We start from the raw sequence: 61,069 nt of genomic DNA, 5'->3' as shown, positions 1-61,069 counted from the left end.
AAAAAGCTCTATAGAACAAGTTACTTAATATTAGTCAGTTTATCCATTTCCGGACTTATTTTGGACTTATATTTTTCACCCCCAATAGGGGGTGAAAGTCACCCCTAGGGCAAAAGCACACATCGGCACAAAATCACTTTTTGTCTTTGACATGTTAGCTATGCGTATGCCAAATTTCATGTCAATCCAAGCGGTTCTTTAAAATTTAGAGCAAAAACTGTGAAAGAATGGACTGTACTGAATATGTTTATTTACTTTAAAAATAAAATAATTCTACCATAGTTTCAAAAAAAAATCACAAAAATATAGTGAAATGTTGATTTTGAACCATACCCCCTTAATGGGTTTCAGATCAGGGTAAGGGTAATTATAGAAGAAAAGAAGATGAAAAAACATTAATAAATATATTTTTCAAAATAGTATGAATCTTTTCATGGGAAATTGGCATAGAAAAACTATTTAATTATTTATAATATATGGCTGAATTTTCGATAAGTCAGATAAAATTAAATTATTAGAAGAATTTTTTACAGAAAAAAACAAAATTTCTCTAATTTAATAATAGTCCTAAAGCTATTTCCATGTGGCATCTTATGCAATTTACTATTTTATTTGGGAATAAGCCACAATTTAAGTTTGAAATTAGATTTAATTGACTTACACTTCGGAAATCATTATCAAAAATTTCCAAATACAAATTTTAATACAATACAAATTCAAAACGTCAAATAAATTTAATTTCAAACTTAAATTGTGGCTTTTTTAGATTTAATTGACTTATACTTCGGAAATCATTATCAAAAATTTCCAAATACAAATTTTAATACAATACAAATTCAAAACGTCAAATAAATTTAATTTCAAACTTAAATTGTGGCTTATTCTCAAATAAATTAGTAAACCATAACTATTTCTTGACAATGCTTTTTCAACATATGAATTTTTAAGAAGAGACATGAAAAAACAATAATAAATATATTCTTTAAAATAGCAAGAATCTTATCATTCACAATTGACGTAGAAAAACTATTTAAACTATTTCATGATTGTGCTTTTTCATCATATGAATTTTTAAACCTTTCTTCATAACGTAAGTTTTATTTTCGCAAATATTGCATGGATAGAATTTGGCCTGGCCTAAATGTTTATCGGCATTATGCTTGGTTAAACTAGTTTTGTTCAGGTACGCTGCTCCGCACTTGCTACACACAAAACTCTTTTCCCGATTTAGCGTATGTTTCCGAATATAATGTTTATCTCTGGACGATTTTAAATTAAAACGTAAATGACAACTAGAACAAGGAAACTTCTTTTCATCACTGTGTTTCAGTAAGGTGTGGGTATACAGTGTAGCTCTAGCCTTAAAACCAATGCCGCAAACTTCGCAAACGTAACTCTTGGATTCTTCGTGAGTCTTTTTATGTACACTCAATGTATGGCGATGCTTAAAAGCTTTTCCGCACTGTTTGCACCTATAGCGTCTTACTTCTGAATGGGTGATTTGATGGTCTTGCAGATAAGTCTTTTTAAGAAAGGCTGCACCGCATTGATCGCATATATGAGTTTTATGGACAGCTTCATGAGCCTTCACCTCTGCTTTCTTTTCAAACTTCATTTGGCATATTCGACACTCCAGCCTATCTCTTTTTAGTAACTGCTTTGGAAAAACATATTCTACATCATCCGAATAACCAGTCGGAATGGTTAACGTAATTGGTTCAGCGTATTTTTCAAAATCGTCCTCTTCCAATTGCATGTTATGTTTTTGTTGCATGTGATGTCTAAAACCAACCTTGTGTAAATAAGTGTCGCCGCATTCACAACTAAATTTTTCTGTTTTGACATTTTTGTATTCGTTGTTTTTCGTAAAGCTTTCAAAACTTTCTTTGGGTTTAATTTCAGAGAATTGTACATTTAGCTCATCTTTTACTATATTAAAATTCTCTTTAAACCCATCAGGATCAGGGTCATCGTCATCATAGCAACTGGCACTGTCGTCATTCTGATTATCGCCTATCCATTGGTCAACGCGTAAAATGGTTTGTTCTTGTTTGATATCTCGAATTGATGTGTTTTCTTCTAAAATCTTCCCGCTGTGGTAAAGGTTATTTATGTATTTTTCTGTTTGTTCGAATGTGGATATTAGGTTGTAAAAACCGATTATGCTTGTTTTGCAAGTTATGCATATATACTTGGGTAGATAGTTATGTTCTTGCACCTAGAACAATTATTATCTGTTAAACAAAATATGTGAGTTTCTGCAGTTATAATAAAAGAAAAGACATGGAAAAAATAGGATTATGCACAAAAGAGAGTCAGCTGAAAAAGTTAAAGGTAGAGAGAGAGGTATTCATAAATGATGATCTAACACAATCACAGAAAAATGAGAAGAGACATAACTGAAAAATGTAAAGAACTGAGGGAAATTGGTAAAAGTAGGTTTTAAAAAGATCGTAGTAGACGGAGAGGAATGGATATGGGAAAAGAAAGGCTGCAAGAGAAAAAGAAAATATATGCAGCATTTCTTAACCTAGAAAAAGCCTTCGATAAAGTATCTACCAAGACAGAAACTACGGAAAATACCAAGAGGAAAGCTTCTCGGAACAATACAAAATATATACAATGATAACAACAATATCGTGATTAGTAATAATTCAGTGTCAGATACATTTACAATAAATGGGGGTTTTGAGGTAGGAAGGAGCAGTTAGCCCAACATTATTTCTAATATTTATGGATGGCATTATTAAGAAATGCACAAGAAGGAGTAAAAAACTGAATATACAGTGTAGAAATCTACTACGAGTAAATATCGTGGAAGGAGTATTTGCTGATGATCTAGTAGAATAGAATAGAAATATGCTTTATTGTCATTGAAAATTGTACAATTTTATAGACACAGCTGACAAAGGGTCATAAAAATAAAACAATAACAAACACAATTTACAAAAATTACATAAATCGTTAATATAAATAAATAATTACAAAAACTGAAAAAGAACTTCAAAATATTTTGGAAGTATTGAAAAAAGTACTTACTGAAAATGAAATGAAGATAAATCAACAAAAAAAAATTATGCAAATAGGAGAAATAAGAGAAGACCTTGATAAGAAATTGAGGAAACAAAAATAGAACAACACAGAAGAAACACGATCTCTAGAAGCAAAAATCAGTAGCAGAGTAGAGAAAATACTACAGCTATATCACACAATAATAAATATGCAGAAAAGAAATATAAGGGAATACAAAAATCAGTTTTCAAAACAAATTATAGACCAGTTCTGATTTTTGAAAGCAAATCATGCGGACTAACAGAACACCAAAAGAGCAAGATACAAGTTATAGAGATAGAGTTTTTGAGAAGGTAAAGGTGTTACCAAAATGGATAGAATAAAAAACACAGATATAAGGAACGAACTGAAAATACATTCCACATTGTAGTTTATAAAACAGAGACAGCTAATTTGGTGGGGTCATTTCTACCTGAAGAAAGATACCATACCAGTGAGAAGAGTGTGGGAAGCAAAACTAATGAAAAACAAAAAAAAGGAAAGACCAACACAGACATGGGATGTCTGTAATCAGAAAGATATTGTAGAGAAGAGGTGTGACATGGTCAGAAGCCAAGATATTGATGGGAAACCTCAAAGAATGAAAGAAATTTGTTAAGGAGCAAATTCAACCTTAAACCATTATAGTAGAAAGATTTTCGATTATATATGTATAAACAAAGAAAATTGTGGACAAAATACGTACGTCATATTTACTTATGTTATTAAATATCTGAGCTAAACTTAATTCTTCATAATAAATATTAAAAAACGATTCCATAGGATTTCTAATTTCCAAACATATTCGGCATTTCGTAAAATCAATGCTTGTATTTGACATCTCTTGAGATAATAATTTTATTATGTACCAATTACAAATATTCAACTTTTATGTAATTAATAAATATCTGAACAATTTTAAATTAAAGGAATTTGAGATATTTTGTACTATTTTTTGTTTTCGGGAATTGTGTCATGTTATGACATTTATATGACAGGATTTAAATCACAGTCACGTCAAAAGTTGACATCAGGCCTGTCATCTGTCAAGCGATCGTCGCGCCATTTGTCATAATCGTTGGAAGTTGGAACTAACATTAAATTAAAAGTGCCTCCGCCTATGAAGATTCGACTTCGGTTATATTCGGAACGTCAGTTAACTGAGCCAATGAAAGTTCATTACACCTTGGACAATAAGGCAAGCCGCACACCAAAGAAACATGAAACGACAAACATGAAACATGAAACGAGATACATGTTTCATGAAAAGAAAACACTGCTAAACAAATCTCAAAGTCCACCTACCAATGAAACGAGTGTGATTCATGCTCATGACACATTTTTATTTTCGGAGAGTTTCATAAATGGCCGGACACATATTTGTTTAGCAGTGGTTTATTTCCATGAAACGTAATTTACGTTTCATGTTTCGTTGATGTGCGGCCTGCCTAAAAGAGCATGGAACTGAAGTATGTTTCAAAATCCATAAGGAAAAATTCCCCGTAACTGGCTGTATACCATTAATTACAAAAATTGAAGAAAGACTTCTGTGTAAAAGGTATATTTATTAAAACCCCAATAAAGGGCTACATTAAAAGGCAGAACGTTTTCGCTCTAAAGAGAGCATCATCAGTGTTCTAAGCAAGCTCTATATGCTAAGCCACCAAAAATACATAGGTTAAAACCCTTAGACCGCCGACCAAAGTTAAAAAACCCTGGCGATGGGTGAAAATGAAAAAGATATACCTCACAGCATTATATGACTCTACCACGTGTATGTGGGTGGTTGAGTTGATTTCTCTGTCTTCACAGAGAGAAAGGTGGAAGTCAACTCCACCTTGTTGACTTCCACCTTTCTCTTTGTGAAGACAGAGAAATCAACTCAACCACCCACATACACGTGGTGAGTCATATAATGCTGTGAGGTATATCTTTTTCATTTTCACCCATCGCCAGGGTTTAACATAATACACGCCAATGTAAGACTTTTGGTCGGCGTTTTAAGGGTTTTAACCTATGTATTTTTGGTGGCTTAGCATGTAGAGCTTGCTTAGAACACTGATGATGCTCTCTTTAGAGCGAAAACGTTCTGTCTTTTAATGTAGCCCTTTATTGGGGTTTTAATAAATATACCTTTTACACAGAAGTCTTTCTTCAATTTTTGAATTATGTTTCCTTCAAAGGTGTGTCTACTCAACACAACAAACGTGAATTTTGCTACAGAAAATGAGTGGATAGTGCCATATGAAAATAACAATAGTATTTATTCATTAGAATTTTATAAGTAAAATAAATAATACATTATTTGAATAAAAATAAACCACTTTGATGGTATAACAGGAAATGAGTTCAGTAGAATAAATTTATCTTTTAGTTAGCCAGAATGTAGGCAACTTTCATTACTATATGTGCCACCCTTAGAGCATGGAAAATTTTTTCTCTCTCTGGAGAACTATCACGCCATCTCTTTTTCGAACGGAAGTGAAGCCGTATTTTAATACGGTTGGTTCTCATTGATGTTTGATACCACTAGTTTTATTAGTGATTTTTGTGCGATTTCTGAGTGAAAACTAGCAATTTTTTTAACTCTTTAAAATGGTGATGTGTTCGGCTTACGGTTGTAAAAGCGACAGCAACAGGAAATAAGTGCGAATTACATTTTACAGGTAAATAAATATGTCTGTTATGTGTGCGTAGATGAAAATTCAATAAATACTCCTATATTCTTAGATATTGCCTCTTAAATGGTTAATAATTTGAAAATTAACACTTCAATGTACCTTATTACATAATTGAAATTACATCGTTAAGTTATAAAATGAGAAAAATTTACATGTAAAATTAAAAGTAACATAACAAATCAGCATTTTACCAGTGGTGTAGGTACGAAACGGTACGAAATAAATGAAATTATAAAATATATTGTGGCAACTTCGAAAATGGAATTAATAGCGTATATTGTTATTACATATTATTGACTTTTTTTGTTGTTAAACATTTTATTGCTTGATTTTACTTTGTTTATATGTAAAAAAATTATTTAAGAGCACAGGCGCAAATATTTTACGGCTATCTCTACTTTTTCTTTTTTTACACGGCAAATTATATGTAGTAAAGTTTTCACTGGTATGGATACGTACATGTATTTTTACTACAAAAGCGATATTACGTAGGTCAAAATTTTTGACATAAGAGAACTGTCAAAACATGAGAATGTGACTTTTCATTATTGCCATGTTTATTATAAACATGCCATGGCAATAATGAAAAGTCACATTCTAATGTTTTGACAGTTCTCTTACGTCAAAAATTTTGACCTACGTAATATCGCTTTTGTAGTAAAAATACTATAAACATTACTTGACAATGACATTGTCACCATTAACTTGAGACGACTTTTGAATGTTTGGATAACTGTTACTTGTATCATCGCTTAAATTATTAATTCAATTAATTAATATGATAATTTTTCACTAACCATGTATTCAGTGATTATAATAATTTATATACTATGCCATAAAAGATAATACTTAATCGAGAAAAGAGGAAAAGTGATTTTTTTAATAATATATTGTTACTATGGAACGCTTAGATAAATTTTGAATATCTTTAACAACAAAATGCTTATATCACAATATATATCCTGGTGTAGTCTCTGCTTGGGATCTTCCATAAATAATAAACAATAAATAAATTTTTTATTAATTTCACGTCTTAAGGCCGCGTCCCACCATCAAATAATTTGATCAAACTGGTTTGAGCAAACTGAAAGTGACAGTTAGTGACGTCACATCCTGAGTGTTCATTGTGGATAATAATGAAAAATTTTAATTTTAAATAAAGTACAAACAAGTTAGACAACTCAATACAAAAAATTTGATCAAACTAGACTGATAGCGAGACCACAGATTTTTAGAATTTCAAAAAAACTGCAATTGTGACGTTACTTTGACGTACTTCCTCAAGTACGTCAAGTTTGCTCAAACTGTTTGATCAAATTATTTGATGGTGAGACGCGGCCTTTAAATTCTTTAGCCAATACACTATCAATATTATTTAATAAACAACTCAAGATAACGAGCGATACACAATTATTGGATCAAAGCTAGCCGTGCAAAAAATTACGTATGTCTTGCTTTAATCTGAATTTTTATCAATTAATTTTGATTAACGTTATAAAACATAAAAAATCAGTCAAAGCCTTTAACACAGAACTTTAATCTAAAATAAAAAAATTAACACAATTATAAGTAACAATAATAAATAAAATCAAACAGGATGCTGTATATGTCCACCACCAACATCTCTACATAACCTACCTTTTCTTGTTAAGTTGACGTGCACTGCAAAGTTGACGTAAACTGGAAAGTAGTATATCTGAATTAAGAACAGACATGCACTGTATATCTATCTCTGTCGTTGAGAGCCACCTATGGTGAAAATAATTTTGGATCAAACGTTATTATTATTCCTAAAGCCGTGCCAAATATCTAAAATTGCCGCTGTCTTGTCAGCACATTCTGTTCGACTGAGTGCGTTGTACGACAAAGATAGCGAATATTCAATTTGGAAAATATTACCACTGACATGGTGTTAATTTTTTTCCAATAGGGCTTTTCATAGATTGTCATTTGTTTCGAGCTGCTGTCATGTGTCACATAATATTAATATATCTACGTCATACGTCTTTGGTTTGTATTATTGTTATATACCAATAAAGTATGTCGTAGATATATTAATATTATGTAACACACGACAGAAGCTCGAAACAAATGACTGTGAATGAAAAGCCCTATACTGAAAAAAGTAATACTTTTGAAAAATTTAAACGGATAATGAAAGACTAAATTATTACCGAGGGCTAAAAGTCCCTCAGAAAAAATAAAAAGTTTCTTTTGAATGAGATCTTTGAAAATAAAAATCACACTAAATTGTCTCTTAGTTTTTCACCCCTGTAACTTTTTTCTCAGAATTCGAAAAAATAAATCCTATTTAAATATAGGATTGGAGCCGAAATTTTGCGACCTATGTGAAATAAAGATATCTATCATAAATCAATAATTCAAAAAGTTTGCTTTCGTCACATCCCCTAATTCCTAATCCTGTTTTATTTTGAGTGGGTATAAAAGTTCAACATACTAAAATACTGTTATTTGTTTCAATCTTTTTATGTAAGCCATGCATAATATTGTGTAATTAATAAAAATAGAAAATTGAACTAAACCTACGAGCAATATTATTTAATTATGTAGTTTTATATAGTTTCTTGTGGCCTACGCGATACGCCACTGGCGCTCGTGTTTGGTTCTAACTTGGTTTTGGATTCAGTTTCGTTCTCGTTGCGGTCACTCCAGGGAGAGGGTAAAAAATTTTCCATACTCTAAGGTGCCACCTTACATCAAATTATGTCAACTATAAATTATGTATGGTTATGTTTGGTTGCCTAAGTTGCCTTGGCCTATGCCTAAGTGACAACGTTTAACGTTTAACTTCACGTCGCTCAGAATCAGAGTGACAGTCGACGAGTCGACAGTGAAGTACAAATCAAAATCATTCCCTATTTGTCAAACAAAAATGAAATTACGTGTATTATTATTTACCCAAGTAACTTTTTAATAATTTAAGCCGATTATTGCACTGTTAGTACGTATGTACACCACAAATAACCAATATATTCTTTGTTTCCCATGATAACACAGTTCTAATTTCACTGTTAGATGCATTTTACATGTTTTTAGTGGAATCATTACTGGATAAAGTCCTCTCCCATAATTAAATAAATACTTAAAAAATGGAGGCGGCTCCCAAGTTACCGATGCTCTCGTTCGAGTTAAATACTTGTACAGAGAACGTCCACTTTGGCCCCCAGTTAAAACAGGTAAGGCCTACTTTCTTATTAATGTAAACATTAAATTAATGGCATGGCACAGCTGCAATGACTAATAAAATGTTGTGCAATAATAAACAATAACAATCCTGATTAATTGTTTATTTTGTATCATGTGAAAAATGAGTGATACTGCTCTATAGAGTACCAAAAAAATGGTTTTTGGTTGTTATTTATTAAGCACTACAGGCCTTAGAGGTGCTTGGCTTCAATAGTCTTGATCAGATTCTTCCAGTTTTTCTGGTCCTTCACTTGTTCTCTCCCACCCCTTTTACCCATTTCTTCTAATTCTAAACCATATTCAAATAACAAATTCCCAACTATAAACAAACGCACATGTTACTATTTGCTCTCTCATTCGTCAAGAGGCTGTTAAATGTAATTTATTGCCCTAAACGAGGCGGTTCTCATTTTACAGGTCCAAACTGGTCAGTGTGCAAATTCAAATTGTAGGTAGCATGTTGGTTTTTAAGATACACTTCAGGACGACCCTGTTTAGCTTCCATGCGCGTTTGTTTACAGTTGGGAATCTGTAAAATGAATGGACTTTATATCAGTCAGGACGGCATTAAACCACTTCTTTCGTGGTATCTCTCCTCTTTTCTTCCCCTATTCTCCTGCTTGCAAAACTCTTAGAACATTTCTTTCTTATGGTATTCGTGAAACATGTCCCAAGCCTCTAACTCTCTACGCCTTGATTTTCTGTGTTATTTTGGGTCTCTTATACATCTCCATTAGCTTCTGGTTTGTTGTTCTGCCCCATTCCCTGTTATCCTTCTTTGTACCACCAAAATTATTCGCAAGACCTTCTCTCAAATATCTAGAGTTTTTTTTCTTCTTTGTGATTTATTGTCCAAGTTTCACAGGCATACAACACTGTTGGTCTCACTATTATTTCATAAGTTTGAATCTTGGATGCCATGGATACATTTGTTACCTTCAACAGTGTCTTTAATGATCCTTTGCTATCTTTCAAAAAGTTAATCTATTTCTCTCTGTATTTGTAACTGCTACTCCACGGTACTCAAATTCCTTTACTGTCTCAAATTTATACTCTCTTGTCATTCATCCTTAGAGTGATCCATTTATGTTCTTCTGCATTTTCCCCTCTCATTTCCATTACTTGGTTTTTTCTTGAATTATAGTCACGCCATATTTTATCCCTTCTTTTTCAAATTTTATGAACATTTTTCGAAGTTCTATTCTTGAAACACCAGGTCATTTGCAAAACCTATGCACTGTTGTCTTTTGTTCAGAATAGTGCCGCTTATCTAGATCTTGGCTCGTCTAGTTATGTTTTCTAGTGTGAGGTTGAATAAGTCTGTTAATAGGGGTTCTCGCTGTTTTAATTCTCTAGTGGTGTTAAACTGATTTGAAAAACTTCCTTGTATCATGACTTTATTGACTGTATTAGTTAGCTTCATTTTAACTAATGGTGTCAGTTTCTCTGGTATTCCTAGTGATCCCATTTGCTTCATACAGTCTGTTTCGTGAGATGTAGTCGTAGGTCTGTTTAAAATCAATAAAGTGCGTATGCAATCCTAGATTTTGTTCATAGCTGTTGTTTTGTAATAATGGTAGCCTAAAAATTTGATCAGTTGTTATTCTTCCATTTCTGAAACCATGCTGGTTTTCTCCTATTAAGTATCTCTGTTTCGTAGGTTTTTATTCTAGTTTTTATAATTTTTGCCAATGGCTTTTATTTATTTGTTGTATTTCTTTTTAGTATATTGCTGCTTTTTATGGTGAAGATCCAGAATCCTACATTACAGAAATCAGCAATCTTGAATCCTTAAGATCAGCTGCAGTTCGACCATCAACGGATGTAAATGGTGTACAACTGTTGAAAAAGTATTTCTGTCAGCTTCGTTTTCTCAAATCTAGGTTTCCCATGGAAGAGAATCAAGATGCTGCAGTTCTATTTTCATGGTAATGTTATTTTTTTTAAACCATAATGATTACATTTATACCATATATATTATACCAGGGAAATGACCAAAAAAGATCCTGTCCAGGATCTGAAATTTTCAGAGTTTGTTAAGGACCAAAATACACAACTTTGGGCATAGTAACAAATATCTATACCACATTTCAGACATGAGATTCACTATATGAAGGATATCCCCAATACAAACTAAATGAGAATATTCTTGACAATGTTGCCAATATTCACTACATCGGCAGTAAAAGGTAGTATTAGGCAGGTACTTGTAGAGGATTATCGCTGTTAACTGCTGTGGAATACTGAAGGAGAATTTATTTATGATAACCCACGTGCAATATACAACTGTACTGATTCTAATGTTTGAAATGGAGAATAGGTTGATTTTTACAATAGTTATAAACAATTAACGATTTTACCTTATCTTGCAGTTTTCGAAGCCAAAAATTAATTTTACATATTTCTGCAATCGTCATTATGTTTTAAAAGATAAAGTTTGGTAATTTTACCTCAAATATTAACCTTTTGAATGGTAAGCGGAAAAAAAGAAAAAATGGCATTTTTTACATTACATTTTTACTTAATAATTAAAAAAGAATGTGTGTGTACTTTGTACGCACATAAGAAGTTATACTTCTATTATATGATTTAAACGAAATTAATATACTTTTTATTTATATTTTGTTTAAATATTAAACTAATTTATACTTACTACTTCTCAAACATTTTTATTAGAACAGTGCCAAAAATTAAAATGATAAAAGAATAAAACACACACAAACACATTAAACAAGCCACAAATGATGTCTGAACATTAATTGTCGAAATTTTTTTTAACTAAATACGTATTTTCTGAAAATACAATTATATAATAAATATACTTACAATCATAAAATGTATTAAAAAAACAAAAAAGAAAGTTTCTACTGGGACTCGAACCAGCGCTGATAAGAGCGGTTGGTATTGGAATTCATTCGCCTTCTCCGCTTAGCCACGGACACTATGTGTCATTATTTACGAAGATCGACTAACTAAACGGATTAAACTTGTGATATTTTGAAAATTGATCAAATTATTTTAATTTTGAATTGAAATGATTTAGAATTGAAAAAATACAACAAAACATAGAGTAAGAAAACAATATATTAGGTGAATATTGATAGAAATTTTGATGGTAATCAAATTATATAAATAAAAGTATTACATACTATGTATTTTGGCAGATCAAATAGGTAGGTTTATACCCATGATACATTAACAATTATTATTACGTACCTGTTGCTTTTAAAAACTATTTAAAAGTCACTACAATATTATAAACTTTTTTGTTTCTGTCCTCACAACAATAAAACTAAAATATTATACATTTGTTTACCTTTACCTTTACCTCCAAACCACAGCTGCCATATCGGATAATTTTTGACATGTCATTTGAACATCCAATCAGAACAAAGTTATAATGCGCATGCGCCGGGCTGATAGGTTTTAACATATAAAAAAATCACCCTCTATCGCCGGTAAAGAAGTATAACTTCAAAAAAGTCGCTGAAATCTCTGCAGAAAACATATAGGTTTTCTTTATAAGGCCTATAAGAACTCAAAAAAATAAGATACCTGTATTATTCACATTCTCAAGATAAATTGCATTTCCCTGAGCTTTTGTCTATTGAATAATTTCTTACTTTTTTTTTAGGAAAAATAATGAATTAGACATAACTTCAACATCCAGTGATATCAGATATGAATTAATGGTAATAATGTATAACATTGGAGCCTTACACACTTTTCTTGGAGCCAACGACTCAAGAAACAATCCGGATGGTATGAAAATGGCATGTACTCATTTTCAATGTGCTGCATGGGCTTTTCAAGTAAGTGTAATATAAATTGTCAATCCAACTATAATTATAAATTTAGAGATTTATTAAAATGCCTCTAAATTTATTAATCCTGATAATTTGATATATTATGTACATATGGAAAAAGAAGAAGAAGATGTATAATGGAAAAATGTGCTGAGCAACTTGGATAGTCCATAGCGGCCACCTGCAGCTTTTGAACTGAGTAGAGAGCTGTGGAAGAGTTTGCTATGGAACTCTAAGGACCTCATTGCTTTCCTTATGTATGAATAGAAAACAAAAAAGTTGTGACTGGCTAATTGACACCCAAGTCTATGCCATAAAAAAACTATAATTATAATTTGAAAATATTAAATCTGTTTATTACTTACTAATTTTTCTTTTTTATTCCAGAACGTAAAAGAAAAGTACCACCAATTCATATCAAACATCTCATTGGTAGAACTGGTTCATTTTTTTCAACAAGTCTGTTTAGCTCAGGCTCAGGAGTGTATATTAGAGAAGAGCATGTTTGACAATAGGAAACCTACCATCATTGGTAAGAAAACTTACAGAATAAAAACTTTTAAGTGTCATAATTTTGATCAAATTAGTATTTATATGTTGACCATTATATCTGCGCAGGTCAAATTTTAGTCAGATGTGTGTGACTATAGAGAGAAAATATTCGATAGAATGAGATAGAACACTGCTCTGTATTGTATCGAATGGCAGTGCTTCACCCCTATCTACAGCTGATCTTTGTGTCTACGATTTCCGAAGAAACTCAGCTGCACAGTTATGTTAGTCTTAACCTTATCTCTTTCATATGGCGCTATAACCCAAGGGCCTCTCCCAGCATCAGCCTCCGCCTCCAAGTATCTCTGTCCCTGGCTATTCTAATCCAGTTATCTACCTTCAATATCTCTTTAGTATATGTTTTCAGTTCGTCTATCCACCTCTTCCTGGGTCTTTCTACTGGCCGATGCCCCACTATAGTTCCACTAGATTGTCTACTAGATGTTCTGTCATTATCCATTTTTATAAGGCGACTTGACTAATGCAATCTTTGTATTTTTGTATAATTAGCTATATAGTGTATATAGGGTTCTTTATAATATTGATGTTTTAACCTAAAAGCTCTATAAATGCCTAAATAGATCCTTTATTATGATTGATATTGCATTGCTTAATATTTAGGCTTTCAGGTTGGGAGCTGTCATCAAAATATACTGAATCTAGTTAATAAAAGTTAGATAAATATACAGGGTGTCTGCTTAACTTTGCACCATATAGGAAACTTTTTTAATATCAATTTTACGAAAAAAAGTCATTCTTTATAAAGTGCTCTGCATAGTCTATGTCTATAACCTAAGATGCAATCATCAGATATCAAATTTTGTCAACAGTATACGAGGTATGTCAAAAAATATTAATTTCGCTCAAGAGCAAACTACCTTTATACTTCAAAATATCAAAAAATTTTATTATGAAAAGTTATTTGTAATTAAAAACCATATTCAAATATGTAATAACAGCCTTCTACGTGAAAAAAAAAATTTCTGAGATTTTCCTAAATTACCGATTCCGAACATCATTTTTATTTATTAGACATGTAATAACTCTTTTATTAATAATTTTAGGAAAAAAACTTATTCTTCATAAAAATATGTGCATGGTCTAAACCTCAAGATAAAACCATCAGTCTTCCAAGTTTGTTAATTTTATACGAGGTGTGTCAAATAATATGAATTTAGAAAGAATATAGAAAGAATTCTTTCTAAATTCATATTATTTGATACACCTCGTATAAAATTAACAAACTTGGATAACTGATGGTTGCATCTTGAGGTTTAGACCATGCACAGATTTTTATGAAGAATACCTTTTTTTCCTAAAATTATTAATAAAAGAGTTATTACAGGTCTAATAAATAAAAATGATGTTCGGAATCAGTAATTTAGGAAAATCTCAGAAATTTCTTTTCTCGTAGATGGCTGTTATTGCATATTTGAATATGGTTTTTAATTACAAATAATTTTTCATAATAAATTTTTTTGATATTTTGAAATATAAAGGTAGTTTGCTGTTGAGCGAAATTAATATTTTTTGACATACCTCGTATACTGTTGACAAAATTTGATATCTGATGATTGCACCTTAGGTTTTAGACTATGCAGAGCACTTTATAAAGAATGACTTTTTTTCGTAAAATTGATATTAAAAAAGTTTCCCATATGGTGCAAAGTTACGCAGACACCCTGTATAAAGAATTCATTTTTTCCAGCAAAAGTTGCTATCCAAGTCTACAGTTATTACAGACAGTCTCTACGTGTCTTGGAATCAGTAAATGAAGCCTACTTTAGGGATAAAACCTACAAGGAGTGGATGAAATATCTTCAATTCAAGCTGACCTACTACAAATGCATCTCGTTCCTATTCCAAGGGCAACAAGCTGAGGAACAACAGAAAATGGGAGAAAGGGTTGCATTCTATCAAGCTGCATGTGAACAGCTGGACGAGGCAAAGAAAATTGCTGCTACATTAAAAAACCAACACCACCAGGTTGGTATAATTGTAATGCATTTTAGTTTCAGTAACTATAGAATCCATGGTGGTGTCTATAAACTTTTGTTCTTCTTCTTGGCTGGCTTTACAACTGACTATAGCTCCCCATCTTCTTCTCCTACAATTTTGGGCTTTCATTCCCCATTGTTGTACCATAAAGATAAATCGGTTTCAACATCATCCTTCCATCTTTTTCTGGGACGGCCTACTGATCTACCATCTGCTCTCTGCTCTGTTTTTTAACACTGTATTTCTCTGATCTTACCATGTGACCTGCCTATCTTATCTGGTTAGTTTTTATATGTCTGATGATGTTTTCAGTACCATACAGAGTCACAAATTCAGCATTGTGGCACCTTCTCCACTCTCCTGCTAATTCATCTTTTTGGGGGTCAAATCTGTGGTGCTAAGGCAAAACCCGATATGTCAAAAAACGTGATTTTGCAACAGATGTGTTTAAAAGTTTGCGGTGTTGTTGTAATAGTGGACAAATCAGAGACTAATTTTATCATCTACTGGTTACATGGATGCGTTTAGTCATGTTGGGTTTTGTCATCATATTCTTCATCGCTCAATGTACATATTGGCATTAAAAACGAAAAATCGATAATTTTTGACATATCGGGTTTGCCTTAGTACCATAGAAATATTATTCTGAGAACCTTCCTTTCAAATACCAGCTGCTTATTTGTTTTCAGCTGATGTAGGGTCCAAGTTTCACTTCCATATGTAACAACTGAGCGAATATAGCCCGATCAAAGAACAATCTTACCCTAAAAAAAGGAAGGATGAAAATTTGGGAATAGGTAGTTGAAATTGTCTATTATTATATAAGAAAAAGTTTACAATTCTACTTCCCCTCCATTTTTCAAAAGTAGAGGGGAATTTTCACCTCTCGAAGGTGAAAAATATACATTCAAAATAAGCCCGGAATTGGATAAAATGACTAATTCTAAGCAACTTTTGTTCTATAGAGGTTTTTCCCTAAGTCAATAATTTTCGAGTTATTTGCAAGTGAATATGTTCATTTTTAACAGAAAAAAACATGTTCTTGAACGGTTTTTCGGAGATAACTCAAAAAGTAAATATTTCAGCGAAAAAATATTCCTAGCAAAAATATAGCCTATAAAAAACTGAAAAAAATGGTGTTTTCTTGAGGTCTGTAGACTCCGTAAAAGCAGAGTTGTAGCTAATGAAAAGTAGGTTCTTCTTCATAAAATTCCAAATCGAATATTTCAATGTGAAATAACCCAAAAACGGAGCAATTTTCGGGGAAATTCATTTCAACTTTTTGAAAGTGTTTAAAAAAAGGATTATTTTTGTTTTTTAAAAAAAATTGTAACATTAAAAGTAAGTGAGTTACGCTCAAAATATTGTTGGTCCCTTTTATTTTTTGGTAAAAAAATCGCGAAAATCACCCCCTATAATTATCATCACAAATAAATTTTATCATTACCACTTGACAAGTTACTTTGCTTATGTATTATTTATATGATCTGTAAGTTTCATCGGTTCAAAGTGCTTATTTTTAAAAAAGCTGTAGTTAAAATGGCTTGAACGAGTAACTAATCACTGAGTTTTGAAAAGCCATAGCATAATCAATTTTAGTATAACAAGAAAACAAAAAAGGAAAAATATTCAGAAAAGCAAAACGTACATGTTATTACTCTTTAAGATATTTGGTATTACTAATAATTTTTAAGTTAATACCATGAACAATTCCATTTTTTTGCAAAATAAAAAAAATGTTTTATTTTAAACCCAATTTTTTTCAAAACTGAGCAGTGAGCACTTTGAACCAATGAAACTTATAGATAATAGAAACAATACATAAGTAAAGTAACTTGTGAAGCGGTTACGATTAATTTTATTTAGGAAGCTAATAAGGGGGTGATTTTCGCGATTTTTGTACCAAAAAATAAAAGGGACCAACAATATTTTGAGCGTAACTCACTTATTTTTAATGTTAAAATTTTTTTTAAAAAACAAAAATAAACCTTTTTTTTAAACACTTTAAAAAAGTTGTAATAAATTTTCCCCGAAAAGTGCTCTTTGTGCTTTTTGGTTATTTCACATTGAAATATTCGATTTGGAATTTGACGAAGAAGAACCTACTTTTCATTAGCTACAACTCTGCTTATACTGTGTCTACAGACCTTACGCGTACACCATTTTTTACAATTTTTTATAAGCTATATTTTTACTAAGAATATTTTTTTCGCTAGAGTACGTACTTTTTGAGTTATCTGCGAAAAATCGTCCATAAACATGTTTTTTTTAAATGAACATATTCACTCGCAAATAACTCGAAAAGTATTGACTTAGTGAAAAAATTCTATAGAACAAAAGTTGCTTAGAATTAGTCATTTTATCCAATTCCGGGCCTATTTTGAACGTATATTTTTTCACTCACGAGAAAATATTTTTCACCCCGTATTCCCCAATTTTTGTAAAATGGAGGGGATGTAGAATTGTAAACTTTTTCTAATATAATAATAGACAATTTCAACTACCTATTTCCAAATTTTCATCCTTCTTTTATTTTTTTGGAGGTTTTCGTAAAATTTTGTGTTTCCTGATCGGCCTAATAATTAACATGTACAGTCTTAATTTAGATTGTCTTTTTAGATCTCTTTTGTTTTCTATATGGTTGCCATCTGTGATTACCGTCCCGAGATATTTAAACTCTTTTACTACTTCGAAGTTGTGGTCATTAATAGTTATGTTCTACCTAACTCTTGATCTTGGATTTTTGGTTACTAACATGTATTTCATCTTCTCTTCATTTATTCGAAGACCCAGACTACCTGTTTCCTCCTTGAGTTGTGAAAACATCTCTCTCACATCTCTTGTAGAATGAGCGACTGCATTTAGGTCATCATCAAAGGCCAACAACAGTTTTGAGCCTCTATTCGCAAATCCCCCTGTTGATAAGGGGTCTCCTTGTCTTTTGTTGCATTTATCTTATTATTTTTCTTTAATGATAACAAGAGAATGTATCATCTGTCATTTTTATAGCAAGAAATAAATGAGGGACTAGCATTCACTACTGATGTGGTTGAAGGTAAAAGAAAAGCAGCTAAAAATGAAAATGAGTTCATCTACCATGAATCAGTGCCTGATAAAGACCAATTGCCAGAGGTTAAGGGTGCTTCATTAGTCAAAGGAATACCATTCAGTATAAATGATATAGAAGTAAGTTCAGAATTATTTACTTAGTAACATGATGACTTACCAAGCAGTGTACACATCTAGAAAAAAATCATATTTCATGTTTCTTTGTAATAAAGGTTTCAGGGCCAGATATTTTCTCCCGATTGGTCCCAATGGAGGCACACGAAGCAGCTTCCTTGTACAGCGAGAAGAAAGCTCAGAGATTAAGACAGATCGGGGAACTTATTGAAAATAAAGATCAAACATTGGCTGAATTTATGTCGTCAATGCAGCTAGATCTATTGACCAAGGTGAGATGTTTTTACTAATTATTTTTTAGGATACCAGAGCTTAGAGTGTTTATTTCTTTTCAGATGCACCAGGCTACTGGAATACCGCAGGAGTTGATTGATAGAGCAGCGGCTCTATCTGCTAAACCTAACGCCATTCAAGATCTTATAAGTGCTATGGGAAAGCTATCTAATATATACCAAGACGTTGAAGCAAGTTTGAATGAGATTGATTCTTTATTAAAGGTAAGCCATAATAGTACCATTTTATGTTTGACATAAAAAGGGAAATCTCATTAATTGGCTGTATACCATAGCAAAAATACTGTAGAAGTAAAGAAAAAATTTCTTTTGTAGCTGGTATATACAGTATGTCTCTGTAAGTTGTATCCATATGGAAAACTTTTTTATTATTAATTTTACGAAAAAAATTTATTCTTCATAAATGTTCTGCATGATTTAACCATCAAATATCAAATTTTTTGAATATTATACGAGGTATGCCAAAAAGTTTGAATTTCACTCAAGAGTAAAGTAGGTTTATTTTTCACAATATTGAAAATTGCTATTATGAAAAGTTGTTTGGAATTAAAAACTATATTCTAGTATGCAATAACATTCTTCTAATTGAATTTTTTTTTTTTTTAATTATGGATAACTAACATTATTTTCAGTTATGTATTTCAATTCAGATAACTCTTTTATTATTAATTTTACGAAAAAAGTGATTTTTTATAAAAAGTTCTGCATGGTCTACAACCTAAAATACAACCATCTTATGTCAAATTTTATCAATTTTATACGAGGTATGTCAAAAAATATGAATTTCGCTCAAGAGTAAAATACGTTTATTTTTCACAAAATCGAAAATTGTTATTATGAAAAGTTATTTAAAATTAAAAACTATATTTCAGTATGTAATTACGTTCTTCTAATTGAAATATTCTGAACTATAAAGGTAATTTACTTTTGATCTAAATTTATATTTTTTGACATACCTCTTATAAAATTGATAAAATTTAATATAAGATGGTTGTATTTTAGGTTTTAGACCATCCAGAACTTTTTATTAAGAATCACTTTTTTTCGTAAAATTAATAATAAAAGAATTATCAGAATTAAAATAACTGAAAATAATGTTAGTTATCCATAATTTTTCAAAAAAAAATTTTCAATTTGAGCGATGCAATTGCATATTAGAATATTTTTTAATTCCAAACAACTTTTCATAATAGCAATTTTCAAAATTGTGAAAAATAAAGCTACTTTACTCTTGAGTGAAATTCAAATTTTTTTACATACCTCGTATAACATTCATAAAATTTGATATCTGATGGTTGAATCTTGGGTTTTGGACCACGCAGAACTTTTTATAAAGAATAACTTTTTTTCGTAAAATTAATAATAAAAAAGTTTTCCATATGGAAAACTTTTTACTTACAGGGAGATAGTGTATAAATTTTATTAAAAAAATTTCTTAACAAGATCCATGTTGGACAAAAACTTTACATCACAGAATAACGAACGTTTTCGGTCTTAGCAGACCATCTTCAGGTTAAACTCTAGATCGATGTAGTTGAAACTAGCCACAGAAATTGGTCACATGGCCATTGAATAACAAATTTTAAGCCATATTTGCTTAATCTGATGCGACGACAAACCGATGTTAGAAGATTAAAAATTTATCAAATGTGCGTCTCCACCTATGCTTCAAGTTAGCAACGTTAACTGGTTTTATGAGGAAGTTGGACTAACTTGGTCAGACTGTTTGTCCAAGCTGGTCCGACTTCCTCATAAAACCAGTTAACGTTGCTAACTTGAAGCATAGGTGGAGACGCACATTTGATAAATTTTTAATCTTCTAACATCGACTTGTCGCATCAGATTAAGCAAATATGGCTTAAAATTTGTTATTCAATGGCCATGTGACCAATTTCTATGGCTAGTTTCAACTACAACGATCTAGTGTTTAACCTGATGATGGTCTGCTAAGACGGAAACATTCGTTAATCTGTGATGTAAAGTTTTTGTCCGACATGGATCTTTTTAAGAAGATTTTTTAATAAAATTTATATATACCAGGTACAACAGAAAGTTTTTCTTTACTTCTACAGTATTTTATGTTTCTTTCGCATGTGTTTGTGGATCTTCTTTTTAACAGCCGCTTCTGGTCTAATCCTCGGCCAACCCTTGCGTTTTTCCATATGCCTGTCTTGAGCTATCTGGTGCATTTCTTCCTACCTTTTCTTTAATGTCGTCCATCCATCTTCTTTGCGCTCTTTATCTGCCTCGTCTATGTGCTGTTGGTCGCCATTGTATTATTATCTTTCTTTACACACCTCTCTTCGATTTCTCTTCCCACATGTTCTGCCCATTTTCATTTAGATTTTGCTAGAGCTTCGATAACATATTTTACTTTGATTCTTCTTCTTAGATCTTCGTTTCTCATATGATCTCTTAGGCTTACAATTACCATAAGTCTCTCCATAGCTCTTTGAGTTATTCTAAGTCGATTGAGAGATTGCTTAGTGTCATGGTCTCCATTCCATAAGTCATTCTTATTCTTCTGGTTATTTCTGCAGTTTGATTTTCTTTGCCTTGTTTTATTTTATGTCCCAAGTAGACATATTCTTCTACATTTTCAAACTTCCTTTCGTCAAGAGTGATGTCTACCTCTTCAGCTAACATTACTTTAGTTTTCTCAATATTCATTTTTAGTCATGTGGATCTATGTCTACAAAATTGTATACTACTTTAGGATACAGAATAAAAGCTTTTTTGGAATCCTCCGTGTACTTACTAGGCTATTGATTATATTCAAAATAAGATAGTTTTATTATTTCATATGGTCAATGGACATCTATATATGAAAAAACCGCGGAGTGGGGGTACCATTTAAAGCGGTGCGTTTTTGAGAAATGGGTGAATTAGTCCCTGGGCACAGGTGACATTAGGGTGAGTTCTATGCACTTTTGGTACAAACATATCTACATAAAAATTGTTCCTGGTTAAATTTCCTATCTAAATATCACTTTTTAAAGTCATTTGATACTTTTTTTTATAAAAATATATTCAAAAGAAAAAGCACAAAGAAACTCAAAAGAAAGAAATTTTGTTCTTTGTCCCATAACTTTTGTCCACGAGGATATAGGTATAAATATTGCTTTACAGAAAAAAAACCTACATATTTCTTCTTTAAAATATTGTTTAGTAGAGGTAATTAGAATTTACAGTTTTCGAAATATGATTTTTCAAAGTTCTCCACTCACAGCAATTTTGGGCAATTTTCCTTGTTATTTCGCAAATATTGTTCTGTAACTTTTTTCTACGTAACATAATGTAACTTTACAATGCTACACGTAATAGGAATAGAAATAAATTACCTTTAAAATGGTCTGCTGTATAACGTTGTACGACTTTTTTTTAAAGAGATTATGGTTTTTCAAGGATTTATACTTTTAACGATTTTTTATAATATAATATAAAAATAAAATAATATTATATAATATATAATATTATATTATTTTTATAATATAATATAAAAATAAAATAATATTATATAATATATAATATTATATTATATATACTATATACCTAATATATACCTTAATATATATGTACTAATAATATAATATAAACAAAAATTATTTTTTACATTTTTACGATTATTTTTTAAATTTCTCAATATAACTTTTTGTTCTTGTACATGAATATACTATATATTGTTCAATAAAGAGGGCTTACTTTCTGTTCTTTAAAATGGTGTATCATCTATATTTAAATAATGGGAACCGAGTGATTCTTTGATATTTTTGTACCTGTATTATATAAAATTATTTCTTTTACAAAAATTACATAAACATTAGCCTTAGAAAACATCACTTTAGTTAAAATTATTTAAGCGTCGACATTTACAAAATTTTCAAAATCAAAATCCATCTCTTCGTTAGCATCAGCTTCAATATCTTCCTCTGACACCTCAGTTATCTTAGAGTTCCCACAATTAGTACCCATACACATGCACCCTTTGCAGAATATTAAACAACTAATTCCTGTCTTCTTTTATTATATAATATATACCTAAATGTAGGAAAAAAAGTTATAATGGGAAATTTAAAAAATAATCGTAAAAAATATAAAAACTCGTTAAGGCTATGGGTACATAATTCGCAAATATTTTACGTGTATCCCTACTTTTTCTGTCTTTACACGGTAAATTACGTGTAGTAAAATTCACATTGGTATGGATATGTAAACATTACTAGAATGTCATTCTACTTGAAAATGTTATCATTCATTTAAAGAGATGGGTTTTGAATGTTCTTGGATAACTGTTATTTTTATAATTGCAAATTATTAATTCAGTTAATAAATGTGATAATTTTTTCACCAACTGTGTATTCAGTGATTGTAATAATTTATTTGTACAACAAAGACTAATACTCAATCGAGAAAAGAGGAAAAGTGTTAAAGTGATTTTTTATTAATATATTGTTATGGAACGCTTACAATTTTGAACATCTTTAACAACAAAATACTTGGATCACAGAATATATTATCCTGATGTATTCTCTACTTGGATCTTCCACAAATAATACACAACAAATAACTTTTTATTAAGTTCACGTTTTAAATCAATTATTTATCAAATACACTATATATCAATAATATTTAATCAATAACTCAACATATTCCCGATGCAATGTCAAATATTTAAAATTGTCACTGATTGTCAGTGTCTGACTGACAATATATGCTGACAATATTATATTCGGCTGAGTGCGTTGTAAGACAAAGATAGATTTGGAAAATATTACCATGGCATTGTGTTCATTTTTTTCGAATCCTGAAAAAACCAATAAATATTTTTGAAAAATTTAAACGCAGAATGAAAGACTAAATTATTACCGAGGGCCGAAAGTCCCTTAGAATAAATAAAAAGTTTATTTTGAATGATATATTTGAAATTAAAAATCACACTAAATTTTCTCTTAGTTTTTCACCTCTGTAACTTATTAAAATAAACATTATGGAAGTTCTCAAGGACTTTCGGCCCTCGCTAATAACGTAATCTTTCATTCTGCGTTTAAATTTTTCAAATATACTTATTAGTTTTCTCAGGATTCGAAAAAAATGAATCCCCATTTGAATAGCATTGCAGCCGAAAATACGTACCTATCCTCTTAAAAGTATAAAATCTTGAAAAAAATAACCTCTTTAAAAGAAGTCGTACAACATTATACAGTAGAACATTTTAAAGGTAATTGATTTCTATTCCTCTTACATGTACCATTGATTATGCCTAAAGTTACGTAGAAAAAAGTTACAGAACAATATTTGCGAAATAACAAGGAAAATTGCCCAAAATTGCTGTGAGTGGCGAACTTTGAAAAATCATATTTCGGAAACTGTAAATCCTAATGACCTCTACCAAACATCATTTTAAAGAGAAAATATGTAAGTTTTTTATGTGAAGCAATGTCGGTACTTATATTCCCGTGGACAAAAGTTATGGGGCAAAAAACAAAATTTCTTTATTTTGGGTTTCTTTGTGCTTTTTCTTTTGAATATATTTTTGTAAAAAAAGTATCTTTGACTTTAAAAAGTTATATTTAGATAGCAAATTTAACCAGGAACAATTTTTATGTAGACGTGTTTGTACCAAAAGTGCATAGAACTCACCCTAATGTAACCTGTGCCCAGGGACTGATTCACCCATTTCTCAAAAACGCACCCCTATAAATGGTAGCACTCCGCGGTTTTTTCATATATAGAGATTCATTGACCATACGAAATAATAAAACCCCGTTAACGTTGTACATAGTTCCTTTCAGTACATAATCAATAGCCTATACTTGCTTTTACTGTTTTCAATGTTCGTCTTTCTCTAGGCCGAAGAACAAAGTGAACAAAAGTACCAAGAAACGATTGGTAAAAGACCACCGAGCATTTTAGCTACAGATTTAACAAGGGAAGCGGCAAAATACAGGGAGGCTCATACTAAAGCGAACGACTCAAACCAAACTTTACACAGGGCGATGATGGCTCACGTGGCTAATCTGAAAATACTCCAACAACCGCTAAAGCAGCTGCAACATCAGCTGCCCTTTGTCGAGTTTCCAAATCGTAAGTATTTCACAGAATTTATTGTCATCTTTGGATTTCGAGCATTCATCAAACCTTACTTTATTTGTTGTATATAGTCTTCATACTTAAAATATTACGTGAAAAAGTAAACAAGTTTCATATACTTTTTTATTCACGATAGATGGCGCTGTAATCGCAGAAAAACAAATACAGATTGCTGTACTATAGCGCCATCTATCAACAGTTCGAAAAAATGTCCCAAATAAAAGTTACTTATTTTTTGAGGAATTCAAATCTGCAGTAAGAAATAGGGGCTCATATTAAAGATTTCAAAGTTGCCCCAAGCCAAGGGGGGTTGTGTTTGGTACCATTCGATAGATTTTTGAAAAATATTAAACATATAATTTTCAGTTTTTCGATCCGATGTAAATTTTGCGAAATATTTGACTGCCTCGCTTCTTCTGGCACATCCAGTATATAATCTAATTCTCTTCTACTTACAGTGTAGTAATATTAATACATTCAAAGAGTTAAAAGCGTTGTTATTTGGCCATTTCTATTTTAGCAAATATCGACGAAAAATCTTTGAAAGATCTGGAAGCGCTAGTTGCAAAAGTAGACGAAATGAGAACCCAAAGAGCCATGCTATGGGCTCAACTTCGAGAATCTATTCACCAAGACGATATTACAAGTTCCCTTGTAACGAAACAACCAAATCAGTCGCTGGAACAGCTGTTCCAGCAAGAACTTCAAAAGCATCAAAATCTGGTAAGTGAATAATCGTCGTGCGGTTTTATTATCGTACGATTTTTTTGCCGTGCGATTTTTTGTCTTACGGTTTTTCTACCATACGATTTTTCACTTCTTGGTTTTATGTTTGAAATTTTTTTTAGATTTCGTTGATTGAACAAAACACCTCGGCACAAGAAAACATTAAGAGCGCCTTAGTCGATTCTTACGCTTACGCTGTAAATTCAAGAAAATACATCCAAGATATACTCCAAAAGAGAACCACAACCATAACGTCACTGATAGCATCGTTCGACTCTTACGAAGACTTATTGGCAAAAGCTAACAAAGGGATAGAGTTTTACTCAAAACTTGAAACGAACGTATCCAAGTTACTGCAAAGAATAAGGAGTACCTGCAAAGTTCAACAAGAAGAGCGAGATCAGATGATGTCGACTGCGCAAGTGCCTCAATGGGAGAGTCATACGTCACTTGCCGCTCCTAAACTGAAAGATTACTTGGACTCCAGGAAGAAGAGTGCTGCGTATTCGGAGCCGAGTGTTCAACCACAACAGCCAACTTTAAGTTACTCAGCTGCTATGGATCTGCCTCCTGGTATTAGGCCGACTCCAGTTGGATCAGAAATAACGGATGTACCGAAAAATATTCAAGGTGAACCACAAGGTTATATTCCATATAATTACCAACAACCTTCTGTTCCTGCCTCACAGAATATTGATGAAGAGACTATTAAAAAAATGAACGCATTGATGCCAGGTGCTAAGACGTCAGTGCCTAGTCAGTACGGATACAGCAACTATATTCCACCAACATACCCTCAAAGTGCGTACCAACCAGGTAATCAGTCTTACGGAAAAGAAACTCCAGATATTAACTCACCGTACGACCCTACCAAGGCGTTCACGGCTACTACTAACGCTTATCGTTCGGTGCAGAGCTCCTCAACTCAAGGATACGTACCGTACGCAGAATCTAACGTTTCGAATGTTGACAGAGTTGGATATCCTAGCAGGTATCAGTACCAACAAGTACCTGAGATAGCTACTACTCCAGCTGATCCCAATATTAATGCGTACTACCCACATGGGTACTCACCGAGCCAGAATTTACCGAATGCTAATACTCAACATATTACCGGCCAACTGAAGTACCATTCGGTGGAGTACGCTTCTTCTGTGCCGAACAACATCAATTATAACAGCTCTACCTACTCGTCGCCGCTTTCTAATATGTCTAGTACCAATTCCTCAAATCCTAGTAACTTGAATAATTCTTACGAGTACTACTATGACCCGAATACCAGTAGTGGTGCAGTACCGAATGCTTCAAAGCCTCAACAGTCGAGCGCCAGCTCTGCAAACCCGAGTACCGCTATGAACAACTACAATTATTACTACAATACAAGTACCAGCGGTAGTGTAGCAGCGGATACTTCAAAAATACAACAACAACAACAGTACCCAGGTACTCAGATGAGTCAAGCGCAGTACTATCCCGCCAATGCCAGTTATTACTCAACCAGTACTTACAATACCAACGTCCAAGGTGGTACCAATCCCTCGTACGCAACTGGACAAACATATAATCAAGTGACACCAGTGACCTCTCAAAATGTTTCTCAAAATTACAACTTTAACCAAGTTGGTTCTGGAGCAGGACACCAGCATCAGTACTACTCGTCCGCTAACGCCGCAGTACCATCCCAACAAGCTGTAAATAACAGTTCATTACCAAACTACGGATACGATCAGTATTACGGCAACAACTATAATTCCAGTCAACCGAGTACCTACAGCGCAAACCAAGCACCTCCTGCAGCACAAGCTGCTCCAAGTAATATTCCTGCTGCCACCAAATCCTCCTCTAATGTGGATCTGCTCAGTGGCTTGGACTTCAGCATAAGCCAAGCTCCTCTAGTGCCTCAACAAAACATTACGATAAAACCCCAAGAAAAGGAAACAAAACCACCGGCTGTTTCTTCTGAAACCAAAAACCAAGATCCAACACCAGTAACCACGCCCAAACAACCCACTGGACCAGAAGTAAAGCGCTTGTACGTCAAAATCCTGCCGAGCAAACCCTTAAACAACGATGATGTGAAGAAATTGTTCGGCCAAGAGCTGGACAGGTATGAGAAGTTCGTGGAGACCTTGACCCACAAAACTTTGAGCGGTCCGACCACTCTGGATATTAAATGGAAGGAGATCCAAGACCAGCAGGATTGCGAGCCGCAGAAGAAGATCATTTCCGTCGCTAGATGTTATCCTATGAAGAATAGGTTCCCGGATATCTTGCCTTACGACTTTTCCAGGGTGGAGTTGTGCGATAGTAAAGATGATTATATCAACGCTTCATACATTAAGGTAAGTTATCATAAGCAAATTATCATCATTAAGGTCTTTCATTCCTGGTGGGATGTTTGCCGCTCTTACTTATAGCTCCCTGATTCGGTTGTTGCGGTGAATCACTCCGCATTCTTCTGCATTGTCAAAGTTTGTTGTATGACTTGGTTTACGTTACAATTTTCTTCCACTCATTTCGATATGTGCATAGTTTCCTCCAGTTTTTTGGATTTTTCAGGATTTTGATATCTCTTATGACCTGGTCATCTCATCTCTCTCTGGGTCTTCCCCTTGGTCTTTTAGTTACTGGCTTCCATGTGATGACCTTCTTGTGTCTCTATGCCCTTTAATACACGTAACTATATCTTTTCTCCTCATTATGTCTCTTAGTTCTTTCTTCTCATTTCTCCGTTTTCCATTCTTATCGGGCCCATAATTCCTCTTAGGATTTTCCTTTCGAATATTCTTAATTTTTGTTATCTTTATCTGTAGGGCATATTATCTCAGCTCCGTATGTAACTACTGGTCTGGTTGCAACTGGTATATTTTCAGTTTTGTATTTCTGAATAAGTTCGTGTCCTTCATTAGCCTATCTATGATATCTCCAGCATGTTTTGTTTGCTAGTATTCGCTCCGTTACTTCCTCACTTCTCTTATTTTTGCCATTCACAGTTGTTACTCTTAAATATTTAAATTTCTGTCTTGTTTCTATCTTGATTCTTCAAGTTTTCTATCTTAATTTCTCTCGTCTTATTATCTTTTCTTCTAAAGCAGAGAGATATTCTGTTTTTTTAGTTAATTACTAGACGTCTTTTCCGTGTTTCATTTGCCAGGATTATACTTCTTCTTTTTAACATTTCCTTGTTTCTTCCCATAAGAACTATGTCTTCTGCATATACAACTATTTGTGTTGAGGAATGGACTATAGTTTCTTTAATTCCGATGGTCTTGACTACTCTTTCTACTGCTATGTTGATTAGTGTGGTTGACAATGAATCGCCTTGTACCACTCCTTTGCTACCTTCTTCTGTTGTTACTTTAGTTCGAGATCCATCCATAGTCATTTTTATTAATCTGATTAGCTTTGCTGGTATATCTTGATTTTTAATTTCAATAAACAATTGATTACTTCCAATAGAGTAAAATGCTTGTCTGAAGTATACGTAGAGGGTGTAGTGTTCTATGTTGTGTTTGTGGCATTTTTCGATTGTTTCTGTAATTAATGTGGATCGCATCTGTAGTGGATCTGCCTTCTCTGAATCTTTGCTAGTAATTCACAATTTTTTTTGTAAATTGAATTTTAATGCGACTAGTTTGATAATGTCTTGAAAAGTATCCATCGAACAGGTTTTGTACAAGAATTTGAGCTTTATGTTGATCTTTTCAGATTGACATACTTTAAAGAAAACAGTGTGGAGCAGTATTTTGCTTTTTATCTTCTTTTACATTGGCCATATATTATTCACTATATTTTGACCCCCCTGTACACTGCTTTATTTACAGAATTAGAAACAAATGTATAATACAAAAGTTACACGATTTTTTATGTAGTTTTCGAAAATGATAGTAGAAAAACAAAGAAAGGTGCAAACAAAATGTCCGCAGATGTTAACTTTGTTAATTTAAATGGAACACCCTGTATATGGTTACACATTTGAATAGAACGTTCTGTAACGAACATTTCCATATTGAGTTTGATGGGCCCGATCTGGGAGAATAAGCGAGATACTAGATATTTTGAATAAATCTGTCATGATGGTAGGCTATGACAGTGATAGGAATCAACAATGTTTTTAAAAACATAAAAAATCGTGTAAATATAAGAAAACTACATAAAAAATCGTGTAACTTTTGTATTTTACATTTTTTTATAGTTGTAAATAAATCAGTTTACAAGGGGGTCAAAATAAAGGGTGAGGTAAATAAAGGGCCTATTAGAAATATCTCGAGAACTAAAGGTAACAGAATCATGAAAATTTGAATGAAGGGGTTTTGAAGAGTCATCTATTTAATGAAAATATTTTCATCTATTTGCTACTTCCGGTTATACCGGAAGTTCCTTATAACTTCGTTTTTTTTAATGGGACACCCTGTATATTTTTACATTTTTGAATTCTCTTCGATGTCTTCTTTCTTAAAATATGAGGTTTTGTAATGTTATACAGGGTGTTTTAAAAGATAATTACGTTTTTTTATTAATTTCGTAGCAACATTCACACCCTGTAGAATTGTAGTAGTTTGACATCTAAAACTCTACTTACGTTCAAATGACTTTTAATGTAGTCTACTATTGTTAAGAATCATTAGTATAGCTAAATTTTTAATTTTAGTATACAGGGTTGGTCGAAACTCGGAATGAGTATTTTCTGAGTTTTCTTAAATGGAACATTCTATATTTTAGTATTGTAATGAAATGATATTTTATGGTACTTTTTTATTTCTTAAGCATTCCCTATACCTAACTGCTCTAATTTTTGTTTAATTGTTAATCGCACCAACAATCTTATCTACATAGGTATTTTGATAGCTAAACCATTATTGGTAATTTTAAGGATCAGTCTGGATTAATATGCATTTATTTCTGAAAAATTATTTGTGATTGCATTTTTTCACGGCCAACCTAATAAAATTTTACGTATTTTTTGTTGTAATTAATGTTTAGCTTGAATCACCAATAACTCACCAATTTAAGCAATTAGGTATAGGGAATACTTATAAAATAAAAAAGTACCATGAAATATCATTTCATTACAATACTAAAATACAGGGTGTTCCATTTAAGAAAGCTCAGAAAATATTCATTCCGAGTTTCGACTAACCCTGTATACTAAAATTTCAAAATTAGCTATACTAATGATTCTTAACATAGTTAGACTATATTAAAAATCACTTGTATGTAAGCAGAGTTTTTAATGTCAAACTATTACAATTCTACAGGGTGTGAATGTTGCTACGAAATCAATAAAAAAACGTAAATATCTTTTAAAATACCCTGTATAATATTACAAAACCTCATATTTTAAGAAAGAAGATATTGAGGAGAATCCAAAAATGTAAAAATATACAGGGTGTCCCATTTAAAAAAACGAAGTTATAAGCAACTTCTGGTATAACCGGAAGTTGCAAAGGGATGAAAATATTTTTATTTAATAGATAATCCTCTAATAAAACCTCTCGATGCAATTTAGTTGGAGTATGGAGAACAGTGCCTACGTTCCTTCTGATGAAGCTCCAATAAGAGCAGAAAATCGCGGTTAAAGGAACTGGACTGCACTTCGTATTTTAATTAAAAAGTAAGATTGGTCTGCCTTCGCATTGCAACCGAATAAAAATGGTACATATTTTTATTTTAATAGATAATCCTTCAAAACCCCTTCAATCCAATTTTCATGATTCTGTTGCCTTTAGTTCTCGAGATATTTCTAATAGGCCAGTTATCTGCCTCACCCTATATAGTGAATATCCCTGTACAACAATAAATACTGAAAAATTCGGTTTTTTTTTGAGAAAATCATATTTTTATTATTGTAGGATATCTCGCCATATGCTCCGTCATTTATTGTTACACAAGTGCCGTTGTCTTCAACTGTTGGTGATATGTGGACGATGATTAGAGAACAACAGGTCGAACTGATCCTCTGTTTGGTAAACGACAATGAGGTAATAAAAACTATGTATACTGAATATTTGTAATTTTATATTTTTAAGCTTATCAGTGGCGTCTAAAGTCCTTCCTCGGCTATTTTTTGAACTATAGAACTTAAATTAATAAATCGATTCAAAAAATAAGGAATGAACCATGTACATTGTTCCTAAAATATTCGTTTTACGTTTCACAAGTCCTCTTTGTTCGCTAGAAGAGAATTATTGGGCTGATTCGACGCCAAATTGCAGAAAAACCGCCCATTGGCGAATAACTCATGCTCTTCCACCATGTCAACGCACCAGCTCACACCTCTGCTGTCGCTAGCGCCAAATTGGTCTAATTGGACTATAAACTGCTATCCCATCCACCGTATTCTTCAGATTTGGTCCCGTGTGACTTATTGAAAAATCATTCGCCGAACAGGCAGCTCGGCAGTAACAGAGTAATGGGGATACTGTCTCATTAAAATATCATACCTTAGTAAAGTATATCCAAACATTATTATTCTAAATTTTATGATTCAAAAAATAGTTGAGATGGCCTTCAGACAAGCATACTAAACTGATATACAATGTTGGTATGTGCCAGTATGGTGGTGACATAAATAATTGTACTTTTATTCCCTTTCATCGTTTCAAATTTATATTGTAGTAAATATTTTGAAATTTCTTTGTTCCTTTTTAGATCGGTGAAGATATTTACTGGCCCAAAGAAAAAGGCAGTAGTCTTAACATACTTAACATGGTCATAACGTTGCAAAACGTTATAGTTAAGTCTCATTGGACTGAAAGACTGATAGCGATAAACTTACCTGAAAAACGGGAGTCCCGTGTGATAATGCATCTACAATTTACATCGTGGCCTGGCAGGTAAGCTCTACTAATAATTGTTTTATTAAAAACTGATCAATTTTTTACCTACACAGTATGTGATTTTTTATTTATTGACCCAACAGTTGTTGATGCACGGTTTCTTGTACGTAATACTTATATCGAATAAAGAGAATCTCTATCCATAAAAAGGGAGACAAAACCAAGTGCTCTAAAGAAGCATCTCTCTACTTAATACGGCGTACAAAATCTTATCGAACATCCTAAGTAGGCTAACACCGTTTGTAGAACATTTCATAGGTGAGTACCAAAGCGAATTTAGAAGAAATAGATTGACCGTAGATCAGATTTTTACGTAAGGCAGTTGCTTAAAAAGGATGGGAATTCAATAGAGCTATCCATAATCTCATCATAGATTTCCGACAAGCAAACGGCAGAATTAAAAGGAATTAGAATCCCTTAGATTAGATGTGGAATGCAACAGCAGAACAAGAAAACTTATCCAACTGGTGTAAATGGCTGCAGATCTAGAGTACGGGTAGGTAACAAACTCCCAGAATCGTTTAAAATAAACAGTGGACCATAAATGGACCAAAATTACTAATAGCATACGCGAATGACATTGACATTGTGGGAAATACCGCCACCAATGTAAAGGAAACAATGTAAATGTTAAGGGTCAATGTAGAGAAAACCAAATATTTGTGTATTAACAGACAAAAGAGATGAGATAGAATAGGGCAACATGTAACAATAGATCCATATAACTTATAAAGTCTTAAAAGAGTGGAGAGTTTTAAATATCTCGGGGCGACAATCACCGCAGATACCGATATCACGGAAGAAATACAAGGGACAGTTCAGGCAGCCAGCAGATGTATGTATATCCTCCAGACCCCTATTAAATCCAATAGCCTACGATGAACATCAATAAATCAGAATACATATACAGGGGTGATTGATTAGTAGGGTAAAGCTCAATAGCTCCGCTATAGTAATAGATAGCAATAAAAGTTAATAACAAAAATTTTAGCCACCTTTGAGCTTCATATTACAAAATTAGTTAGAATGTTATAGGGTGTTCGATAACACAGTGGCAGATCAAACTTATGTTTTTTTAAATGGAACACCCTGTATTTTATTTTATATTCGAAATCCTGTTAACTTCTCCATCACAAAAATATAAAGGTTTGTAATGTTATACAGGGTATTTACAAAGTTATAACCAATTTTTAATGAAAATTGTAACAAGTTCAACTCCCTGTATAAATAAAAATAAGCACAACAGCAATGGTTTATTAATGCCATATTTTTTTATTTATTGTCAAAATTTTTAAGAATTATTGATATTGCTAATTTTCTTTATATCAAATACAGAGTGAGTCAAAACGCAAGTCCATTATTTTCTCAGTAATGTTAAATGGAACACCCTGTATTTTATGTCATTATTGAAAAGTAACATTAACGTACTTTAATTTTTATATAACATTCCCTATGCCCAAATTTATTAGTTTTCGAGATATATTAATTTTTCAGAGCAAATTATTTTAGGTGTTTAAATTTATCTAAATTTTAAGTAAGCCATGACTGAATTGACAATTGAAGATTACCGATTATCAATCCGGTAATCAATGTAACACTGTAGTAAATAAAGAAATAAAAATAAATTATTAGTAATACATTTTACAAACAAAAACACAACCACTACATGCAACACTTTTGAAACAATTAAAAACCATCTTTTTATGTAAATGCAACAAATAAACAAAGAGTATTAGTAATAAATTTTACAAAAAAACACACAAACACAAAATACAATATTTTGTGAAGACAATTAAACACTACTTTCGTATGTAAATGTAACAAATAAAGAACGAAACATAATTTATCAGTAATACATTTTGCAAAAAAACATATTTGAAAAATTAGAAGCTACTTTTAATAAAATATTTTTAGTATTTAATTACATAAGGTGTTCAAAATTCTCTCCTAACACATTTATGTACGCCTAAAAACAATCATTGAATGAGCTACTTGCTCTACGGAGCATTTGTAAATTAACACATCGAAATACACTTTGTATTCTATTTTCATCTCATCCCTTGTTGTTGGAGGTATTTTATAAACTTCATTATTAACGTAACCCCAAAAAAATCAGTCCAGTTTATTAAATTCTGGTGATTTGGGTGGCCACGCTACTGGTCAATTGAAAAATGAATATATCTCGAAAACTAATAAATTTAGACATAGGGAATGTTATCTAAAAATTAAAGTACGGTAATGGTACTTTTCAATAGTGATATAAAATACAGGGTGTTCCATTTAAAATTACTGAGAAAATAATGTACTTGCGTTTTGACTCACCCTGTATTTGATATAAAGAAAATTAGCAATATCGACCATTCTTGAAAATTTTGACAATACGTTAATAAATATGGCATTAATAAACCATTGTTGTTTTGCTTATTTTTATTTATACAGGGAGTTTAACTTGTTACGATTTTCATATAAAATTGGTTATAACTTTGTAAATACCCTGTTTAACCTAACAAACCTTTATATTTTTGTGATGGAGAAGTTAACAGTGTTCCATTTAAAATACCATAAGTTTGGTCTGCCACTGTGTTATCGATCACCCTGTAACATTCTAACTAATTTTGTAATGTGAAGCTCAAAGGTGGCTAAAATTTTTGTTATTAACTTTTATTGCTATCTATTACTATAGCGAAGTTATTGAGCTTTACACTACTAATCAATCACTCTGTATAAAACAATGATTAGACTGATACTTATGTATGGGTGTGAGGCGTGGACGCTGACAAAAGCAATGGAAAGCTAACTCAGATATTTTGAGAGAAAAATACTCAGAAGGACCTTTGGATCCTATCATGATCTGAATACTAACCAATACCGAATGGGAATAAATGCCGATATTGAACAGAGACATATAGAACTATAGTCCGTTCTTTAACGGTAAAATATTGCAAAACCTCTAAATTTTAAAGAACCGCTTGGATTGACATGAAATTTGGCATACACATAGCTAACAAGTCAAAGAAAAAAAGTGATATTGTGCCGATATGTGCTTTTGCCCTGGGGGTGGTTTTCACCCCTTCTTGGGGGTGAAAAAATATTCGTCCAAAGAAAGTCAGGAAATGGATAAACTGGCTAATTTTAAGTAACTTTTGTTCTATAGAGTTTTTTCACCAAGTCAATACTTTTCGAGTTATTTGGCAGTGAATATGTTCATTTTTTCAACAAAATAACCGCGCTTTTAGACGGTTTTTCGCAAATAACTCAAATAGTAAGTATTTTGTCGAAAAAACATTCTTAGCAAAAATATAGCCTGTAAATTTTTTTAAAAAATAGTGTATTTATCACGTCTCTACACCTAGTAGAAGCAGAGTTATAGCTAATGCTAAATAGGTTCATATTCGTCAAATTCCAAATGGAATACTTTAACGTGAAATAACCAAAAATGAAGCACATTTCGGGGAAAACTCATTAAAAATTATTTAAAGTGTTTTAAAAAAGCTTCATTTTTGTTTTATAAAAAAAATTTCTAGCATCAAAATTAAGCAAGTTACGCTCAAAATAAAGTTAGTCCCTTTTGGTTTTGGTAAGAAAATCGAGAAAATCACACCCTAATTAGTATCTTAAATGAACTTAATCGTTACGACTTCACAAGTTTCTGGACTCGTGTATATATTGTTTATATGATCTGTAAGTTTCATCGGTTCAAAGTCCTTATTATTGAAAGGGCTGTAGTTAAAAGGGGTTGAACTAGTCACTGATCCCGAATGTATGCAATTTAGAAACACCAAATCTTAATCAATTTTTGTCTAACAGAAAAACAAAAAAATACATGATATTCAGAAAAGCAAATCTGACTTTTTTGTTTTTTGAGATTTTTGGTATCTCTAACAATTTTTAAGTTATTTTTAAAAAAAGCATATTTTTCAAAATTTAAATTTTTAAAAATTTTATTTTGAAACTAAATTTTTTCAAAAATAAGCACTTTGAATCGATGAAACTTAAAGATCATGTAAACACAACATAAGTAAAATAATTTGTGGAGCGGTAACGATTAATTTCATTTAAGTTGCTAATTAGGGGGTGGTCTTCCCGATTTTTTTTTTGCAAAAACAAAAGGGACCAACTTTATTTTAAGCGTAACTTGCTTAAATTTAATGCTAGAAACTGTTTGTAAAAACAAAAATAAAGCATTTTTAAACACTTTAAAAAGTTATAATAGGTTTTCCCCAAAAAGTGCTTAATTTTTTGGATATTTCACGTCGAAATATTCTATTTGAAATTTGGTGAATATGAATCTATTTTTCATTGGCTATAACTCTGATTCTACGTATTCCAGAGACCTAACGAGTACACCATTATTTTAACTTTTTTATAGGCTATATTTTTGCTAAGAGCGTTTTTTTCGACAAAATACTTACTTTTTGAGTTATTTGCGAAAGACCGTCTAAAAATGTGGTTATTTTGTTGAAAAATGAACATATTCACTCGCAAATAACTCGAAAAGTGTTGACTTAGCGAAAAAGCTCTATAGAACAAAAGTTACTTAAAATTAGTCAGTTTACTCATTTCCGGACTTATTTTGGACATATATTTTTTCACCCCCAAAAGGGGGTGAAAGTCACCCCCAGGGCAAAAGCACACATCGGCACAATATCACTTTTTTTCTTTGACATGTAAGCTATACGTATGCCAAATTTCATGTCAATCCAAGCGGTTCCTTAAAATTTAGAGCAAAAACCGTGAAAGAATGGATTACTAAACGTAGTCCAAGAAATTAAATCCCAACGTCTAAGATGGGCTTCCTAATAACCGATTTACCAAGTTAATCTGGAAGAAAGCCCTTAGGATGTCCACGAATGTAATAGAGAGATAATATATGGTCAGATATAAGTCTTCTTGAGCAGCTGACTATAAAATAATATCTGCTCTTCTTTCTCAAAACTTTTCTTTACCTTCTCCTACAAAGTCTTTTTTTGTTTATGTCTTTTTTTCAAAGTGTTTTTGTTTATATATGATGCATATGTTTCAGCTTGTTTCCAACAAATCCTGAACCGTTCGTCAGCTACACCTTGGAATCCATCAACCTATACCAACAACAGAAGACCAACACCCATCCGGTGGTGGTCCATTGTTCATCTGGCATAGGAAGAAGCGGCCTGCTCTGTTTACTGACAGCTGCTATGTTCGATGCTGCCAACAATGCTAACTCGATACCAGATCTTACAGCTTTGAGTATCAAGTTGTCCAATTGCAGGAAGAATATTCTCAGAGATCGAGAGCATTTGAAGTTTGGTTACGAAAGTTTTTTGGCGTATATTAGGCATATAGTTTGTGAAGGTAAGTCTGTGTACTCTGCAAAAAGAAAAACGAGAAATTAGGTTCAAGCTACTATTTCTTTCGCTCGTTCAGGCTACTATTGGCGATCAGCAGTGGCGGCTCGTGGCGTTGGAGACAGGGTCGGCAAGGTTTTTTTGTCTCCTCATATAGGTATACCATCAAACTAAAAGGCTTAATTCATCATAGGAGATTTTGTTGTTTTTGCTTTTTTTTTATTTGATGTACAGTATTTCTCATGATCATCTTTCAGTGCGTCACAGTTTTTCGATTTCTTTCTAACGCATTAAATTGTATGTGACAGAAAAAAGGCACGTCGGTGATTACATTTCGTCGGTGACATTTTTATAACATTTATTCTAGTTATTCTAGTTGTCGATAGATGGCGCCATAATAAAAAAAATTTTTTTTAATTAGATAATAATATTAAAAATATAATCTGTATAATTTATAAGACTATACAAATCAAAGAAAATACCATTTTATAAATGCAAGAAACACATTTGATTTGTTTTTATTCCAAATTGAAAATAATATGTGGCAACTGTCAGATTTAAATAAAATGTCATGTTAGAATAAATGTCATAAATGTGTATTATCACGGACTTACCCTTTTTCCTATCATTTGTTACGCACTGAAAATTGATCATGAAAAGGACAATACTTGACATTCTCTCTTGTTTCATGGTGTTTCGACAATACGTGTTGATTCTTTTGAGACAAGGTAAATCCCATTTTTTTAGGCAGAAATTTATGGTAATAAGAAAATTGATAAACAGTTTGTTGTAATGAATTGCAGTACTTACTACATAGAATTATACATACATATTGTGCAACTTATCCTACTTTCTGAAAATATTTGGACCAGCATAATTTTTAAGTACCTAACTTGTAATAATAAATATCTTGGAAATTCTTTGGCGAACGTAACTTTTAAATTTTAAATCGTCAAAGAGGTCAAAAATTTGCAAATCTTCAAAATTCGAAAAACGAGTATCTATTTGCATATAATAGTAGGTATCCAAAATTTCAAGATATACTTACTCGTTTTTCTAGAATATGTATCATGTCGTTGTCTTTTTTGGGGTGGTTCGGAAATATCAAACGAATCCAAAACGTCACTACGTATATATTGGAAACTACTATCATTACGAAAATCTCTGAGATTTTGCACCAGCTTTCGTATTCTATTTTTAGAATAAATAATGTCAGTTGACTGATTTTGAACAACAAGGAATATCTTGGGCAAACTCTGTCTTAAAGATATTTAAAAAAATATTGAAAGAGTCATTAGTACTTAATAAAGTTCTCAAACCGATTGCTTCACGGATCGAGGTATCGCCACTTTCAAAATCATCGCCTTCGATAATAAAATCAAAAACTTCCAAAAGCTGTTCACGAAAATCTGCTACAGATACTAAAACTATAAGAGATAATCTGCTTAGATAAAACTAACCGAGATTTAAAATTTCATCGCGTCTGACAAACTGTTCGCTTTTTTTTTTCGAAACAAATTTGTTCTAAAGCAGTAATCCGTTTAGGTGAGCTAAACTGGCAAGAAAAGTCGATATTCTTTATTTTTTTACAAGTATCATGTAAAACTAGTGCATAATAGTGAGTAAATAAAGCTTGGGATGCAATAGTTTTAACTTTTGCCTGGAGACTATTCAATTCACCACTCATCACAGCAACGCCGTCATAAGATTGCCCCAGTTTGCCCTACCAATTTATTTTTGGTATAAAAAAATTTGAATCTGTTCTTTAAAACACCAAAAATATATTCTGCCTTATTGCTTTTACTCACATCTCTAAAACCTAAAAACCTCTCATAAATATTACCACGTAACGCGTATCGAACAAAATAATTGATAATAATTGTGAATGACATGATAATCAGAAGTTTCATCTACTTTCAGTGAAAAGCAAATGGTTTTCTAAATCTCAGATTCAACAACGTTATTCAAAATTTAACTATTTGATTATATGTATTAGTTCATTCTGTATTACGAATACACTTCGAATCAGAAAGTAAATAGGTATTTCTAAAACAATTTTATTAATTCTCTATAATTACTTTGATTTTTAACAAATGCTTCGATCCATCATGTCCACTAAATGATAATTCCTGACAGCTTAAAAAAATTACAATATCAATTAAACGACGTAAAACGGCGTGATTATTTTTGACAATTTCTACCGATGCATGCTTCCAAATGAAACGCCGACCGGCAGACCGAAATGTGCCGTACTTGGCGCGTAACCTGCCATGCCGTATCTTCTATTGCCCACGGAGAAAAGTAATGTTCGCTTGCTCATCGACTTTTTATGTCGTTGAGTTTTACGTGTAAATTGTCAAGCTACGGATGTTAGGGACGGCTAGCCGAAAAGTCAGATAAATGGCTCGGATCATTCATTTTTTGAGAAGTCTGTTATGCGTAGGGATCACTTAACGCTCGGATTGATCAAATTCTTTTAAAAACCATGAATAAAATTTAGTCTGTATTATCTGATAGATTTTTTTTATTTCACAGATACAAATATTTAAAAAATCTATATCTATAAATGTGTGGGTCGGCACTGCCGATCCTGCCGACCCTGACCGGCCGCCACTGGCGATCAGCATGGCTATTCTAATTTTGCTTTCTGCTATTCGGAATAGTCCAGTTGTAGATGTATTGAACCACTTTCTCGGGTTTTGAAGCCAAGCTATTCTTTTCCCTGGTCCTCTCTTACCAAATACCTTGCCCTGAAGAATGAGTTGCAACAAGACATATCTCTGTTAATTCCTCATAACATGGCTAAGATATTTTAATTTGCGCTCTTTGATTGTGCTAATAATCTCACATTACTTGCTCATTGCACGTAAGACCTCAACCACACGATCCACCCATGAAATTCTTAGAATGAGTCTATGACATCACATCTCGAAGACCTCGAGTTTTCTTAAAGAAGCTTCAGAAAGTGTCCAGGCCTTTACTCCGTATAATAACGTAGAAAATATAATGGCATGTGATGATAGAGATTTTGGTACCAAATGGTAAATCGGGACTTCATTGTTATGAACGCTGATATTGCTTTTCCTATACGTTGTTTTATTTCAGTAGAGTGGTATCATTGGCTGTTTATATTGGTACCAACATTTCTCGCTTGACTACCATTTACTTTGTTTTTGAAGTTATACTGCTTTACGCGCGATATGAGGGTAAATTTTTATATGTTAAAACCTACGATCCCGGCGCATGCGCATTATAACTTTGTTCTGATTGGATGTTCAAATGGCATGTCAAAAATTATCCAATATGGTAGCTGTAGCGCAGCTGTGGTTTGGACGGTTGACGGTTTGGTTATGTATGGTTGTTGCGTTTTAAAATTTGTGGGAAGAGAAACAACAAAGGTTAGTTAATAGTTATACTGCCTTTTTAAATAGTTTTCATATTATATTTTTGAAGTTATACTTCAAAATGTTTTAATTTATGTATGTATCAGTCCAGAAAAGGCGTGGAAAGAATATATTAGTGTTTTTAAATATATTTTTCTACAAACGTGTTAAAAATGCAATTTTTAGGACTCCATAGGAGCGTTAAAAATGCTACTTTAAGGCACTAGTGCTTTAAAATTTTTAAGGCACTGCAGTTAAAAGTGAATTGTCAAATTGTGAAACGTCAAAATATTTATATTTCATTTATTAACATTAATATTAATAATACAACTTGCGCAATTTGAAAAAGGTGGTTTAAAAGGTTTTTTATTATAATTTTGTGTCTTTGGATTTGTCTTCCTTGGGCGTAAAATAATAAAACATCTATTTTTATATTTCACTTGTCACCGTGATGTATAATTATGTATATCTGAAAGGTAAATTGCATGCGGCTTGATGGCCTTGTTGGTAGAGCATTGGACCAGAGATAAAAAAATCGCGAGATTGCGGGTTCAAATCCCGGACGATTCATATTTTTTCCTTTTTTTTTAATATTTGGCATTGTTAAGTTTTGGTTAATTTTTGGTAATTATTGTTAATTTTTTGTATTGTAACTGTTAAGTAGGTATATTTATTTCGTTGAAATTATATTATAACAGAAGTATAACTTCTTACGTGCGTACAAAGTACACACACATTCTTTTTTTTTTTCATATTGAGGTCAAGTCCATGTTTTCTACTTATATCTGATATAAGTAATAAGAAACAACTGTCTAATATAATCCAGCTATGACCTCTCATCTGATCATACACCAGTTATCATGAACAAGAGTACCACAGTTATAAACAACACACCCCCTCCTCGACTAGCTTCAAAAAACACCAACTGGGCAGATTTTCAATACTACCTAGAAAAAAACATTAATCTTAATTTGCGAATCAAATCTCCACACGAGATAGATACAGCAGCTCAATATTTCACCACCCTTGTTCAAGAAGCGGCATGGCAATCTACACCACGAACTCAACGCAGACCAACACATACAACAAATGTTCCCTTACACATTCGGCAAATCATTCGGCTGAAAAACGTCGTGCGAGAAGAAACTAGCAAAGATCTAGAAACAACATAGATCAACATATATACAATAGACTACGTAGACAACTTGGAGTAGCCATCAAAGCTGCAAACAACGAAACCTTCGAACATTACATTACAAACCTTACAGCAAATGATCAAACGCTATGGAAGGCGACTAAGAAACTCAAAAAACCATACACAACTATTCCTCCCCTCCATAACCCAAATGGTGAGTGCTCGTTCCAACAAAGAAAAAGCGGACGTCTTTGCTGAACATCTTACGAGTGTATTTCAAACCGAGCCACCAGACCCTGATGAAGAAGTGGAGGAACTAATTAGCGCAGCATGTCAAATGTCCCTTCCAATCAAAAGTTTTACTCCTATAGAAGTCAAGAAAGAAATAACCAAAACTCAACTCACGAAAGGCTCCAGGTTATGACTTAATCTCGGCACAAGTACTAAAACAACTTCCTCGTAAGGCCATTATTATGCTAACAGTAATATTTAATCGAATGCTAAGTTTATCATACTTTCCCAAAATATGGAAATTTGCAGAAATCATAATGATCCTTAAGCCAGGCAAAGCGCCCAATGAAGTAACATCTTATCGACCCATCAGCCTACTCCCAATCGTTAGCAAAGTTTTTGAAAGATTGCTGCTACAAAGAATATACGCAGATCATGAATTCCTAGAACATCAGTTTGGTTTTCGGGAAAACCACTCTACTACACAACAAGTCCATTGAATAGTAAATGAAATATCAAAAACTCTCGAAGAAAAGAAATACTGCAACGCTGTATTCCTAGATATCTCACAAGCGTTTGACAAAGTTTGGCACAGAGGTATGCTTTACAAAGTAAAATAAGCAATATCTAGTAACTATTTCCTCCTAATCAAATCCTACTTATCAAATAGATATTTCTCAGTAAAATTCAAAGACCAACAATCCAGCGTCTGTCCTATTAACTCCGGAGTTCCGCAAGGTAGTGCTCTCGGGCCGCTGCTTTTCTCACTCTACACAGCCGATATACCAGAGTCTCATAATACTACGATCGCTTCCTTTGCTGATGAGTAGCAATACTAGCTGTAAATGAAGATCACATACAAGCCTCACAAGACCTGCAACACCATCTGGACATACTCAGTGAGTGGTACACAAAATGGCGAACAAAAGTAAATAAAACAAAATCATCTCAAATAACGTTTACAAACCGTCACAACACATGCCCACCTATAAGAATGGAAAATGTACGAATGCCAACAGTAACAGACGCTAAATACCTTGACCTCCATCTTGACCAACGTCTTACTTGGAAAAAACATATACAGACCAAAAGAAGACAACTAGACTTAAAATTTCGGCAAATGTATTGGCTCCTTGGACGCAGCTCAAAATTCAACATCCAAAACAAAATTCTTCTGTACAAAGCAATACTCAAACCTATTTGGTACTACGGACTACACCTCTGGGGCTGTGCAAAGTCAACATCACTCAATATCATCCAAAAATTTCAGTCTAAAGTTCTAAGATCAATAGTGGATGCACCATGGTATGTAACTAATCAAACACTTCACGAAGACTTAAATATACCTTTCATCAGAGAAGAAATCCATCGAGCATCTGAATCACAAAACGAGCGTACCATTCACCATGACAATGAGTTAGTAAGGAAATTATTCCATAATGGCCCTGCACAAGGAGACTAGATCGAATCTGGCCTCGGGACCTATTTTAAAACTTAAACATAAATAGAATAAGATGAGACATCATTGGAAGTCTCTTCTTCATGCCCAAAAACTTGGAACAAATTTACTTTATACTCTTTTAATGATGTAGATTGTAAATAAATATAATTACATAAAAAAAATCTGATATGTGCGATATTATTATTATTAAGCTATCTGCAAAAACTACTGCGTCGTTGCCATATCTAGTGTTGTTTAGACTAGACGCACCGTTAACCAATACGCCTTTTTGTAGTTATCCCAGTGCTTGCTCGAAGATATGTTCAGAGTATATATTATTAAATTAATAACACCTGGGACAGAATACATCCTTGTCTCACTCCTCCATTTGTGAAGACTGCTTCTGTCAACTGGTCATCCACTTTAATGTTAGCAGTTTGGTTGTAATATAAATTATATAATATTATATTATGTGTGATAGTCAAGTCTTTATAATCCAATCCCGCTTCTTTCAAGGCGGCTATAAGCTTATCATGTTTTACTCTATCAAATGCCTTTTTGTAGTCAATGAAACAAATATATACGTCACAGTTGACATATCTGCATCTCTGCATAAATAATTGGACAGCGAATAGAGCCTCTTGGGTGCCTAAGGTATTGCAGAATCCAAATTGTGTCCATGATACTTGTTCTCCACATTTTTTCCATTGTTTTTTCCAGTCCTAAACTGGTATATTCTATTCAGACTTTTATAACAAAATTTCGTGTTAAGTTGTCACAATTGTTATTTTTCTTTGTGTTTATGTTTTCTTCTTTTTTGTAGATAAAGCCAGAAAGAAACTGAACGAGATCCAGCCCAAGGTTAAGGAGGAACCACTGGAACCACCTGTCATAGTTCCAGAACCAAATATAGATCCTTTAAGTACTTTAGACCCATTTTGGGCTAGTAAAAGATAAGCTTTACATAGTAAATATTTATACAATGATGTATTATTATTTTGAATGTTATCTACACCTTCATTAATATTAAATTCCCTGTTTATTATTACAGTATGTACTTTTTATTTTGATATTTATAATAACTAAATATTTATATAATATATAAGTAACTGTAAGTGTATAATGAGATAATTAAATATGTTTTAAAGTAATAAATTATTGTTTTATTTGAATCTGGATATAATCAAACCATTCGACGGACTTTGGAGGTCTATTGTTGAATAAAAATCGAATAAATGATGAAAAATATAAGAGAAAAAGTAGATAAGTTGGAGAAGAGAGGTATTAGAATAGAAAAAAAGGATAAGTGAAAAATTATATAGTATGGAGAAGAAAGGTATAAGAATAGAAAAACATTGATGCAGTGCAAAATGATTTCTAGCAAATGAAAGTTGAAATCGGCAGAATTAGAAGCCGAAAATGTAGCATTAAAATTAGAAAATAGAGTACACGAAAAAAGAATGGAAGAGATAGAAAGTGAAGTAGGGAACAGAAATATAGTGTATCGTATAAGAAAACCCCAATAAGGAAGTAGCAGGAAAAGAAACTATCCATGACAAACGATATTGGAAAAAAATTATACCATCTATTAGCACACAATAACAAACAGTTACATCATAAACACAGAACATAAACTAACATGGCTGATACCTGGTATGACAGGTAGCATCTTCTGGTACTAGGAGAAATAAAAATGAAACTAATTAAAACAGACACAACGAGATAAGCATATCACAAGGAAAAAATTTCTGTACTGGCTGTATACCATAAATCACAAAAAATAAAAACCTTATCTTGTAAAAGGTATATTTAAAATCCCTAAAAAGGGGCTGTATCAAGGGTTTTTACCCGTACATTTTGGTGGCTTAAAGCATGTAAACCTGTGATAACACTGATGATGTAATATTGATTCCGAAAACGTTTTGTTGTGATACAGCCCTTTTTAGGGATTTTAAATATACCTTTTACAAGATAAGGTTTTTATTTTTTTAACGAGATAAGCGTTGAAAGTGATGAGGAAATTTCGACCAGAATAACACTTGCAGGAAATAGCTTTCGTGTAAGATCCAATAGAACTATCCATAATTTCTTTATAGATTTCCGACTAGCTCGTTAAGATTTGTGTCAATGGCTGTAGATCCAGAGTACGGTACGTATTAAATCTAAGAGCCTAATGCGAACATCAAAAATCAGGATGTATAAAACGGTAATTAGACCGGTGCTCATGTATGGAAGTGAGATATGGACGCTAACAAAAGCAATGGAAAGAAAACTTAGATGTTTTGAGAGAAAAATCATTAGAACAATATTTGGATCTTTTCATGATCCGAATACTAACTAATGCTGAATGAGTACAAACAGATGTACAGTATAACGCTAGCGACGTCGTCCAAGAAATTAAATTCCAACGCCTAAACTGGACTGTCCATACAGGGTGATTGATTAGTAGGGTAAAGCTCAATAGCTCCGCTATAGTAATAGATAGCAATAAAACTTAATAACAAACATTTTAGCCAACTTTGAGCTTCACATTACAAAATTAGTTAGAATGTTACAGGGTGTTCGATAACACAATGGCAGACCAAACTTATGTGTTTTTAAATGGAACACCCTATATTTTATTTTAAATTCGAAATCCTGTTAACTTCTCTATCACAAAAATATAAAGGTTTGTTTATGTTATACAGGGTATTTACAAAGTTATAACCAATTTTATATGAAAATCGTAACAAGTTCAACTCCCTGTATAAATAAAAATAAGCAAAACAACAGTGGTTTATTAATGCCATATTTTTTAACGTATTGTCAAAATTTTCAAGAATGGTCGATATTGCTAATTTTCTTTATATCAAATACAGAGTGAGTCAAAACGCAAGTACATTATTTTCTCAGTAATTTTAAATGGGACACCCTGTATTTTATATCACTATTCAAAAGTACCATTACCGTACTTTAATTTTTAGATAACATTCCCTATGTCTAAATTTATTAGTTTTCGAGATATTTTCATTTTTCAATGGACCAGTAGCGTGGCCACTCAAATCACAAGAATTTAATAAACTGGACTGATTTTTTTGGGGTTACGTTAATAATGAAGTTTATAAAATACCTCCAACAACAAGGGATGAGATGAAAAATAGAATTCAAAGTGTATTTCGATGTGTTAATTTACAAATGCTCCTTAGAGTAAGTAGCTCATTCAATGATCGTTTTTAGGCGTACATAAATGTGTTAGGAGATAATTTTGAACACCTTATGTAATTAAATATTAAAAATATTTTATTAAAAGTAGCTTCTAATTTTTTCAAACATGTTTTTTCGCAAAATGTATTACTGATAAATTATGTTTCGTTCTTTATTTGTTACGTTGTTACATTTACATACAAAAGTAGTGTTTAATTGTCTTCACAAAATATTGTATTTTGTGTTTGTGTGTTTTTTGTAAAATTTATTACTAATTTTCTTTGTTTATTTGTTGCATTTACATAAAAAGATAGTTTTTAATGGTTTCAAAAATGTTGCATGTAGTGGTTGTGTTTTTGTTTGTAAAATGTACCTATTACTAATAAATTATTTTTATTTCTTTATTTGCTACAGTGTTACATTGATTACCGCATTGATAATCGGTAATCTTCAATTGTCAATTCAGTCATGGCTTACTTAAAATTTAGATAAATTTAAACACCTAAAATAATTTGCTCTGAAAAATGAAAATATCTCGAAAACTAATAAATTTGGGCGTAGGGAATGTTATATAAAAATTAAAGTAAGTTAATGTTACTTTTCAATAATGATATAAAATACAGGGTGTTCCATTTAACATTACTGAGAAAATAATGTACTTGCGTTTTGACTCACCCTGTATTTGATATAAAGAAAATTAGCAATATCAATAATTCTTAAAAATTTTGACAATAAATAAAAAAATATGGCATTAATAAACCATTGCTGTTGTGCTTATTTTTATTTATACAGAGAGTTGAACTTGTTACGATTTTCATACAAAATTGGTTATAACTTTGTAAATACCCCATATAACATTACAAACCTTTATATTTTTGTGATAGAGAAGTTAACAGGATTTGGAATATAAAATAAAATATAGGGTGTTCCATTTAAAAAAACATATGTTAGGTCTGCCACTGTGTTATCGAACACCCTGTAACATTCTAACTAATTTTGTAATGTGAAGCTCAAAGGTGGCTAAAATTTTTGTTATTAACTTTTATTGCTATCTATTACTATAGCGGAGCTATTGAGCGTTACCCTACTAATCAATCACCCTGTAGACTTCCTAATAACCGCCTTACCAAATTAATCTAGGAGGACGCCCCAACAGGAAGAATGCATTTAGGACGTCCACGAATGCGATGGAGAGATAAACATATATGATCAGATTTAAGAACAATGGGACTACCCACTGAACCAACTATCATGGACGACAATATAGCAGCCAATATCCACTCTGTAGTGCTAAAAGAGGAGTGCGACAGGGGTGTGTATTGTCACCACTACTATTCAATGCATACTCTGAAGAAATTATGAAAAGAGCTCTTGAGGGAGAAACAGCAGGAATAAAGGTAAATGGAACGTCAATTAACAACATTAGATATGCGGACGATACTATCATAATAGCAGACAACCTTAAAGACCTCCAAAAGCTAATGAACAAGATAGTTGAGTATGGAGAAGAATATGGATTATCAATAAACATCAAGAAAACTAAATTTATGAGGATATCAAAAACCCAAAATAATGATGAAAGCCTGACAATTAAAGGTAAAACTTTAGAACAAGTAGAAAACTACAACTATCTTGGCACAATAATTAATCACACAAACGATTACTCCAAAGAAATCAAAGTTCGAATAGAGAAAGCAAGAACAAACTTCAATAAAATGAGAAAGGTACTTTGTGCAAGAGAACTGAAATTAGAGTTGAGAGTTAGACTGGCAAGGTGTTATATTTTCTCGACTCTGCTTTACGGGATAGAAGCATGGACACTTAACGCATCGACTACTAAAAAGTTGGAAGCATTTGAACTGTGGGTGTATAGAAGAATCCTGAAGATATCATGGACCGAGCATATAACAAACAACGAAGTCATGAGAAGAGTCAACAAAAGACTGGAAATATTGGAAACCATCAAGACACGAAAGCTGCAGTACCTGGGGCATGTTATGCATAATGAGAGATACAACATACTTTAGTTGATTATACAGGGGAAAATCCAGAGCAAGAGAAGTGTAGGAAGGAGACGAATCTCGTGGTTGCGTAACTTGAGGGAATGGTACGGATACACATCAACCGAACTAATCAGAGCAGCAGTATCTAATATCAGAATAGCCATGATGATTGCCAACCTCCGTCGCGGAGATGGCACGTGAAGAAGAAGTGCTACAAGAACAAGAATAATATGAGACAAACCTAACGGAAAATCTAACACAAGCTAATATAACACAGAAGAAATATGGAAAAATATAAATAAATCCGTTTTGAATTCAGCTGAAGAAGTGCTAGGACAGAGTGAAATAAAAAGAAAGAACCAATGTTTTGATACATAATGCGAAACCAAAATCAAGCATCGATCAATGTTGCGAAAACAAAGAAGGCTGTAGATGGAAGAGTTGTCAAAGTACTAGAAGAGAACACTAAAACCATCGCTACACTATTTAAATACCTAAAGGCTCAACAAAGAAAATGCAACCGTGGTTAAAACTGACAATGGATCATGGGAAACATACTTCAGAAAACTATATTGATGCAAAAAGAAAGCCTTGAAGAGGAAGAATGCGCAACAGAAGAAGATTATTTATATGCCATTAAAAACATGAAACAGAAAAAAACCTGGCACAGATGAAATTCCCAACGAGCTGAACAGAGGCGTAGCTACCGCCGTATCAACCGTATCAATTATACGGTGCCCAGCGTGGCATTTCAAAACAAAATTCCATTCAAAAATTGAACAAAATATTCTACAATAATTATTTCACTATTATAACGCTTTGAACAGTGTACATTGTTTGGATATCGACATTTTAGTGAAATGGATTCTTTATCTATATTATATTATAAACTATATTATTTATGTACATATACCTCTCTATTTTATGCCTCTCGCCTTTCTATAACTACAGAGCTTTTTTGTTTTCGAACTACTTTTTATTGTCTATTCACCGTTGGCTGTGTGTGAGACATTGTATAATGTCAAATTGCAATATTTGTAATCGCCTTACCTTTGAATATTTGAAACACTGTGTATTGTTTGCGTATATTTTCGTGTAATTTTTTCTTTATCTATAAATTGTATTTAGGTATACGCTGTGAGCTCGTACGTAGAGGGGATATTTACAAATTCGCGAGCGCCAGTAGTGGCAAGTCTGTAAACGTTTACCGGAAATTTGACATAAATGTCAAAGTGATTAATTTAAAATTAAAATTAAAAACATTAATTATAAAAAATATTAGTTGGTCAAAGCTGTGGTACATATTTTTACCTTAAAGATACTTACGTTTTAAATACTGAATTTAAGTGTTTTTAATGTTCCGTAATATGTAATTATAATTTAATCTAAAAATCTTAGCGCCATCTACACGATAATTGTGAAAGTATCCGAAGTAAGAAATTCATATTTTAGCAATAGAACGTCAAAATGATTAGCAAAATCTTAAAAAAATCGATTACAATTTAATTACTTTTTTGCGTTGTAAATGTTAAGCGATAACAATTAAATAATAACTTTAAAAATTACCGGTGAAAGTTGAATTAGTAATCCGCTAGGAGCGCCACCAGCGAAGCTCAGAGCGTATATCTATGTATTTGCCGGTCGCTCGCCGTTAAAGTACAGAGCTTCTTTGTTTACGCTCATTTTCAATGTCCATTTACCCTTTGCTTGAAAAAACTAATCTATTTTAAAACAATGAGTCTCAACAATTCAAATCTATTTTTCGACTTCGGTTTATTAGAGTTTATTAGGTCTATTATTATTATTATTATCTATATTTGCGTGTTATACGCAGAACTTATTAGTTCCTAAGGTTGTATTATGCAATTTGCAATTTATTTAAATTTTGAAATATACAGGGTGTTTCATTAATAATTGGAAATAATTTAACTGTAGATTCCTGGGCTCAAAATATTAAGATTTAAACCAAATCACCTAGTCCGAAATTGCTTCCTAAAGGAGATAGAGTTCTTGGAAGAAGGCCTCTTGTAATTAGTTTTTTTAAATATGTACCTCCAGAACGCTTCTATTTAGAGAAACGAAAACTGGTACGCGTATTAATCTTCTAGAGATAAATGGACTCCATAAATTGCGAATTTCTAGTACCGGTCATAGGCGTCCGTTTTGGGTAGGGCAACGGATATTTTATCACATAACCTTTTTGTCTTTAACTTTTAAGCCTTTTTGACACTGGATTATTAAAATGTGAGGTATTCTAGTAATAAAAGCTACTCTTGATTTAAGTTGGTAGGATACACCGTTTAATAGACATGTCGATTTTAACATTTTGTGTTTTTTTATTTGAGAAAAATTTTCAAAAAAAAATCAATGAAAACAAAAAACGAAAACTGGTACGTTTATTCGAGAGATGAATCGATTTCATCAATTGTGAATTTCTAGTACCGGTCATATACGTCCGTTTTGGGTAGGTCAACGGTTATTTTATCGCATTATTTTTTGTGTCTTTAATTTTGAAGCATTTTTGACACTAGATTATTAAATTACGAGGTATTGTACTAAAAGTTACTCTTGCTTTAGGCCGGTAAGATACACCGTTTTTTTTTAATTATATTCAAATTCAAATTTTGTTCAAATTAAAAAAACGACACATTTTTAAAACGATTTTTCTAAAAAACGGTGTATCCTACCGACTTAAACTAAGAGTAACTTTTAGTACTAGAATACTACTAGAATACCTCTCGATTTTGGTACTAGAATACCTCACGATTTAATAATCCTGTGTCAAAAATGCTTAAGAGTTAAAGACAAAAAAGTTATGCGATAAAATAACCGTTGCCCTATCCAAAGAGGACGCATATGACCGGTACTAGAAATTCGCAATTTATGAAATCGATTTATCTCTGGAAGATAAATAGACGTACGAGTTTTCGTTTTTCTAAATAGAAGTGTTCTAGAGGTATTTAAAAAAAAACTAATTAAAAGACACCATCTTCAAAGAACTCCAGCTCCCTTAGGAAGAATTTTCGGAGTAGGTGATTTGGGTTAACCCTTAATATTTTGAGCCCAGGAATCTACAGTTAAAATATTTCCAATTATTAATGAAACACCCAGTATTGTTTTGTTTTATTTCATTATCTTTTATTTTGTAATAATATTGACGATTTATGTAATTTCAGTAAACTTGTTATTGTTTTTCCCTATTCTTGAAAGCTGTGTCCATAAAATTGTAAAACTTTCACTGACAATAAAGCATATTTCTATTCTATTCTATACAAGCGTTTTTGCTTCTTTTGTTGAACATTTTTTTAGCACTATACCATATCAGTGGTGGAAAAGGGCCCCGCGACAAATTTTGATATGGGACCCCTGTGGGGCTAGCTACGCCACTGGAGCTGAAACAGCTTGTTGGGAAAAAAGCAAAACTGCAATGTGTTTTGGGATGAAAACCGGATGGAAGAAGGTCTGTAGGACGGCCTAGAAAAAGGTGGAAAGATGCAGACAAAGAAGATCTGGAGAGAATGGGAGTAGGACAACATTAATTTGTGGCACAGGACCGACAAACATGGAAGGCAATAGTAAACGCAGTGGACTCACGAAGAGTTGCAATTATGCTGATGATCCACTCTGATTGGCCACTTGTTTCATTTATCATCAGGAGCTTAGAGCTTTGATAAATGAGAATGATGATGATGATAATCTTTACTAAATTCCTAAATAATCGAACTTGACAGAATAAACCAAAATAATCTTTATACACTCTCACTTAATAAAGCTCCAACTACCCCTTCTGATCTTGTAGCTTTATAAGATATATCTGATGTACATGTATATTGTATATCTATATCTCATTCACCCACACATGTAATACCGAATCCCGAATCATCAATCAATACGAGAACTGAAAAATTAAATAAAAGCCCCAATTTTGACTAATTAGAAAGCGCCCTCTTCATGGAAGATTAGTACAATTTGCAGAGCGCTTCCGGCAAATACATTATCGTGTTCCCCGCTCCCGCTCCCGCTCCAGAGCCATCATACACGCATTTCCAATTTCACTTGTTCCCACGATTCTCCCGCTCCCGTTGACTTTCATCTCGGGACAGCTCGTTTTATTTTTGGGGTCCTGACTACAAGCGGTTATAGCCGATACCAGTTCCTAGCTGTACGCGGCACGAATAAAATTAACCGCCTACCTTGTATTTCTTTCAATTTGCAGAGATTGTCACTAGGGGTAGGAGAGTGCAATTAGAACGAAAACATGCATTGTTTCGGAAAATTTCAAACAAGCTTATATTTTTCTAAAACTTTTTTTGTTAGTTTATACTTACACATATTAAAGTAAAAAGTTCTACTTGCGGATTTGGCCGCTAATCGTTTATTAATTGTTTAAACAATAACAATTGTTTTGTATTAATAATTTTAAAGACATCGTTAAATTCATCATTTTACTTTGATCGAAAAGTTTCTATTTTGTTTTTGATTATACTGAATCCGAATATGGCATTGCAATTTGAAAATTCTTATACAGAAGCTCTTATACAGTATGTCTGCGTAGCTAGGAATCACATGGAAAACTTTTTTATTATCAATTTTACAAGAAAAAGCTATTCCTCGTAAAATGCTCTGGATATTAAAAAATATAAAACTCAACCATCAGATATCAAATTTTATCAATTTTATACGAGTTATGTCAAAAATATGAATTTCGTTAAAGAGTAAAGTATCTTTATATTTCAGAATATCAAAAAATGCTATTATGAAAAGTTGTTTGAAATTAAAAACTATGTTTAAATATACAATTGCATTATTCCAATCAAATTTTTTTTTTTCAATTTTTTCTCAAATTACGGATACTCATCATCATTTTATTACAATTATGATAACTATTTTATTATCACTTTTACGAACTTTTACTTTTTAAAGTAAAATAATTTAGTGCATTTTAAAGATTACATCCGAAGCTTTAAAAAAGCACTTATAAAACTGTAATATCTAACAATAAAAAACTGAAAACGTTTGTTTTCTATACTTCCACAAAATTTATTATATCTAAGTGACTACAGCTGTTTCGGCGGAGTGCCTTTCTCAGCTGTAGTCACTTAGATATAATAAATTTTGTGGAAGTATAGAAAACAAACGTTTTCAGTTTTTTATTGTTAGATAAAATGAACTTCCATCAAGTAACGGTCGAATCCATCAAACTGTAATATGTTCAAACTTGAGTAATACCATCTTAAAGTGGTGGTAATTCTATAAAACTACGAATATTTCAAAAATTACATTTTTTAAGACGTCATATCATGCGAATTAAATTTTTGAGATTTTTTTTGAATGAAAAATAATTTAGTACGATACTTGAAAGGTAAGTTGTGCAAAATTGAGGGTTTTATAAGAAAAATTGTATTAGTTACACATTTTTAAATCATTTTTAAACAAAATTCATGTAAGGCTCACTTTCCGCCCCCACCGTACTTATGCCCATACATTTTATTTCTTTTTATTATAACCATAAGATAGCTTAATTATTCTTCTTTTAGGTTCAATTTGTAAAATTTCATTTGATCCATTAGTTAAAGAATTACATTAAAATAACTCAACCGCGCACTTCGCAGTACGCTAGTTTACAGTGCGCCAATGTTTGTGAGAAAGGTGACTTTAGCGTTATAAATAAAAAATTATAGAAGATACATATTTAATTTTAGAAAATTCTTTATATAAGGTTTTTTTGTAAAATTTTCTGAATTTTTCAATGGTCAAGTCAGTTTTGTTCTAAAATTTATAATTTCGGAATTATTTAAAAAAAAACATCAAACTTCGTAGTTCGTTTGTTTAATAAAAAATGAAGCACCCACTTCTCGAGTAGAACTTTTTGATATGTTGTTTATTAAACATTTCTTAATGAAATTACAAAAAGTTCTATCTTGTTTGATTTTTTCCGAAGTGAAAATCTATATGCACTTCCCTACACTCTTGGACCACATTTTAGGAAAGATTCGGTGACAACTATCTTTGAGGAAAAGAAAACAATATGTATGAAACAAAAATCGTTCAACAATAAGAGATGCTTAGCAAAAATCCAAAAATGTTTGAAATGTTTCATCTTCTCCTTAAGGTGCCGAGAACCTCTTGTCGATCGTTGATTCTCATGTTGCCCAGCATATTAACAATCATTATCTTATTTACAGCCGCACGAAATAGTTCAGTGCTAGTTTTCCCAAACCATTGGCGTAGGTTTTTAAGCCGGCACACACTTATTTATCCCATTATTTTACCTTGCATGGCAAAATTAGGTGTATTTCAGGAATTATTAGAAGCCCTGTAAATAAATTTATAGTGTTAAGATCTTCTCTGATGTATTTTTGGTCTCTGAATCGAATGCGACTAGTCGCGATTACTCAAAATGTGTTCTTATTTTGTTAACAACAAAATAATTGTTTATTCGCCGAAAAGCTCGAAATGCGTTATCTACAGCAAGTTTCTAGTCTTTTTCATAGTATTGTTATACTCCAAATCGATTGTCACTAGTCGTGATAACTTAAACCACGTTCCGACTTTATTATTAATAAATTATTGCCAAAATAACGGTTTCTAGTACGTATTTACTCACGGTATTTGCTCTAACTTAAAAAAAAAACCGCTTGGAATGACATGAAATTGGCATGCACGTAGCTAACATGCCAAACAAAACAAGTCATATTGTGCCGATGTGAGCTTTTACCCTGGGGGTGCGTTTCACCCCGTTTCGGGGGTGAAAAAGAAACCTTTAAAATAAGTCCGGAATTGGATAAACTGATTAATTCTAAGCAACTTTTGCTCTACACAGTTTTTTCACTAAGTCAATACTTTTCGAGTTATTTGCGAGGAAATATTTGTTCACTTTTCAACAAAAAAACCAAAAAACTCGAAAAGTATTGACTTAGTACAAAAACTGTATAGAACAAAAGTTGCTTAGAATTAATCAGTTTATCCACTTCCGGACTTATTTTAAAGGTTTCTTTTTTCAACCTCCAAAATGGGGTGAAACTCACCCCCAGGGTAAAAGCAGACATCGGCACAATATCACTTGTTTTGTTTGACATGTTAGCTACGTGTATGCCAAATTTCATGTCAATCCAAGTAGTTTTTTAAAATTAAGAACAAAAACCGTGAGTGAACGTACTATAAACCGTTATTTTTGCAATAATTTATTAATAACCAAGTCGGAACGTGGTTTAAGCTATCACGACTAAAATACTATGAAAAAGACTACAAACTTGCTGTAGATAGCGCATTTCGAGCTTTTCGGCGAATAAACAATTATTTTGTTATGAACAAAATAAAAACATATTTTGAGTAATCGCGACTAATCGCATTCGATTCAGCGACCAAAAATACACCAAAGAAGACCTTAACACTATCAATTTATTTACAGGGCTTCTAATAATTCCTGAAAAACACCTAATTTTACCATAATTTGTTAATAACAATTAAACACACCACATTTGGGCTTCCAGATCACTTCCATTGGATTCAGCGACCCAAAAAACCTATACCTAATACCTCCACCAAATCACGGCGACCTAAGAATGCCCACGAGACCCTCTATGTTGCGACTAGCCTAGTAGTTTTCACGGTATCTTTCATAAAATGTGGTCCAATATTGACAATTTCTGTATATTGAAATAAAAATAAGAAATACAAGGTGGGTGGTTTCATTGTGCCGGTGAGTGCATAAGCGCGACAACACTCACTCCTAGCTAGCGTCGGCTATAAACACTTGCGATAAGGACCCTAAAACCGCTGTCCCGAGACGCCAGTCTCCCGTTGCATTTCGCCCGCTCTATGCCCTTTTAACCGCTGCGCAGCAATCCAATATTTGAAGCGCGCGCAGCGCATTACAGTTCCGACAGCGAGCAAAAGCAAAAAATTTCACTAGCACACGCACTGACATTCACCGAAAGGTAAAATTTGACATGCGCCAATACAAAAAGGTGCAGGAACTGGTGGTGTGTCAGTGTACAAAACTAGACAAATTGATTGTTAGAGCGTTAGAAATGCATCTGTATTATATTATCGGCATAGTTTTTCTTTGAATCTGTTAGGTATATCTCAGTAAATGTTGTGATAAATGTGATAATGATAGAATAGAGTAGTTTTTCGTGATTTACCAATTCCCGAGTACCTGATATTTGCAGTGCGAAGAATTAACAAAATTAGGCCAGAATTTAATGATTTACTAAGGTAAGTGAACTTCAAAACATGTATTTTAAATTGTATTCAAATTTCCTTCATCGCTTCATTCAAAAAATCGCTCAACAAAGAGCGCTTCCAGAAAACAAAAAATGCATCGACCGCTGCACTTTCAAAAACGAATATTTTTCAAAATACACTGCCCTACATTCAAATCTCGTTCTATATCTACTAATATCCTCAAATATATCAATATTCTTTGTATAAATAGTTCGATAGAATCATTAAATGTGTGAAACACAAAAGATAAAGGTATAAGCGCATATACGTGCGTTGCGTTGCTCTCCCACTATTGATTGACTTCATTGAATAGGTAGAGAGCAAATATCCTAATCAACTTTACTCCCACTTCATGTTCTGTCATTTTCACCTGCACAGGTACAAAATCCTGTCATTAGCTACCTGTCTCTCTGGATCTATATCATATATTATATACAGGAACTTACCACTCACCAGGAATCAAGTATATCGAGCGGTTCCTTCTTCGAATACTATCAAATTATGAAAAATTAATGAGGTAGTTAGTTTCTATCGAACTGTCTAATCGGCTCCTGTAAAATAAAAGGTCGATATCCACAAAAATGCTCTAAAATACAGTTATTTTTCTGTACACTACAAAAAAAGGTCATAATTTACTATGCCGCTTTATGTCCTATCGATAACAGGTGCGTTTTTTACTATTAGAATAAATTTGACCTGTCTTTTTGTTATTATTTGCAATAAACAATAATTTTTAAGCTTTTGGTTGTATTTTGTTGTTTGGCCGCTAACAACAAAAGATTGACATTTTTTTGAAAATTGTCCGTAACAGATATATTTTCTAGACATATTTTCCTATCTCAAAGTCAGTACCGAATTTTTGGTTGTTTAATAAGGTATTGTCATATTTGCTTTTATATCTGAACTTTTTCTTATAATAATTTAATTCATTAATAACCAAATCTATCAAATCTGCGGTACTGCCAAAAGTACTGATGGTGCATTAGTACCTAATCTATCTATATATCTATAGCCTATTTCGCCCATTCTTGAACGTAGGCCACCCCTTTTTCTCTTCTGGATCCTCTGTCCTGGGCTATACTCATCCATTTGGAACCAGCGTCAAATTGTCGTTCACTTGCATATCTAGCTAGCCTAACTCCATTCAGTACATCTGTCTCTTCATACTTCTACTTCTATCCCTTTTAATACCCCTTTCCTCAACTTCATCATCTTATCATTATCCCCCCCATACTAATACTACTAAAAAGTAGTATTTTCTATCCATCCTCAGTATTTTAGTTACTTCGGCTTCTCCAACGAGAAGCTATTTTCTTTCTCATTTTTCCACTATTAGTTACATCTAGTTATTTTCTTGTTCCTTACTTCTGTTGGAGTTTATCTTTCCCTTTACTTCCACCCCAACAGAAGTTCTTATATTCTTGTTACAGTTCTGCTATTTTTTCGTTTACATCTTTGACCTTAGTGATTTTTCTTATCCACTCGTTTTTCTTATCCTTCAGATTTACTTGTAGCATTTTTCTCTCCATGGCCCTATGTGTTTTTGTAATACCCTATCCATGTCATTTCTTGTCAGTGTCCATCTTTGCGCTCCATATGTCAATACAGGCAGTACACATTGGTTGGCAGTACCTAATACAGATTGAACAATGTGCGTAACAAGCATTTTCTAGGTATAGCTACTAACTGTTCCTAGCACAAAGTCATCACCAAATTATACAAACAATAAAGAAACGACATTTTTTGTCGTTTCATAAGGTATTGTCATATTTGTGTTTATATCTGAACTTTTTCGTCTACTTTAATTCATTAACAACCAAATTTATCGAACCTGTGGTACTACCAAAAGTACTGGTGATGCATTAGTACCTAATACAGAGCTAGTATTAACTTGCACCGGAAATGGACATTCTACAAGTTTCTATTTATTATCAAATATCTCAGAAATTAACCATAATTACGAAATAAATGCGGCATTGTCCGTAATTTTTAGGTGACTTGCAGGGACGGCTTGAGTTGAAAATAGTTATTACAAAAATAAAATCAACTTATATTATTGTTTATCTACTCCATCTCATATTATGTATGTTTTTAGTTTGTGAAAACTGTCATTATAGATAGCAGTGCGTGAAGAATTTAAAGTGTGCGTGAAGTAACAATGTATTTTAAATGGGATTAACTTTTTCACACTGTTTTTGGCACACTTTCATATAATCAAATATCCTTAACTTTCGCGTTGTCATGGTAATAACATGTGAGCAATAAATTACAACAAAAGTTTTGACAGTTTTGTGGTTTGAAAGAAGTTAGAATTTTTAAATGTCAAAGTTCTAACAATTATAGAATAAAAATGAATTCCAGTGACGAAGAGTTACAATTTTTTATTTGTTTATCGTAGATAAAATAGTGTATGAAACTGTGCGTGAAGTACTTTTTGCGAACTTACGCGATGTATAGCACTCGCCCCGCTGTCGCTCGTGCTCTAAAAATCGCGTGCATTCGCAAAAAGCATATTTCACGAACTGTTTCATAAATAACTATTATCGCACAGGACGGATTTGTATATTTTCTGTGTCATCATCATCATTCCTCAATCTCTTGCATCCACTGTTGGATATAGGTCTCCTTCATATTCTTCCATTGTTCTCTATATTGTCTCTTCTGTATCCAATTTCCCACTGTTTTTATCAAGTCATCCATCCATCTTTTTGGTGGTCTGCCTCGGTATCTTTTATCTTCTCTAGGTCTCCATTCTATAAGTCTTTTGGTCCACCTATTATCATTTAAACGTACTACAGTCCGGCCCATCTCTATTTAGCTTGTGCAATTTTTTCTATGACATCTGTCACTTTGGTCCTCTCTCTTACTATCCTATTTGGTACCATATCTCTTCTTGTTAATCCCAACATTGCTCTTTTCATTTTTCTTTGGCTTATTCTCAATTTATTTGCAGAATGTTTAGTCAACGTTATAGTTTCGGAACCATATGTTATTACCGGCAGTATGCATTGGTTGTAAACTTTTTTCTTCAAGCAAATCGGTAGCGTTCCTTTTAGAATATGTCACATCTTGTCAAATGCTGCCTATCTCAAGTCTATACGACGCTCGATCTCACAAGTTTGAGTGTCTTTTCCTATTCTAATTTCATGCTCTAAATCAGTGGTTCCCAACCTTTTTCGGCCTACCGCCCATTTTTCCAAAAACAAAATACTTAACGCCCCCCTTAAAAAACTCTTCCATTCTTAAAATTAGTAACGCACTTTCATTCACAATTGTTTTACCTTTTTTGTGTCAAAGGCTACCTTAAATATGATTCGACGGCCCCTTAACTAATCCAAGCAACAACAAATTTAAAAAAAAAATGTTTTATTCAAAAATACAGTATTCATGTATTGATCAAACTTTAACTTAAATACATATCATAAAAAACAATATAATAATAATATAACATTTTTAATAAGAAGGCTAAGCTTGATGTAATGATAGTAATCTGTCAATATTTGGTTCCATACTTGTCATCAGCAATCTTAAATCACCGCGCTCCACTATGGACAGTCTATTTCTCTTCTTTGTTAATAAATTGCTGACTATGCTAAATCCTCTTTCGGCTAAATACGATGAAGGAAAGGCAATGAAAAACTTCTTTGATGCAGCCCATAAAGCTGGATATAATACTGAAATTTGACATTGCAGCCAAAATTCTTGATATCCATT

General features: G+C 32.5%; 3 protein-coding genes across 3 annotated transcripts in view; 2 read left to right on the top strand and 1 right to left on the bottom strand.

Annotated features, from left to right (window-relative positions):
* Positions 1-390: 390 nt before the first annotated feature.
* Positions 391-4,046, bottom strand: LOC126891782 (zinc finger protein OZF-like). Its single transcript, XM_050661053.1, has 2 exons — positions 3,758-4,046; positions 391-2,218 (listed from the first exon to the last, which is right to left on the bottom strand). Exons 1-2 carry the CDS (start codon positions 3,890-3,892, stop codon positions 1,031-1,033), a joined length of 1,323 nt encoding a protein of 440 aa, XP_050517010.1. The 5' UTR covers positions 3,893-4,046; the 3' UTR covers positions 391-1,030.
* A 4,519-nt stretch (positions 4,047-8,565) lies between these two features.
* Positions 8,566-45,095, top strand: LOC114327632 (tyrosine-protein phosphatase non-receptor type 23). The gene is made up of 15 exons (XM_050660929.1): positions 8,566-8,929; positions 10,665-10,867; positions 12,574-12,751; positions 13,133-13,277; positions 15,006-15,283; positions 18,305-18,481; positions 18,577-18,750; positions 18,814-18,975; positions 24,621-24,855; positions 25,382-25,584; positions 25,710-27,929; positions 31,440-31,568; positions 32,239-32,423; positions 37,450-37,757; positions 44,764-45,095. The coding sequence occupies exons 1-15, from the start codon at positions 8,843-8,845 to the stop codon at positions 44,895-44,897; spliced, it is 4,818 nt and encodes a 1,605-aa protein (XP_050516886.1). The 5' UTR covers positions 8,566-8,842; the 3' UTR covers positions 44,898-45,095.
* An 11,981-nt stretch (positions 45,096-57,076) lies between these two features.
* LOC114331693 (zinc finger protein chinmo) overlaps positions 57,077-61,069 on the top strand; it is a 285,780-nt gene continuing 281,787 nt past the window's right edge. Inside the window, exon 1 of the mRNA XM_050660928.1 lies at positions 57,077-57,346. The gene's annotated coding sequence lies outside the window, so the exon portion shown is untranslated. The remainder of the gene's footprint in view (positions 57,347-61,069) is intronic.

Source organism: Diabrotica virgifera, chromosome 9 (genome assembly GCF_917563875.1).
Source record: "Diabrotica virgifera virgifera chromosome 9, PGI_DIABVI_V3a".
Classification (NCBI taxonomy): domain Eukaryota; kingdom Metazoa; phylum Arthropoda; class Insecta; order Coleoptera; family Chrysomelidae; genus Diabrotica; species Diabrotica virgifera.
This window is presented reverse-complemented; position numbering and strand designations above follow the sequence as displayed.

Coding starts and splice junctions, on each gene's coding strand:
- LOC126891782 (XM_050661053.1), bottom strand. CDS start 3,892: ATGTCAAATACAAGCATTGATTTTACGAAATGCCGAATATGTTTGGAA. Junction 2,219..3,757: donor ATAACATAAGTAAATATGAC/GTACGTATTTTG, acceptor TAATTGTTCTAG/GTGCAAGAACATAACTATCT.
- LOC114327632 (XM_050660929.1), top strand. CDS start 8,843: ATGGAGGCGGCTCCCAAGTTACCGATGCTCTCGTTCGAGTTAAATACT. Junction 8,930..10,664: donor TTGGCCCCCAGTTAAAACAG/GTAAGGCCTACT, acceptor ATTTCTTTTTAG/TATATTGCTGCTTTTTATGG. Junction 25,585..25,709: donor TTCAAAAGCATCAAAATCTG/GTAAGTGAATAA, acceptor AATTTTTTTTAG/ATTTCGTTGATTGAACAAAA.